The 72,089-nt window shown below is 41.0% G+C and overlaps 1 protein-coding gene across 1 annotated transcript; it reads left to right on the top strand.

Moving 5' to 3' along the window:
- The first annotated feature begins 19,026 nt into the window (after nt 1-19,026).
- Nucleotides 19,027-50,781, top strand: KCNK1 (potassium two pore domain channel subfamily K member 1). The gene is made up of 3 exons (XM_039707676.1): nt 19,027-19,536; nt 44,862-45,257; nt 48,158-50,781. Exons 1-3 carry the CDS (start codon nt 19,182-19,184, stop codon nt 48,415-48,417), a joined length of 1,011 nt encoding a protein of 336 aa, XP_039563610.1. The 5' UTR covers nt 19,027-19,181; the 3' UTR covers nt 48,418-50,781.
- Nucleotides 50,782-72,089: the final 21,308 nt, after the last annotated feature.

The raw sequence follows: 72,089 nt of genomic DNA on the forward strand, positions 1-72,089 counted from the left end.
GAGTGATTGTGAGAGCCCTATTACACCATGAAATCAGGCTGAAATGTGAAGCTGATGCAGGAACCTTATGAGGCAATTTAACAAATGACCACTCTGTGGGGGAAACAGGAGGAGGTACATAAGGTTTTAATTATACTGATTATGGAGTGGGTTTTTTAGTGCATTGCAGCCATAATTTTGTGCTAATCAGGCAATTCAAAGCCATCAGAAGCTCTTCTTAAAATTTTCTCATTTATTTTGTGTGACTGGTAAAGGAACCTGAGTGTACCAGTGTATCTAATTCCTTCATAGTAGCCATCAATGGTAAAACACTATGGACTATAATATGCACTAAGGGCTTATTAAGTGGGGCTAAAGCAAAACAGAGATCAATAGCATGAATTTAATGTAGAATTTTATTTTTGTATGCTTCAATAGCACCTAGTCCTGAAGGCAGAATGAGAGTTGCAGGTGATGAACTCATGCATGAGTTTCTGATGATAACTTTCCATCAGAAACTCATGCTGATGACTTTTCCTTACAGAAGGTAGAAGTCTTGGGGATGATTTAACCCTCCTGTGTAACATTGCAGGAGTATATCCACACTAACATCTCTCAGAAAACCAAAGGGGAATGTGCCAAATAATGTTAGTTAGTTGTGTTTTTTTCATAAAACTCTCAATAGTGACAAACAAATGGGGAAAGTTGAGTGGGGAATTCATTTGAATCTCAGAGGCTGGTGCAGATGATCATTAAAAGAGCAGATTTGAACAGAGAAGACAAAGACATGGAAGAGGGAGCACATCAAGGAACAGCATCCTCATTAGGGCAGAGAGTGATGCATTCCACACCCAGTGGAGGTAGGCCTTTTTTTCCCCATATTTTCTGATGACAGAAGAGGGAATAAGTAACGTCAAAGGAATAACACTGAGACCAGGTCAGAGGAGCTGATGAAACATTGTGTGGATCTATCTAAAGAAGTACAAGGTATTAAAACAAATCTGACCAAGAGATCCAAGTTTATCTTTCTGCTGTGATCCTTGCTTTTCCCAGTTTGTGCACTGCTTGTTTTCTCAGTGTTCATTTTCACAGTTTCATGAAAATTTATCCCAGGGTTTCTGAACAAGAAATGTGTAGGTGACCAGACAGCGTTCATGGCAGAATTGGATGAAAATATTTTGCTCATCTTTCATTTGCCTGCAGTAGGTCTTCCCTTCTGACTAAACACCAAAATACTGCCTGGAAAATACCAAATGGGATGCGCTGGAGTTCAAGACTACAAACAGGTTAAGGAAAAAATGTGTCATGAAATTCCACATAAAATTCATGCTATTAATCTCTGCTTTCCTTTGTCCCCTCTTAATAAGCCCTTAGTGCATATTACAGAGAGTCTGTAGTGTTTTACCAGTGATGGCTACTGTGAAGGAATTAGATACACTGGTACACTCAGGTTCCTTTACCAGTGGCACATCGATGGCTGCTGCAGGCTAAAGCTGTTAAAAATGCCACTCAAGCTTCTCCTGCCTTCCTCTGCACACATTCATAAAGAGGAATCACCCAGGGGAAGCCACTGGAATTTGATGAACCCAGCCTTATTCCAGCTGATTTGATGGACAGGGTGGAGGCCATTGGGAATAAGCCCTGGCAGCACAAGTTAAAATAGATTATTTGACCATTTAGTGGCTTGGGGTCTTCTGCTGTCACATCTTACACACTGATGGCTTTTGCTTTAGCTGGTCTCTGAGATGGAGTGTGATGAGGTTCTATGCTTATTTCCAGACTGAGCTGGGGATTTCAGACCTCTACCCTTATTCCAGCTCAAAATGATGAGTGAAACATGCTGCCAGTGAGTTGCCATCCCTCTGTCCTCTCTGGGATGTTTATGTGGATCAGGAATGGTGGACACAATGTCCTGCTGGGAATGGCAGCATGCAGACAGCTCTGTCCCTGTTAGCCTGCTCAGAAAGAGTAGGGCAAAGAAAATATTTTGGTTTATGGGGCTGGTGTTTTTTTGTTTATTTGTTTTGTTTGGTTGGGTTTTTTTTTGTTTGTTTGGGTTTTTTAAATTATTTTTAGGGGGTTTGTTTGTTTGTTTGTTTTGTTTTTGTTTGTTGGTTTTGGTTTTTTTTAATATGTCTGGTTTTAATTAGCAGCTTATAGGAAAACAACCACAATATGCAAAATAGTTTTTCCCTTGCTTTCTTAAACTCCCTGGTGCCACCTGTTTGTAGCGCACAGTGTACTAATGCTGGATACAGGACTCCAGCAGCCAGGGCAGGTAGCGTTTTAATAATTCAGACATGGTCTGCTTGTCAGAGCTGTTTTCTCTCTTTTCACACCAGCACAGCAGTGCTTTCCTTATGTGACAACTGGAACGCTCCCTCCAGACTACCCTGTGCACAGTCACTCCACACTGCTTTCAGAGCCCAGGCAGCAGATGCAAATGATCAAGGATGCATAAATCTTCAGCTGAAGGCAAGGCTGGTACACAATGGAAAGATGCACAACTGATCCCTGGATATTTTCCTGTCTTGTCCTGCTGCTGGCTATTTTTGCAATTTCAGCAGCTTTTTGAGGTATACCAACTCTACAGTTCGCTGCAGGTTCTTATTAACAAAGATTCTTGCCAGGGATCATTTCTGATTAAAGGATTAAAGCACAAGGATGAAATTGAGAGGGAATCAATTTTGATTTCCAAGTCTTTAGATGCAGGAAAGATGTTTTCTTAGCTCTGGATTCAGAAAAAAACTCTGTCTGCATTGATATGTGTCATATTTGCTTCACCCAGATGATGGAGAAAAGAGGCTTCACTCCCTTTGAAGTTTACCCTTCTGAGCTTAGTGCTGGTACAGTAACTGAAGTGGCAACTTTGCCCTTTGAAGATGCCTTGTTTCTGTCTCTGAGTTTCCTTCCTTTTTTTTTCCTTTGGAAGCTGATGGAGTTAAGGGAATACAGAGCCAGTGTGAACTCAATATCTGTAAGGCTCTAAAGTCCTGGTCATAAGAACACTGTAATAAGCTGATTGAAGCAGTACCTAATTATCATCATGAGGTTTCATCATATCTATCCCTGACAAAAACCACTTTATTTGTTCTGGACTTTCCATGGCCTGTTGTGGTGTTGGAAGTGACTCCCTCACCATGACTACAGAGGGGTGAGTCTTGTAACTCAGCACTGCCTTTAGGTACATAAACCCAGATGAAGCAAACACCCTACAGCACCCCATCAAATCCATTCACACACCACAATTCCTCTAGCTCCTTAGAGATATGCATAACAGGAGCCATTTAATCATATATTTTACATTTTTTATTTACTTTTCCTGTGTTCTTAATTAGCAATTAATTTTACAGCATCATTCTGACTTCTTGATTATTCAAACTTCTTTATTTAATATACTATAGACAGATTAAAAAAAAAGTTAAAAAGTTCAGCCTCTCCCAGCCATTTTCATCATTAATTTCATCCATTTCTCATTTTTAATTGCTGTGTTATCTCTCCAGCTCCATTCCCACTCCAGTAAGTTAGAGGGAAAAAAAACCCCATCCAGTCCAACCTTCTGGTTTTTCCTAGCCCCTTTGGCTAACAGTAACTCATTCCAGGGTTTTAATTGCATTTTTAAGTAAGGCTGCTACAGCTATTGGCTTTGAGCCTTTCATCATGCACAGTATTTTGTTAGCATGCAAAGCAGTGCACACTGTTCAACAGGGACAGCCTCTCACAGAGGCAGAGATAAAAAGTAGAGCACGCAACGCTGTCTGCTTTAAGAACCTGGGCAGGGAATATGGAGATGTTAGTTAATTTCTTGGCTGTCTCCCATGTTCAGGTTTAATTTAGTCACCTCATCACTTCTCAGTTCTCTGCCTGTAAAACAGCCTCTCTCTTACCAGTGGCACAACTACTCAAAAATACTTAGACTCCTTCAGCCTCAACCATCCCACCATTAGCCAGCAGGCTCTTTGGCACACACCCTCACACAGGTACCAAGTAGCCCCTGCCTCAACACCAACACTTCTGGCACTGCAGGGTGCCAGGATGGCTCCCTTCTCTCACATGTGTGCCAAACCCCTGCATCAGCTATTTTCCCATATCCAAAACCCTTATCTACTGCACAGAGCCCAAGAATGAACAGAATGATGTGGCTGCCGGTCCCTACCTAAACCTTGCCCTTCCTCTGCCCGTTTGCCCATCCTTTGTGTGACCCAGGATGGGAGTGCATGCTCTCTGCTGTGGACAGAGAGAAATTCCATGCTGTCCCCGCTGAGTGCTGCAGTTGTGCCACCTTAAGCGGAGCGGTCACACACCACTAATGCCCAGCTAGTGTAGAGGACACTCACCCGGGTGTGGGTTCAGTGACCCGCTCGTACTGCACTGTGCATGACTCATCTCTCTGACCTTGTCTTAACACAAAATCCAGACTGGTGCTAATAGGAGCTGTGTTTAAACAGTTGTAAGGGCACACCCTTGACACAGCAGTCATTAAAAACCGCATTATTTCATTTCCAAGAGTACACAGATTTTAGCTTCCATATCCTAAGCCAAATTCTAACTGAGTAGTTACTTTTTGCATCTCAGAGTGGTTTCTGTCCTTTTCTCTAGCAACCATAGTTTTGCTTCGACCCTAAACCCTGTTAGATTGACCATAGACTGTATACAGTGCCACAGAGAATGAAGCTGTTAGTGTATTTGTATATTGGAAAACATTCTGAGAAGAAAAGACAGCATATAATGTTCAAACATAAGAATGTATCTTATTAATAATTGATATATTCTTCCAACTGTTCTGAGTGTTCATAAAATGCTCTGAGTTTCTCTGATGCAATGTGAGCTGTGAGAACAGTCACTGCTTACACAGTGACAAACTGTAATCACAAATGAACCTGAGGTGTCATAATAGCTCTGCCTCCAGATTCAGCAGATTTCACAAAGAATTAGAAAAGCACAACCAGCAATAAGAATGCAGGGTAATTAGCTGATTAAAAGCAGGGTGGACTTCTTGTAAAGCAAGCTAACAAACCTCAATTATTTCAGCTTCTTCAGGAAAATCACTTCAGGCTTCTGATAACCATTGAGCCAGGAGCTGACTCAAGCACAACATTTAGGGAACTGGTATCAGATCAGCCCTTCCCATGATGAATCCCCTGGCCAATTTCTGGCAAACAACTGATCAAGTTGGAGCTCACAGGTTCCCCCTGTCCATTGAGGACAACCCCAAAAGAAATGAGAAATGAGAAATGAGAAATGGAGCAGCTGCACAGGATAATTCTAGGAATAATTAATAGATAACTTTTGAAAAATTATTAGCATTTAAAGTTAGTTTCTAGAGAAAACCTGCTGACTCTAATATGGCACCCAGAAAGGTTTATTCCTATGGATCCAGATGTCAAGAGATCTTTGTCCAACTAAAGTGTTACTTTAAGAAGCTTTTAATAAATAATTATTTGTAGATCCCTGCTAGTGATTAATTAATGTCATTAATTTATTTATAAATCCTTGAGTTTCACTATATTCACATATACTAATTTTTTTCAGCTGTCTCCCCTTTTTCTTGATAGTCAAAACCTTGATTTATAAGTGTTTTTTGCTTTTCATTACTTTTTCTTTTGAAAGAGAATTTTAAAAGAAATGTTTGATACAATGATATTTACCAGAAAATTATAACCCTTGCAGACTTTTGAAGTACCCTGTGGAGTTTAAAGGAAAACTGCATCTTCTCTAGAATGTTAGAAGAAGCCTCCAGAGTATCACCAGAAGATGCTTGTAACAGTTCAGAGGTTTGATAGCAGTGTTCAGTACAACCTTTTGAATGTGTTCATAGCTCTCCTGCAAATTTAATAAGTCCTCTTGAGACAATCTCAGCTCACTGTTTGTTGATGGATTTGCTGTGTGCCATTTCCTTGAAAGTTCATGGCCTGAAGGCTGAATTGTTACATGTCCAAGACCCTTCCTTTTGCCTTATTTGGGCTCTATCAATGGGCCTCAGTAGGAGCATATAAGCAAAAAAGGAAATAAGCTACAATCTCTTTGTGCCTGCGAAGACACAAATGATGTGTTTGAGAAGACTTTCAAAGTCATGGGAACAAGACATTTCTCTGATTTCAGAGGGTGTTGAGATAAGCTGTTTCTAGAAGGGGAGTTTCCCTGCAATTTTTCAGCCTTTGAGTAATCTCTGTAAACCTTTCTTGGCTGCTTTGTGTACTTTGCATTTTCTTTGTTCATCTATTTTTAAATAACCAGACAGACATGCTATTATAGTTCAATTTATTCTTCAATATTGATTTTTTAGGCTGGCATGTGATTTGCTCCCATGACTGTTTGCAGTGACAGATCTTTGGAGTCAGGACTTTTTGATAAAAGAAATTGCATTGTTTCACCAGCTGTATGGTTGGTAAGCAAGGAGAGCCAGGCAGGCTGGGTCACCTGAGCTGGAAATCATGGCTCCACTTACTTACATCACAAGTTTGTGAAGTCCATGTATATGCCCTAATTAGATTTCAAATGTCTGAACTCAACATTGTGTAGTACAAAGGCCACCAAAATGGGAGATGTTACCTTATCTACAAAATGTAAAAATTGTTCCTTTTTTCTTTTTATGCCAGAGTTTAAAGTTAACAGTTTAATGAGGTTAAAGTTTCAATTACAGTCAGAATTCATATGGGCTGAGGTGTGATTTTTACAGTTAATTTCTGGCTAACAAGGGGAACTATATCTTCTGAAACCCAGAGGTCCCAAAGGGAAAATATTTCCACTGTATTATACTTCAATTGATTTAAACTCAAATCCAGCAGTGGTTGAACACCTGAGAACAAGGTGTACCTGGTAGAGGAGAGGGTAAGCTCTGCTGTTCTCAAGGATGAAGGCATCCACATCCAAACTGCAGGTATGACAAGCCATCTACATTGGTCTTGTTTTCTCTGCTCAGTGCTGGCTGATGATCTGGCCTTGTGCACCTTTATTACCTATTCCCTCCCCTCCCTGTCACTGCTCAGGGACTGATTTGGGGAACATATCTGAGCTGGTCAAATGTTAGAAGTGGACTGGAAGACAAGGAGAAAAGGATCATGGAGGTTTGCCAGCACTGCAGCAACTACTTGCACACCACCAAGACACATGGCAGAGCTGCGAGGTGGCCAGAGGACACCACAAGCTGCTTGTGGGTCCCCCTCCTCTCTCCATCTCTCCACCCCATACTTATCCTGCATACTGCAGGTGTACCCAGAAGACACTGAAGCATAGCAATGTCTTGATAACCAGATGAACTAGCAATATGGTGTCAACAGTTTCTTTAGGAGTCACTTTTTATTCTTCAGCATAGTTTTCAGAAAGCAAATCTCAATTTGGAAACAGCCACCACAGGTGGATGAGTAAAAAACCCAACCTTGTAAAATGATGGCATTATTGCAGGCCATACAAAACCCAACAAGAGCTGGTCAGTTGGCATTTTTTCTGCAAAAGGACAGTTATATAAATATCTTTCATAATAATAACTATGTTTCATTATTTATACAGTAAGATTGCAGAATGAGGAACAAACTACAATCGTTGAAATTCCACTGTTCTTTATGTAAATAGCACTTCATATACACAAGCATCACTTGTAAAATACAAAATAGAGACATTTATAGTAAAATTATGTACTATCCTTAGCTACAGATGAATAATTTTCTTCACAATCTTACAACACACAATACATATGGAAAAGTAAATGAAAACAAATTATGCCACAGGAATGAGACTGCATCAACTATTAGATTATCTTTTACAGCTGATATAAAGACATCATCTCCTGAAAGCATGCCACAGGGTCATAACTTTCAAAAGAGGAAGGCCATACTCTGGAACTATATAGGGCTACAGTCTGCAGAAATGCCAAAATGCACTGAAAGGAGTGACATTTAAATCTAATTGTAGACAGATTTTCTAACTCAGCAGACAATATAATTTCCTCTATAGTTTAGTGAAGCTATTTTAAAAATAGCTTTCTTGATTATTCCATTTTCATAACCAGAACCATTACAATATAAAATGATGAGGTGGAAATGCAGTTTTCTGCTTTAACATGAAGCAGAAGAAATATGTCTTAGGGAGTTCATTTGGGGGGTTGGAGGAGAAATCTTTTCTTGCTGCAAAGCCTCACGCCATTTTTCATCAATTTAATATCTAAAAGAAGTGCCTTGGGAGCAAAATCATGAGAGTATATTGCACAATTGTATGTAAGATGCCGTGATATATATTTTTCATAAATGTTTAATGTTTTAGGATAGTTACATCCAGATTATCTTTCAGTCTGAACTTCCCAGAAGACAGGGAGAATTTATATCATCCTGTGGTAATAGCCCATTTTGTTCTCCCAAAATAATGTCTATCTATCACAGAATATGAATGGAAATGACTAAGTAGAAAGAAGTCTGTGGCTAAAAATTTCGAAGTGTCTATCTTCAAGTTTCAGAATTGGTGTTTAGGGAATTAACCACAAGACTCTTGGTTTTCCTGAGCTGTTACAGGTTCTTTTGTGCAATGGTCCTTCAGGTCTGTTATCCCCTTTGCCTGTGGAAAACCATACATGAGCCACATCAAGCCACATGAGGGAGAAGGCAGCAAGCCAGCAGCTGCAGTGTCCCTGGCATATGTCCAGCATTTCCACCACAGCCCAAACACCACGGGAAGTCACTCAGGCCAGCTCTGCCTGAGGTGCTGAGCTGGAAGGTAAGGACTGCACACCAATAGGATTCTTCATCCACTGCCATTTAAACTGGAAACACCCGTTGTTCTTCAGTGGGAGTTACGTTTGTTGAATCATTAGCAGGAGAGGGTGTCAAGTAGAAACTTGGATGAGTTTTGGACATGGCTGCATGCATACAAGCATTCAGAAAATCCTGCAGGAATTACTGACAGGTAAAGAGTGTGGCCCAGAGAAGGAGCAAGGTAAAACCCTGCCAGGGAATGAAACTTTCTGGCAGAGGCCAGCTTGGAAATCAGACATCCCTTCCACATGCTGTAAAAATCCGCTTTCCCTGTGCTTTGCACACAGATTTCATTTCCAGGCAGCAGGCAACTGATTCCATCATTGCTTTCTCCTCATGCAGGGACTTCAGCCACTGGGGATTAGAGGTTTAGGAGGCTGGCAAGTCCTTCCTGAGATTGCAAAAAAGTACTGCTATCAACTGTACATGTCAACTCCTAATGATGCCAGTAGGGGTTTGCTGGCACTCCTGACTGTGTTATTAAATACCTCTCCCAATCTCATGGTGACTGGCTTTCAGAAAGTAATCTTCTGTTTCTATTACTCCATTTTTCAGATAGAAAATCAGAAAACCAAAATTTCCTCACTCACAAGCTGTCAGGAGATTTAAAGCGCTGAAATTTTCTCTCTTTTCAGTGCTCAAAATTAAGTTGTTCAGTAATTATGACACAGTAATATCATATATTAGATAAATTTTATGGCTGAATAGATTTGATAAGAGCATGAAGATATAAATATTCAATAATATTGAGGTTCTTTGTAACCCTGGACCAAATTGCTATGGTTTTGGATAGTAGGAATAACCATCATCATTTTCTTCATCAGTATAATCTCATAAAACCTCACTCATTGTCTGATTCTTGTAACTATTTTTACCTGACAAATAGTGTTTCTCTTCTAGTTGCCTTAAACATTTGAGGCAATTCCACAAGATCCTTTCACTGGTCTTGGCTAGGGGAGATTTGTCCTTACTGAAATTCTGACAGGACCTCATTTAGCCTCTAGCTGCTTGCTGCACATTCTCCTTGCATTCTCATGCTTGTTTCCCTTGTGGAATGCGACTGAGAATCCTTTGAGGAATAAGGGGTCTACTCAGCACTAACCTAAATGCTTAGTATCAGTGAAGCTTAATGTCAAATATGTATCACTATGCACTATTCTCACAAAAATCTTACTGAAACATTCTTTTATTACAGTCTGATTCTTCTGGTCTCACTCTTTGGAATGAACTGTTTTAAACTACATTATTGCAATCAAAGCTCAGATTAACTGAAGAAGAGTATACAGCCCAGAAGTTGCTTCTCTACAGACAATACTTTCCTTCCTCTACAGGCAATAATTTCCTTTTCAAAGTAATATGTTTTAGATGTACTGAATTTCATCAGCAGATTTATTTTTGTTTACCAACAGAGTTTTGTGCTGTTGCAGGTAAATTGCAACAAAATAATGCTTTTTCAAAAAGAAACATTTAATGTGGCATAGAGGCACACAGCATATGAAAGCCTTTGTATTTTATAGTCAAACTTTCCATGGTAAGATTTTAACTGCAGTGAAACAGAAGACATCAGTACAATGTTAAAATTATTCATTTGTCCCTTTGACTGGTGATATTAACTCCAACAACCAATAATATTAGGGTTTCTCTTTCATCTTTCCTTCTCTGAGCACTGCCTGGTAAAAAACTTCAGTTTTTTATTTAATGAACACAAAATAAAAGTAATTGTCATTGTGGCAATACATCTGATTACTATTAGTTATAACTTTAGATAAATCATTAATATTTTGATTGGTTTTATGTTGATGAGGTGTATGATGAGGCGATGAGGTGGTTGACTTGGAAACAGAGGTTCATGCAAAGCATAAAACCTGTGAGCAAGATTGTTCCTAATACTAAGCTGTGTATCTACTGTCCCAAAATTAATTTAACACCCATTCAGTTTCATTGGAAAACCTATGCTGATGGTCAATTCTGCAGCCTGGTTTAGCATTTGATCATTAGTTGTATGCACTGAGGTACTGCTTAGGACTTAATTTATGAAAGGACAGCTTGAAAAATATATATAGTGTTAATTTTATTTCATTTTACTGTTTATGAAAATACAGTCCTAAATTTACTTTATGGGACGTGTATGAGACGAGGACTTTAACCAGGAGCAAGAAGAGGCACAGGTAGGACTAATTTAAACAAAGAACTGGGGGAGGTAGAGACAATCACAATGCAGCAGAAAAAGAAAATCCACAGTTGGCAATGTTCAAAAGGGCTGCGAATGTTAGGTCCCAACCTAACATATTTTCAATGTTTTTTGTAGATCTGTCTTAAAATCAGGTGTGAGACATCAGAAGACAAATGGTGGCACAGTGAGAAATGTGGGCTGTTTTCCTTGGAAACAGGGATATTTCAGTCTTTTATTCTTTATTCCTGGCCAGGCTGAAGACTTTTTGAAGGATCACAGGCTGGATTCTGGGAAAGAGTTTCTAAGAGGAAGGAAGGAATTATCTTCTAGCATGTGTTGTAATTGTTTCCTATATATGTCTCCTGAGTCAGACAGAATAGGATCAGGTCACTGACACTTGTTTTGCCATAACAACAAGAAAACCAGATTTTGGAGGTAGGGGTGATGGTGACATGTTATTTTTAAACTGCTTCATGCATTTTCTAAAGTGCAGGGGAAAAACCTGTCACATTTTTAACAGAGGTTCTTCAGGATAGACCTACATTTTAAGCCATTTCTTTAACAGCCTGTAGGCCAACTATCTTTTATATTTCTGTATCTGGTAAATGTTATAAGAGTGTACAGTGGACTCTGATGGAAATGGATAAAAATGATACTACTATTGTATTATATTTAAAATTAAGCAACCCAATAGTACAAAAGCTCATATTAAAGTTCCCTTACTTCACAGAAGTTTTTCTCTTTGTCCTGTGATGTTCTTTCTATCTAAGCGTACCTTTCCAAGGAAGAATGTAGGATTCGGCCTTACTGAAATTGTATTTTTCGTAAACTTTATAATATCTCACATGACTCAAGATTTGCAGAGGTATAGGGCTGAGTGACAAAACCTTTCCTTTGTACTTCTGATCAGTTTGTTAGGTTGATTGAAAGTCAGTGGGTGATAAGAAGATTCAGCCTCAGTTTTGATTGATGAGTCAGATGACACAGTTGAGAAAAAGTAGGACACTGTAGCTTGTGCTCCCTCTAAGTGGATAAAAATAAAGGACTAAATTTTCAAAAGATTCAGGTCACTGAAATAGGCTTTGGTGTTCATTATAGCAGGTGCATGTGGCAATAGTACCCATGGGCTGTTCCAGACATTGGTTCAGTGAGGCAATGAATAGCACTTATTAAAATATAACACTGCTGAGGCAGAAAGGCTGCCTGGAAAATGGACCTGTCTAAATAGCATGGTTAGGTGGGAGTATCACAAATTAGATGGTTTGCCTGTGTTTCCTCATCGAGAAGTAGTAATTCCTGCTGACTTCACTGTGGTAATGTGGGCCTTTAGCTACAAGGAATAAATGCCATGGCTGAGGGGCTCTGGTACAGTGTGTTGGTTTGTGCTGCACTCCCAGAGAAGAACTTTTAGGCCTCTGAGCTGTCAGGACCAACCACAGAAACACACAGATTTGCCCTGCAGAAACAAGGAGAGAAGGGTCCCTGTTTCAGTGTTTCCCTCCACCATGTGCTGGCTGTAAAGCCTGTGCCCAGGGAAGAGGTTGCCTGGGTCCTCCATCCTGCTGGGACATTTTCAGGGAAGCATTGGAACTTACGCCACCCTACAGTTAAACATTAAGCTCCTTTAAACTGTAGGATCCAAACAGCACAGGAAATACGCAAGGTCAGATACAAGTGTTGTTTTCAGGTATGCCCAAGTGTCTGGGTTAGAATGTATTTTACATTAGGCACTGCAAACATGGGCCTCTCACTAGCACTGCTCTCTAGGAGCCTAGAGCCATGAAAAGCCAAGCTGCAGTAGATCCTAGCTATCAGCTGTGGATGAAGTGGGAAAGAGATCCTTTCCCAAATCTTCAACCCTGCTTATTCCACAGCTGATTACTTCTTGGGCAGCGTCTAGACAGCATCTGAAACTAATCCTAAGAACCTGCCCTGTATGATCCACATGCAGGCAGCTACATCCAGCACTAGACCTCTCTACTTTAGCAAGGAATCTTGGCCTGGAGATGAGATGCACTATCCACTAGGTCTCCTATGGGCTGGAACCATTGCCTTGCAGTCATGAAGACACTCACTGCTACAAAGGGAAACATCTCCAGTCACTGGAGCCCAGCTGCCTGAGGCAGAGCCAAAGAGCAGTCAGTGTCCAGACCAAGCTCCAGCACACTGGCCCCAGTACATCCAGTCCGAGCATGAACATATTGTTCCTTCCAACCTCATAGCCCAGGGCAAGGAGGCCTCAAAGAGCAGTGCTGTGCTGTGTACACATGCTGTGGCCCAGGAACACAGAGTCAAATGGAGCTGAAGCTGAAAACTGTTTTGACAAGTTAATGTGACCTTTCCGTGAATGGGTGAAAGGGTGCATGAGCTGTCAGAGAGAATGTCACCACGGCTGCGTCCAGGTTTTCGTCCGCCACTGAACACAAGTCCAACTCAGCCTGTAGCACAAAATTGATTTTACAACAAGTACACAAATTCTACACCGATGCAAATTGAATTAAAAGAGGCAAAAGGATGTACACTATAGCCCAACAGGACCACTAAACTAAGACCAGGACTAGGGCCCTAGTTAGCCAAAATCAGAAACCATGGAAATAGATCCCAACTACTGTAAAAAGTAATTACAGACAGACCATTTAGTGTGTAATCAATTCTAAGTCTGTATGTTTTGAAACAGGCCCAGAGAAAGCTGGTGGGCTTTGCTGACACCATCATTTCCTGGGTGACCAAGAACTGACATAGCATCTTCAAGACAAAACCAAAACTGGTCTCAGAACTGGGAAGACCAGGATGGAGGCTTGGACATCCACAGTTGTGTGAGCCCACTTTAGCTACTGCATTATTTTATTTCCCACCATGACCACCTTTAAGAGCAGATTGCCAGGCTGGAGGAAGAAGAACAAAAAATTTGACAGAGTAGATGGAAAAGATATAAAATATTTTTTTACTTGAACCCTACTTTTCCAGTACAAAGTGTTAAGTATATCAACTATTTGTCTTTTCAACATCTTGAACAAGAGATTAAAAAGACTGTTTCTGCTGGGTGACTGTCCCAGGACTTAGGAAGGCAAGGTCATTTTATTGAAAATGTTGAATTTTATCTAATGCAATTCACTAATAAGGTCATGTTGACATACTGAATTCTCTGAGCTAACACATTTCTTTAGTGTTAACACAATCCTACAAATAACAGGTAATTACCTTTCTACAAAGATATGGCACAACCTGGAATATAATAGTGCGGAGTTTGAAGAAGCATGCTATATATACAATTATACAAGACCATATCTGTATATACATGGGTGTGTGTGTTTATGTACATATATTCAGCCCTCATCCCCATTGGACCTATACCTCTTAGAGAAACCAAGCTGCTTTCTGGATAATGTCACTGGTAAACCTGGTGGCAAATATACATGACACTACTTTTTCCATGACATAAAATGCTTATCTTAATAAAAGAGTTATCTATCAGTTATTCTAACTGGACAGCACGATCAGTGGTTAGGTAAGAATACTTATTGCAACTCTAAAGAAAATTATATTTATGCTGAACAAGGATGACTCACTCAAGAAAGAAATTGTGCCTGACCATGCATATAAACTTCCTTGATTCTAAACACTACTACTTCATGATGCAAACCTTCCCCTAAATATAGGTCCAAACTAGGTACATTCATTCCTTTGCTATCACACATCAGTGGTCTTAACCTTTGTGGACAGCGTTGCACCATTAAGAACACAGCATAAAATGTTTGGTTGTTTTTTTGGGTTTTTTTGAGGAAACCACTAAATCTCAAGCTTTATCCCTTCCCTCTCAAGTAGAATTTAGCCAGGCACGTTTTGTTGGAAATGGCATTAACATGGACACAAAATTTGCTGACTCTTTTTCTTCCAAAGCAATGTATCTACTGTCACCAGTATGCTGCTGATAAATTTTAAAGACCTAAATACATCTGTACTCTCTTATTCCATCTCCATCCTCCTGCCAAATTAAGATGGGAATGCATCCCCTCTTCACAGATTACTTTTTTCACTGAAAAGTCAGGCTCTCAACTTTTGTAAGTTTTACTTTATTTGACCCAAATCTAGATTATTCCATTTAACCAAAACAGAACACCTTACCCATTGGAAACAGAACACATGGCAACATCTGACAGCCTCTCAACTTAACTACATTTGTGTTAGTGTCTGTGAGGATGTGATTCTTACAAATTCACATCCTGCCTGCCCACAGGGCCATGACATTCAATCAGAGCCACTAGCCAACCTTGTACTAACTTCTGCAAAAGCTTGTAAATTCAGTATTTAGAAACAATTGATCAGAAAAATATTCTTCTATAAAAGGAAATGTATTATGTTCCAGCCTTCACTTAACAGATAGACTAAATAATGAAGGATTCTACCTCTTATCATTTTCATTAAAAAATATTCCAGGGGCAGAATCATTAATAGAACTGAATTCAGAGACTCGCACATTAATGGCAATCTTTCTTCATGTATACATAATTTAGGACTGATCAGACTTCAAACTGTCATAACCACTGAATTTATATCCATGCCAAATTTGAAGAAAGGTTCTGAAGGACAAAGCAGTTCCCTGCTGCTATTCAATATTCAGCTGTCAGTGACACGGCTTTGATACTGCTTCACGTTTTCCCCACTTAATTTTCCATTGCCTCCCACACTGTCCTGGTTCATCCCACTATTCCTCACCACCACCTCCTCTGTTCCCTGTACTGTGAGTTCATGCTGTATGTATGCCAGAGCAGAACAGGTTTGGCAGGATAAGTATTGCCTGGTAACTAATTTTATTTACCCAGCTCCTGGGACTTAAGGTTCTACAACATAATGAGAGGAAGGGCTTTTTCTTCTAAGACTGATGGGAAAAGTTTTGTGATCTGGCTAAGAGACTACTCTTTTGGTGGGGCAAAAAAAAAAGGAAAATAAATAATCCTTTCAGTTAACTTGAAGTTTCTGTGCATATGAGTAACTTTCAGTTTTCTTTTTGGTGCTGAAAATATGTTATAATCTTGATAGAAGTAACAGTGCCAAACATGGGTGTTTCCCTTTCCCCAGACTCATTCCTGCTCACTGACTAGAGCTCAGCGATTACAGCAGCAGAGCGTCCATGTCAAATCTCCACCCAGCACAGACCAGGCTTTGGGCATTAGAGCACTGCTGTGAGCTATTCTTGCTTTTCACTGAAGCTACTATTTTTATCTATTATCATTTTCAGTCACTGGACAAAAGACTAGGGTCCAGTGATCCCCCTCTCTGGTCGCTGTCTGCCACCAAGCTGTCCTCTTCCTCTAGCCAGCACCTCCTTATCTTCTGATGTCTCAAGCCCTTCAGCATTTCATTGGAAATATTTCTGTAATTAAAGATTATTCTAGTTAACCAAAAATCTCAGAGAAGAACAGACTGCCATTAACACTTCTTCACTTCATTTTTACTTTTCTCCCAACAGAAAATGTCAGTGACTCATATAGCTCTGAAAGGGCCTTACACTTCTTATGTACAAGAGAGGATTTTCTCAGCCTCTGGACTATGCCATAGAAGCTGCATGCCCAGTGATGTGATTGGGGAGTTGTCCTACCTCCCCAGGCAGCAGAGTTGGAAACTACTAATTTTCTCTGTGGTTTTCTAGTACCCCAGGACACACCTGTGGTTTCTGTCTCAGTTCTATGGTGGATTAGAATGTCTGCCTTCTTTTCTGTCCCTGTAGACAGGCAGCTTGTATTTGCATTTTCTGTAGCTCTGAGGGAGTTTCGTGCAATGAAGAACACCAGTATCTACCAACAGTGGGTTTCTTCACTCTGCTTGCAGCTGGACTTCTCCAACAGTAAGGAGCCCAGTCGCCACAGAGCACTGTTGGTATACAATGTGATGATGTGGTACACTTTATTAACTTTATATATGCATATTTTATTAAGAGGAATGATCACCATAGAATGAAACATCTGCTAGGAAAAGGCTGTTCTGTAGCAGCCTGCTCCCCAATTTCAGTCACTCCCTGCTGAAGCATGTTGTGAAGTCATGTTATACAGGACAGAACATGGAATCCAGTACACTGAATACTCAACTAGCCTAATCCTTGACTAGCAAAACATGTAAATGGATATAGCATACTGTGTAATGAAGCTGGAATGCCCTAACTGCATTCACATGTGATATTATCATGGTAAATACAATCACTCAAATCAGAAAACTGAATATGAAGACACCTTCCTATTCCAAAGAAATATATAATTAAGTTATTTGTTATGTTAGGCACTTTGAGTTAAAATATGAATATCAATAATGGTGGCTAAAACTCAGACAGTCCAGATGTTTGCTTTGGAAGCAAAGACTGAATGCTTTGGTGACACAGCTGTGACACTCTGCCATTGTTCCCCTCAGTCCATGCCTCTAAAAAGCTTTGGAGATAAAAATTGAGTTAGGAGAGTATTGCAGGTTCTGTTCAGCAGAGTCCCCTTTTCTCTTCAGTGCAAGAAGCCTCCAAGTGTGAGAGGCTTCTAAAAATGGAGAGTGACTGATTCATAAAAATGGAAAACTGAAGGAGGCTGGTTCAGCTTACCCAGACACATTTTCCTATAACTGAAGAGAGGTGTGTTCTTATGCAAACATTTTCTAACCTTTAAACAAATATTTGGCTTGAAGGTAGGGAAAATTCTGTTCTATAGCAAAGACATGACCACTGCCTATCACGAATACCAGAGATGTGTTCTCCCAGCCCGTCATCGGGAGTCTGCCTGCTCAGCCTGTCTCCTGCGTCCCTCCCACATCCCCCCAGTGCTCTACTGACCAACCATTCAAGCAGCTGCTGTTTGCATGCAAGAGCACATTTACATTTTAATGAAACACGGGGGTGGGGGATGTGTTCAGGGCCCTGGAATGACCCGGCTGTGGCTGGCAGTGGGGAACAGACCAGGAACTGGATGAGCTGTTCTGTCAGGCCAGATTTATCCCACAGCTTCATGTAGCTGTTGTATAAAAGGAAATGTTGACATATAATTTTACAGTTTTAGCCTGAATTTTTTTTTTTGCCCTTCATTTTTCTATTCTTTTCCCACAGTAATACTTAAAGCTCAGAGGGGTACTTCACAGCTTAAGATAGGTTGCTGGATTTTATTTACTGTGTCCAAACTCCCTGGCTTAGCCCTAGTAAATTTCTAATTTGCAAGTTAGTGCTTTGTGTCTGTATAAATTGCTATCAGCTGAGAGGTGGAAGGACCATGGCAGAGCCTTGTGACCAGGAAACCCTGTCTCTCTCCTTTACTAGAAGCTGTCTTTATTCACGGTAAGGGATAGTTTAGGAAGCTGTAATTTTTACTGCTCCTTTTCATCTGGTGGGGAGCCTCATCTGGCAAGTTTACTGTGTGGTTGCTGGTTGCAGTTCGAGATGGATGAAGAAAGAAGCATTCACAGTGAAACTTGTGAAGATCTCTGGCTGGGGCTATGCAGAGGGCTGGCTGCACAGTGCATTTGTATTCGCCGTGGATGCTGCGCTGAGCACTAGCCAGGCACTCCACACTATTAAAAAGAAAGTGTCTCACAAGAGCAAAGATTCCTTTAGCTTGTTTGGGGAGCTGCTGGAGGTCACCTGGCTCAAAGTGCACCCCCAAACAGGCCCCATTTTGAAGTTACAGACCTGAGGGAGGACTTCAACACCTGACATCTGGCTTTCTCCTTGAACTCATCACATCCTGCAGTGGATGAATGTCAGCCTCCCGCTGCACACTGCGTCACCTTATTCTGCGTTGAAACGTGAATGAATGAATGAATAAATAAATAATAACAACAACAAATAAATAGTGGAAGGAATTGCTGCTTTGGGGGTTTCTCACCACAGGGGGAGGAGAGCAGCGGGGCAAGGAATTCTCCAGAGACTTTTGTGCGGAAAGGGGAATTAACGTCCGCCGCAGCGGGGCGGGGGGAGGCTCCCGGGTCGGCTCCTCTGAGCGCCAGCGGGGGATTCCACGCGTTACTCGGAGACAAGGAACGGCAGCGAGAGAAGGCGCCGGCGTCCCGACACGAGGCGGCAGGAGCGGCACGGGCGGCAGGAGGAGGAGGAGGGGGGAGGCCCTTCCTCCCGCGTCCCTCCCTCCGCCGCGGTACCTGCGCCGCGCGTCCACGTGAGCGCCACATCAGCGCCGCTCCGCGCCCTCAAAGTCAGCCAGCGGCCGCGCTCCCCCTGCCCTTCCCTGTTTCCTTCGGCCCCCGCTCCCCTCAGCGGCCTGGCCCGGCCCGGCCCGGGGCTCAGCCGGCCCCGGCTCGGGAAGATGCTGCAGTCGCTGGCGGGCAGCTCCTGCGTGCGGCTGGTGGAGCAGCACCGCTCCGCCTGGTGCTTCGCGCTGCTGGTGCTGGGCTACCTGCTCTACCTGGTGTTCGGCGCCGTGGTCTTCTCCTCGGTGGAGCTGCCCTACGAGGACCTGCTGCGCCAGGAGCTGGGCAAGCTGAAGCAGCGCTTCCTGGAGGAGCACGCCTGCCTCTCGGAGCAGCAGCTGGAGCAGTTCCTGATGCGGGTGCTGGAGGCCAGCAACTACGGCGTCTCGGTGCTCAGCAACGCCTCGGGAAACTGGAACTGGGACTTCACCTCCTCCCTCTTCTTCGCCAGCACCGTCCTCTCCACCACGGGTAAGGCAAAGGCGGTTCGCCCGCTGCCGGAGGCCTTCCGGGGAGGCCGGACCCCCGAGGGCCCCGCGGCGCTGGGCGTGAGGGGCTCGGGAGGCAGCCTGCTTCCCGAACCCTGCCGTGCGGCAGGCGCGTTGGGTTAGCCTGCAGCCCCCGTGCCTGACCCGCTGAGAGCCGGGCTGCCAGTTCCCCCACGCTGACATCGTTTCGAAAATCCGGCGAGATGCCCGTCTCTTTACTTGAACTTTTAAATGCTGCTAGAGGTGACTCCTTTGCGTTCTCCTTTGGTGTTTTCTTTTCTGGCTGATTCTTTCCCGGAGGTGGGGGGATACACACACGGGGATGGACAGGGACGGACTGCTAACCCGGTTATAATGAAGTTAAATTTCATTTTCATGTTTACTGTCAATTTCCATTTAACATTTGCATATAAGTGACTGAAAGATAATGCTTCCTTTCTTCCACATAGCAGTTTGCATTGGTGTTTTGAAAAGCTCGAGGAAACGTTCCTGTGACCATAGTTTTTACAAGCACTTATTTTTACAGTAGTTACATTTCGCATACCGTCATAGTGGAAAGCCTTCTAAAGGATAGGTGCAGGCATTTGTGCTGGGAAGCTGGGTTCTGGTGTTTGAATGCAGGTCACTGACACAAATAATGAGGGCTTGTCAAATAAGAGTTTTTAAAAACTCACCTCAAAATTTGTCCAGCCAGAGAGGGCTTTGTGTCTTGGCAGTACATTGATATTGCTATAAAATATGCACTGTTTCTTTCTTTCTTTTTTTTTTTTTTTGCCTCCTTGACCCCAAGTTAACACTCCTTCTGTTATGGGAAATTTAACCAGCTGATACTAACAGTGACATTTAATAATTTGCTTACCTGTTCATATGTTAGTGCTTCCTGACTGATCTCAAACAGGCAATGCTTGTCCTATAAATAGTTGTCATTGAGTTGTACACATTAGGGTTATAAGGAAGTTGTGTTTTTAAAAAGTAAAACAGGTTTATGGGTGTCCCCACAACACCTCACCTTCCCACTTCTTAATTACTAGAGTTTGTAAGAAGAGAGAAAGTGACACACTTAAAGCAGTTTAATGCTTTCAGTGAATAAATTTGGAGCATTAATCAACATATAGGAATACTGCTGATGAAGAAAACATAGAACTGTGGTAATACTTCAGCACCCAATTTTTTTCTTTGTTTTTTCTTTTTCTTTCTGTAAAGCTATAAAGCACTTAAAACTTAAGGAGCTGACTTGACCTGCTTTTTTCCATTTCTAATCAGTTATACTGTTAGGTACTATAAAAGGTAAATTATTTTGTCCTAGAGCTATTTTTATATTCAGATTAGTTTTTTCTGTAGTGTAGTAACTCACATTAAAATAATTTTTTAAAAGGTATTAAAAAAGGCCCTGCCTTTTTTTTTTTAATGACTCAGTCAGAAAATGTTCACTGTTGGGACAGTGGAGGTGAGTCTGAGTTGGTAACACCTTAACACTTCCTGCTGATGCAGAGCTACAGGATGTTTGGCTTCAGCAGTACAGCTCAGGCAGGGATATCTCTTTCCCACTGCATGTCTGCTGAAGGCCAAGGCATAGCCTGGCCCTGCCTGTTTAGCTGGCTTGATCACAGAGGCCGTGCCAGGGAAGAAGACTCAAGGTACCGTTGTCCGAATGGAAAACTGTTTTGAAAATGCCACCTACGTGGCATGTGTGCAGAAAACCCAGAGGTCTGACATGTGTGAGGTGAGTTTTCGTCATTTCTGTCAGCTTCATAAACAGTTCATCCAGTCATCACTGATGTAATAGACCAGGCATCAAGTGGTGCTACTTCCTTCTGTGCCTGATAGTCCTTTGACTTGGACCTTTTTAACCAAATCTGTTTCTTGTTTCATGCAGTGGCTTTCAGCTGTATTTAATCCCTATTTAATATAAATTAGAGTTTGTACAAGTAGACAAGTATCAATTCAGAGCAGTACAGTACCTCCAGTGCATGTTCAAATTCTCCCCAGAGCACAGGTGTTTCTGGCGAGGTGCATTTTTTTCCCCTCAATTGACTCTGCACCTGTGCAAGAAATCATTCAGGTCTCTTGAAATGGTCATTAAAAGGGACAACAAGCAGAAGAACCCGCCTGGCTACCTCAAACAGTTGTTCAGAAGTGTTTGAACATTCAAAATATGCTGTATTGTTATGAAATGTACACCTGAAATGCCCTCCCTTTGCCAAGTACACTGAGGGCAAAACCAGAAAAGAGATCCCTGCTACTGGTGGTGCCAGCTGAGGGCTGTTTCTGTGTGTAATTGAAATTACAGAGAGCACCTGGATGTTCCTTATGTTCAGCTGAGTGAATTTGTCTCTCATATGTAAATAAATGCACACCTACCCCTTGTACAGAGGACAAGGCTTCTTTTGTAGCCTTTCAGTTTTCTATATAAAGCTTGTGGGGAAGTGTTTAAATTTGGCAACCCTGACTTTTCTTCTTGTTCCCTCCCATCCTTATTATAGTCTTTAGCTTCTTACTCACTAGAGAAAATCCTTGAAATTATAAAGCCAGTTAAGGAATTAAAAAAATAATCTTAAAGGAGATGGCAGAATAAGGCAAATTGCTACTTGAAAGCAATTAATATTGCTGTGCACATGGGCTGTCACAGGACTGTCACAAGCTGCCTGAAGGACAGGCAAGCAAAGGGCAGTGAAATTGACTGGTGGTGAGGCTTCAGCAGATTGTAGCAGTGACAGGCAGCAGGTTTCTCTTCTGACTTTATTCCTCCCTATGCACCTTAAGCAGTTGTGCAGAATGCCATATGAGTGGTGTGTAAGGTGAAGCACTTTGGTCATTAATAATTGACAACCTAAACACTAAGAATATACAGTTGTGTGCATTTAAGTAGTGTCTGCCTTGGAAATTCCCTGTAATTAATACCTGACACACATCTGTGGTCTGCTTGTCTCAGTGCTAGATGCCATCAAATCATTATGCTGAAGCAGTTCTTTCTGGTTGGCTTTGTTGTGGTGCCATCTGTACTAAAGTCTTTTATTTCTAACAATAAAAATGAGGTAATTTTTGCACTCACCCTTGCAGGTGGTGTTTTAACTCATCTTGGCATGCTGTCAGTGTCTAACATCTTATCCCATATTGGTACAATATGGGAATACTGCATTACACGAGTTGTAAGCAGAATGAAGCAACCAAAGGAATTGATACTGGTTGTGTTGACAGATGTGAAAAGTACACTGACTTCTGCTTGTTAAAGGAAAATAGGTAGGGAAGGAAAGGAGCTGCCAATTTAGGAACTTGGGGCCTGTAGTTTTATGGTTGTTTCTGGAAAGAGTCTTTTCAGTGCAAGTATATTCCATGGCATTTTATACAAACAGGCTGTCCAGCTTTGAGTATTTTTACCTTCATCTACAAGCCGTGCCACCTACAAGCATGGCTGGAGATTTCATATAACATTTAGACACCAGAGGGATGCTGAGGAAGAGCTGCTTTGTATCCTTCTGTGCTGTGATAGGCTTGGCAAGATACCCATTAGAAGGAAGTGAGGATAGCCTTGTCTTGATTTAGAGATTTGCAGAGGAAAGGTGAGAAGTTGCCTCTTCTACAATGGCAACACGTTTTAAATTTTTTGATTGAGGTCAGCTGGCCTCTCATTTGAATCACAGGAGTTAAGGCAATAAGAGAGGGGAGGATTATCCGTATTTGACCACTTCTGAGGCCTGTGACGTGGCTGTCTGCAAAGTGGTTTGTGAAAGCAGCATTTTTCTCCATAATTCAGCCTGTACCAATCTCTTTGTTGGTGCTGAGGATGGGTGTATTGTGATGCATTCAGAGAATGTCATCCAAAATCCACAATGAAATTTGGGTTTCTGCTCGCTGGATTTTGAATGGGGTAAGAAGCAGTATTAATTCAGTAGTTGCAGATAAATACTGACAGAGGCTGTTACTTTGAAAGTGCTTGGTTGAAGGGCTAGTAAAGATACAATATGGCTTTCAGGTGAAATTTTGCATTCAGGTTATTTAACTGCCAAGCTGTATGAGGAGTTAATGCATCTGTAATTTGATTTATAAAGTTGTTCTCCATTAGAGCTGACTCTCATAAGAATTGCTACTGATGACTTGCAAGAGAAACTAAACTATGCCTTTATTTATGACAAGTAGCAGGCTGTGAGGTTGTGATGTACTGCAAAAGAAAGTGCATTCTGTATGAAGAGACCAGGGAAAGAGAAGCCTTGCCTCTGCAAGATTTTCTCCGTGTTCTTCTCACAAGTGCTTGATTTTCTTGCCTTCCTTTTCCTCAGGGGAACAGGCTCCACATCCAGTGCATATTTAGTGTGCAACAAATCCACAAACATTTGTTGTCCAAAAATCCATAGAAGATGGGTGAGTGCCATGAAAGCATCACAATGGAGCATTACAAAGACATCATAAGATTTGTAGGCCCTTACAATAGAACCCTCAGGTGGAAGAAACTACTGGGTTCTCTCAAACCTGTATAGAAAGATGTGAATATATAATAATATAATAATATATAACTTAAGGTAATAAATAAGAGGACAGTTTACAGAGGCTTTAGGGAAGACATGGTTTTCTGTCCCATGCTTGAATTCAATGTAAAATGCATATGTTATTTTTGCTGCTGTCAGAATATGTGGGCTGTGTCCCTGGTGATGCCTGTATTATCTCATTAATACACACCAAATAAATGTGTTTCATAATTCATACTAAATGTCTGTCTAGAGACCTGACATAAGATTCTCTGTTGCCTCTTCTCTGAAAATATACAAACTTGGTGATAGATTAAACTCAGATCTGTCTCACTGGTAGTCACCCCTGACTCCAGCAGAACACTGAAGCTTCATTGTGCTGTTGCTCTGACTGCACAACTCATAGATTATTTAAATTGTTGTGATGAATTGCAGCTATTCACCAGGGTGAGGATGCCAAACTTTGGGAACTTTGTTTTTCTTTTAAGAGTTGTTTGTTACTTGGAAATAACATCTACAGGAGAGGTAATTTGCTGGGGATGATCTCGGAAGCCAAGAGAGGTTGTGCTGTGCTCTGCAACAGAGTGGTTTTTGTACAGGAGACGTTCTAAGTGCAAAGGAAATAATGAGGTAGGTTGAGAAAGCTAACTGAATGTAATCCTTCTCCTCTGGCATCTAACTGTTTGGATCTGAAGCCGAGTGGCTGAAGCCTACAGGGTTTTCTGGGACAGGGTAATCACAGCTATTGGCCTCAAGGCTGTTGGCCTCCAGATCAATTGTCCTGGAACCAGGCATCCTACCTCTTGTGTTAAGTGGTGTAAACACAAAGTCAAAGAGTGATTCTGTCTGCCTGTGTGTTTGCTTTCGTCTCAAGGGAATTTCTTTCATTCTATACCCATGGAGCTGTTCCAGATTTGCTGCTGTCATTTAGTCTGGCCCCAAGGTAAAGATGCTGTCTCCTGGGATGTGGGAGATTTCAGTTGAGTTCAGCTTAATGTTAATCTCAGTACAAGGATTTGAACTAGGGTTTTCTAGAACTCCTTAGGTAGAGGAGACAAAAAGATCAGCATCTAGGGAAGTTGTGAAAGAAGTTGAGTATGTATGGAGTCATACTGAGAAACTACCTTGGATGCTTCTGGTATCTCTGACTTACAACACAAAATCGTGGGAATGTTCAATTAAGTAGTAAAAAAAAATAATCACATTTACAACCAGAAAAGAAGGGACTTGACAAGTTAAAAAACCCAAGCAAACTGAAAAAAAACCCCAACAACACAAAACCAAGCAAACCTACCAAAATACACAAACCAAAAATGTGTGGTATGAATATCTCCAAAACCCCTATATTTTGTCAAAATCCATGCTAATAAACATTTTTGAGAAAGGTATTAGGTTCTGGACTTCAGAACAGAAGGCACTCAGTTACCAGAAATGAGGTACAGCCAACAGATTGGTCACATTATCTCTTGTATGCCCAGGACAAAGGTCTTGTTTTCTTCTACTGCAGTAAACAGTAGCAGAGAGGAAATCTGGGTTTCTCCCTGTCTTGTGTTCCAGGCAGGGTCGTAGCTCCTGGTTTCTCATGGGACTACAGCAATCAGCGAAGCCAAAAATCCTGCTTGTGCTTGCTGGAACAAAGGGTGTCAAGAGTCGCTCTTAACCAATATTTGGCCTTTTTTACAGGCCAGTGAGTAGTAAAAACCATCTCTTGACAGAAACTGGGGAAGCCATAGATTACCAAGACTGTATTATTGTATCACCAGCACTGCTGGCTGCTGAGGGATGGAATGTCTTTCTTACAAACTCTGTCCTCAGTTCTGTATCCTGCAGTTTCTCTTGCCTTGCTAAGTTCCTAATGATGAGGAGCCACCCCAGCAGCTCTCAAGGACTGCAACTGCTGCCTCTGCAGTCCTTCTGTGTTTGGCCTAGGGTCATTCCTCCTGTGCTGAAACACAAACAGTTGAAAGCAAGAGAGTAATCTCTCACAAAATTGCCTTTCATTAAACATTTTCTGTTTTTCAACCCTTTTGTAAAGATGGAATTTGTATCTCCAAATCAAATCCTAAGTTAAAAGTCATGTATACTTTCACAGCAGGATTTCTAAAACTTAACAACCAAATCCTGAAGTTCCTGGCCATTACTTGGTAGGATTTTCACTTTTATCTGAATATAATTTTTTAAAAGTCTTTTAAACCTGTTGTTTCTCCTGTTTTCATTTATTTGTTGGTTGTTTTTGTTCTTTCCTTGTTTCACTTTGGCCAACTGCATCATCATTTTAATAATCTGTGGGTTTTTTTAAATAGAGTAATATCATATCTGTGGACTGATGTCTATTTTAATCACTGCTCCAGGTTAATTAAAAAGTAGGTTATAAGCTACTAAACCGTATGAAGACCAGAATATTTCTTGGCCTGTGAAGAACTAGAAGTTTAGCATTTTGAGGAAAAATTAGGATTCCTATGAGAGTTTTGATGCCTTCAAGATTAAAGAACAGTAATAACAAGTTTCTTGGGAATTGGCTGCTTAAATACCTACTGTCTCTCCGGGTCTGACCTCAGCTGCTTGAGAGTTAGGATATTTGTACAAAATTCAGCTGATGACCTACAGTGGTTACTGATGGTGACCCGGAAGATCTAGGAGAAATGTACCAGTTGTCTTTTTCACAGAAGAACCCCGCCTAAACCTTAAACAGATTGTTTCTTATGAGGTCAAAACAGCAATGTGGTTCTGGTTAAGAGCAGGACTGAAAGGAATCAATGGAGCAAAGCTTTTCAAGTGGCTGTGCTTCACAAAAGTATCCAAGTGCCTCTTGGAAGAACATATGGATTTCCTTTCCCTTGGAAAGGAAAAGATACTCATTCATCTCTGAAAACAGAATGTACCAGCGTCCTTGTAGGAAAAGCACATATGAATCCAAGTGGTATACCAGCTGTCATCAGACTCCAAATATTTACTAGCTGATGCTTCCCAAGTATTACCATGGTCTGTACTCTAAACTGATTCTGTGCCAGTCGCTGTTGCCACTCAGCAGCTTTGGAAGTTATCACATCATCTTTGAGGAACCGGGGAAATGCCAGTTGCAGGCTGTGCTGGGAAACAGGTTTTGCCAGCAGAACAAGCTGGCCCAGTAGTCTTCAAAGTACCCTTTGCTTGTGTGTGAGAAATTGAGTCTGTGCCCTCTGACAAAGTCGCATGCTATTTAGTGCTAGAAACTTCACAGCAGAATTCTTTGTCCTGCAAATTGTGAGTCCAGACTGTTATGATAACAGCAAGCAGAGGCTTTCTGCTGTCCTCTACTACAAATTGAAAACTTTTGGTGTGACCAGAATCTCTGCACAGAATGTTTTCAAGCGTAATTTAATATCATTGCAAATGCAGCTTTTGAGATTATTGGTATTATGAGAATGGGGCTTTGTCATATATTTTGCTCCTCATGCATTTGGTGTCTGATATACTGAGTATTTTTTTCTGAATATGCTTAAAATAACTCAAATGAAAAGGTTAAAATGTATCTCTGAATTTCATTCTGCTTGTAGTATCTCCTTCTGTGTCTTTCAGTGATTTAAACACTGTTTAAATTGACTCAGCTGAATAACCTTAAATTCTTCAACAGTAGCTTCTTCACAGAAGGTTTCTAAGACTAGACATATAAGTTGGTTTCAGGTAAAAAAAGAGACTAACCAGAATTAGATATTGAAATGATAAGGTTAAGATGCATCATTGTTCATGTTTTTTTTTTTTTTTTCCAATGAGCAGAATGACAGAGGAATCTAGTTATAGATGGCCCATCCCTGGAAAAGTTCAGGGCCAGGTTTGGATGGGGCCCTGAGCAACCTGCTCTAATGAAAGGTGTCCTTCCCATGGCAGGGGAGGTTGGATCAAGATGACCTTTAAGGTCCCTTCCAACCAACCCATTCTATGATTCTATGAAATGCATTCTAAAACTATAATTATTTCCAAGTATGAGAAGATTTCTCAGCATTGAGAGGCAAAAGTAACCCTTCAGATAATCTCAAATGATGCAGCACTGACTGGAATGGGACTTAAGTATGATTTTATTTTAAAGTCCTTATTGAATTTTCTCTTATGTGACACTTGGTCGTCTAGTTTCTTTGATATTTTAAAACTATGTGGCACACTATGAACACCTATTTTGCTCAGTCGAGCTTTTAAAATGTGATTGGCAGCCTCAGACATTGCAACATGCAGTACTAGTGCCAAAGTCCAGAGGCAAGTTAGAGTAGGTATCCTCTTTTGTTTACAATATAGTTTGAAAATGAGATATTACTTCAGAGTCACCAAGTGCAAACACAAGGCAAAAATCTGATTTCACCTCTTCCCAGATAGGCTGAGACTCTACTGTATGTGGCTTTAAAGTGGAAAAATCCTCCTCATGTTCAGAAAGTAGCAACATATCCAGAGATCTGCTAAAAATTAAATAGTTTGGATGTGTAACTCTTGGGGACTTCATTGTAGTAGTCCATACATCTCCCTCCACAGAAAGGGGAAAAGAACCTTAAAAAATTGATCATTGTACTTAAGATTAATATGGGAAGGCCTTGGAATCCCTGCTTTGTATGTTATTCAAAGTAGCTATTTTCCCAGCTGTGTGCTGTACAAGAATTGCATAGACCTTTTCCTTTGAAGCCTACAGCCTAAAGGAAATGAGAAAACTCTAAAGCAAACCAAACTTCCATCTCTTGTAGAGTTTTGGAAGCTCTGGGCTGTATGATTTACTAATGGGCAATTAAATTTTAAACACTTCACAGCAGCGCTTGTTACTTATTTATATATGTTATATAGGTTGATGGTTGGACTTGGTGATCTTGGAGAGTTTTTCCAACTTAACAATTCGATGATCAGTGATTTCCATGGCTCTGTTTTGGTTAGTGTTGGGATGCTGACTGAGCAGTATAGCAAAAACGGACAGGGCTCAAAGTATTATTGTTACTATTTGAAAATGCCAGCTACGATAAACTCTAAGTGGTGCACAGAAATTAATGCAAAATGCTGTAAATTATTTCAACGATTAGTACTTAGGAATGAATTTTTCTAATGTGAGGATTGTTTAATTTACTTCTGTGCATTTACACATTGTTGAGAAATCCGGGACTCCAACCTGGCTCCTGGTCTACTGCTGCAGCTCTGGTTGGGGATATCCAAGGAACTGTGAACACTACAGGGTGCAGCACTGTGTGAATCAACAATTCATGTTGATAAGGAAAAAATCTAAATCCAAGACTGATCTTAGATTTAGGCCGTAGTTTTTTATTATACCTGTTATGTATTTACATTCTGCCTACTTATAGTGGAGAGATACATATTTAATTTTTAGTTATAACTTTTAGGGAAGCTCTATGTAGTTAGTGAAGCCACTTGAATGATCAGGCCAGGTTTTCTAGCTGCCACCTGAGAGTATTTTGTATGCTGCTTTGACGAAAATGTCATTTATCCTAGGAGTTATTGTTAGTTATGAATCTCAATCAAAGCAAAAGATGGAATCTCTCTCAACATCTCAAACTCCTGGTTTTAGCCTTGCATTACACCATGTCCTTAGATGTCACGAGGAAGATGGTGATAATCTTTCACATTTCTGAATAATGTTTTATCAGTGGATCTTGAACTATGTGCATGCCAGAAACTGTTTTGCTTATTAGTGTACTGATGTTATGTTCTGCATCTTGAGAAATCACAGTGACATTTCTGTATGTATTTTGCTAAAGGATAAGCTAAGACAAAGGAAAAACAATAGTGAAAGACCACATATGAGCCATTAGTATGGTCAAGAATAGGAACCTGTGTGTTTTGTCTTGCAGTTGTCCATTTCTGCTGCTAGGCTGTGTTGCCATACAGTAAGCTGATTTCCCATCCTGTGGATGCACATCAGCAGGTTTTTATTTTCTTGCATTTGATGTTCTTTTCATGGGAAATCACAGCTACTTGAATAGAGTTTTACAGAAGCCACATCAAAGTCTGCAATGCACATTTCCGTATCTTTACTTCAGTGGAGAATCCAGAAATATTGCCTCTCCCTTCTAGGGAATTGTTCAGTTGTGTACTTTGTGTAGAAAACACCCTACACAGCAGATAATGCCACCCACATAACTGATCAAATGCCTGAGTGGCCTTTGTGAGAAGGTGGGAGAATTTGCTTTAGCATGCTGGATGCCTCTCTTTACCTAGCAAAGGGTTTGCTCAGGGTGCTGTAAAATAAAATGGGCTGAGCCTACCTAACAGCTTTGCCAGTGGTAGGAAGATGTCTTGGATCCCTGATTCTCATCCTAGAGTCCATCCCTGTGCTAGGTCTCTTGCCAACAGGACCACAACAGTAGGCCAAGTCACTTTATCAGACTGGAAGAAACATATTCCCTTCCTGCTGGATTAGTTTGCTCTGAGTTACTGTATTTGAGCAAATTGCCACCAATACAAGAGGGGGCAGAGCCAACACCAACCTTTTTCCTAGCAGTTACTCTGGGATTAGTTAGGCATTTAATGTAGCTGCGTGGTAGAAGCACAGAAAGAATCAAAAAAGCACAGCCAAATCAACAACAGATATAAAAGAAAAGAGCTGGTAATCTGAGAAAGTGTTTCCTGTACTGATAACGTATCTGACAATTGCTGGCTGTCCCTTGTAAAGGAGCATTATTTCACACAGGATTAAAATATCAGCTAGCAAAGCTGAAAGAATTTTAACTGGACTCCTTTTTTGTTAATTCAGATGCCATCATTAAAATATTTCTCTCTGGTGTATTTCAGGTCCACATATCTTCAGGGGAACTTCATTTTTTCCTGCTGGGTAACTACTGTTATGTGGTAAATTGCATTGTCTTTGGAGTTAGTAAGGAAGTAATGCAGTCATACCATTGTACCCAGTTTACAAATTCTTATCATTGACAATTACAAGAAACTTGATGCATAGGACCAGACACTTGTAAAGAAATCTGTCCCTTGTAAAGATGTGTTAACTATCCGTTTATTCATTGCTGCTCAGGCTCTTCTGTGCTAGGCCTTTCTTTTGGAATTACCAATAATTTTACATTACTCTCCCCTTTTTGCTGAGGTCTGAGAGATGCCACGTACAGCATAGTGATTTCCTTACGCAGTCACAGGTTGTGTCAGTCCAACATTTTCCATGTTGGTCACTGTTCGCAAATGCAAGTGCTGGCAGGAGGGTGCTGAACATGAAACGTTCAGTGTGGATGGTGGCTAAGCATTTCTGATATCTGTGCTACCTTACTGGATTTAAGGAAATGGGTCTCAACATCTTTGGTCAGTGTTGATGGTCTTTGACTGACTTTGTGAGTCTGGAGTTGTGATTGGGCAACTGGAGTATTTTTTGATTAATTGTCATACTTTTTGTCACACTCAATGTCGCCTGCTTTCATTATATGCATACCTATCTTATTCTGGCCCTTAGAAGTTAGAATTTTGTATTTCTACGTATATAGGAAAGTCATCCTATAGTTGTAAGAATTTTTGGAATCATCAACTATCCCACCAAGAGAAATTTTTGTAGCAAAGTGAAGTGCATTGTTTTAAAACAAATTGCCATTAGTCTAAACAGACAATACAGATTTTGAAGACCACAGAGTGTTTAAGTTGCTCTGTCTGTGTCTTTACATAGCTGGCTAAATGTCTTGTGTATGTAGTTTACCTTTCTAAATGCTACATTCCTGTTTATTTCTAAATAACTTCTAGATAAGCAGAAACTTCTACATTTTATCTGCTTGTGAACATAAATAGTATGTACAACCACTGTTCTTTTCCTTTCCCTTTCTTTAGTGATAGGCCCTACACCTGTGATTATCCTGTTTGTCCTTATTCCAGTATAACTAATCACATTTATGTTTCCCACAATTATTGTTTGCCATGAGGGATGTCTTAAACATATGAGTAATTGAATAGGACTAGTGTATCTATAAAATCTGTTTATGGTTCAGTAAACTAGTTCTCACAACAGCTGAAGTATTTCCCCATTGAGTTTTGCAAATTTGTGTTCCATTTTGAACTAGAAATGGTGAATATATTCAGCTAGACTGTATTCAGATGTGAGAGTATCATCAAGCATCATATTTAGGACTGTGATTTAGAGTTTTGAATAAGCCATCTCATCTGTAAAAGTATCTCACTTTGGTCCTTATATAAATATTGTCTTGTAATTTATCTTTATTATTCCAGATGGAATGTGCTTGCATGAAAGTGGAGCATGATGAACTTCAGTTCTGTGTGGTTTTGTTAGTTGCTTTAGTGATTTTTTCCTATTTGTGTTAAATTGTTTTGCTTCTGTTTGGCTTTATGTGTTGTTAAAATATTTATGTTTCTGAGAAATAGCTATTGAAACAGAAGATAGTAATAGGATTTATCCACATTCAAATACATTATGGTGACTGACTGACATATGAAATATTGAAATATCTTACAAAAATAGGCAAGGACTATGTGTCTTTCTCTGCCAAACAAGGGAGTTGATGCTTGTAATTTCCCTGAGTTCCAGATGTCAAATCAATAACAAGATTAGAAGTAAATATTCCTATTCCCCTGCTGCATCTAGTAGATAACACTTACTTCTACGTGAGGTTGCATTCTAATGCAAAGATGCTGCTTACAGATTCGATTTTAACTCCACAGCGTGAAATGGCCTAATTTTTTAATGTTGTGTGATAATTCCTTACTGCCCACAATACAAGTTCCCTTCACTGTTTTCATGCTCTGTAATTTCTGATGGTGCAATAAAGCAATCTTTGTTTCAAAGTGGAGGTGGAAAGCCTACTAATTTGCAGCTGGTTGTTTCTTTTTATTTCCATATGGTAGGAAGAAAAACCATGGCTCATTTCAGTGCAAGAAATTAAGTTTGCAAGACTAGATAGGTATTCTTCAGTAACTGGATATGTGATTAAAACACTGCAGTAAGTGCCACTGCAACACACTCAAAGCTTTTGACACATCCCAGGCTGCATTTGGGATGGTAACAGGTGTGAATTATAAATTTTCAGAAATCTCTTTTCTAGTGAACTGTACCAGGCTTCAAGCAGAGCACTACCGTGCACAGGTGCTGGATTCAGCAGTAGCACCTGGCGCATCCCTGTGGTACACCATGCGTACACAAGGTCTTTCAAATGGTAGAAAGCTGAAGTAATTGAGAGAACTGGAAAACCACCTGTTACATGAAAATTAGAGGGGCTGTGGAAAGACAAAGTTGCAGCATAGAATGAATCTGTGGTTCCAGACCTTTTCTTTAAAAAGAAAGATCCATCTTCTATCAGTCTCTTAAGAAAGTGTGTCCTCTGAGCTTCACTGCCAGTTGGATGCTAAATGTGTCTTAGCTGCTAAAAGGAATTTTTCCATAGGTGCAGACTTCTGGAATTACAGATAAAATCTGGATGTGTAAAATCTATTGTGTGAGATATATCACTTCTATGCTACAGTTAAGATGAAATTCCTCAACATGTGTTTTTACTGAATTAACATGAGAAATGAGAAGGTCAATATCATGGACAAGCTACTGACTAAGTCTAATCAATAATGACATTTTCTCTCTACAAAACATTGTCCATATTAAGGTTTTTTCCCTACTTTGAATATTTCAGGTTGTGAACCTCAGGAAGTGTGGCCACAGGTCTCTTCACACAGAGCAGCATGCACAACCTTCCCAGGATTTCTCCTGGGGAGAGTCTGTGAGAAAGCTCATACAAAGAAGAAAACAATTCTTATCTCTACTTGCTGCATCTGTGGTTTGACACATGTGGAATGTGTTATGGAGATTGTTTACCAAAAGTGATTTGTTAATTGGACTCTGGTCATGGTTGTTTTTGACCAGTTAGGTCAAAGCTGTGTCGTGACTGTCTGGTAAGGGTCATGGGGTTTTATTTAGTAGGATAGAGTATAGTTTTAGTATAGTATGTAGTATAATATAGTATAGCTTAATAAAACATTTGTTCAGCCTTCTGAAATCATTGGGAGTCATTGCATGTTATTCCCTGGCTGGGGGTTGCCGTGCTACAATGAGGAAGAACTGTAAAAAGGCTTGCACCTGATTTCAGCTGGGATAAAGTTCATTTTCTTCTTAGTAGCTGGTACAGTGCTCTGTTCTGTATTGCCTATGAGAATAAGGTTGATAACACACTGAAAGCTTAGTTGCTGCTCAGTAGTGCTTACCCCAAGTTAAGGACTTTTCAGTTTCCCATGATCTGCCAGGGAGCAGGTGCACAAGGAGCTGTGAGGGCTCATGGCCAGGGCACCTGATCTAAACTGTCCAAAGGGATAGTCCATACCACAGAACATCATGCCCAGTGTATGAACTGGGGAAAGTTGGCTGGTAGAGGCCAGTTGCTGCTTGGGGATGGCATGGACATCAGCCAGCAGGTGATGAGAAGTTGTGTGTGCTTCTTTTCTCTGTCTTGGCTTTTATTCCTTTCATTCTCCATATCATTATAATTATTACTGTATTTGGCTTTGTTTCAATTGCTAAAATTTATTATCTCAACCCATAAGTTTTACTTTTTATTCCTAATTATCCTCCCCACCATGAGGGAGAAGTGAGCTGTATAGTACTTAGTTGCCACCTGGGATTAAACCACAACAACCTCTTTCAATACCTTGAAGTTGGTATTGAAGTTGTTAGGAAGGTTTTTAAAGAACTTGTTTCTTTTACTGCTTTTTAGTCTTGGTGATCAGTGGCTTAGAAATCCATTATTATGGCAGTGCTGCTGTATACACATTACTGAACATTCCAGTGCAAAAAGCTCATCTTGTTTCCTAATGTTTCAGGGGACTACAAGTTAAACTTTCATAATAAAACTCACTCACATTTCTCTTTTAGGAAATTTAAGTTTCTGAGACTTAGGTAGTTTGTTCTATTAGGAAACCTTAATAATAAAGTAGTCTGTTGGAGCCCCTACTTTGATAACAGATTTTTGACCATCTGTTGCCTAGCAGGCAAGTAAACCAATAAAAGAATAATTGGAATTCTCCTGGCTGCATTCTCAGAGGAGCCCTCAGGAAGTCTCACCTTGCTTTTGACCTGTTGGTTGAGTTTTATTCAACACACTTTTGTAATTTTTACTTCTTTCTCCATTGGAAAATGAACCTGAGATTACAGAAAATAATGGGTGAAACAACGAGTTTGTTTGTTTATGCTAAATTTTTGCTAGAGGTAGATCTAAAGATGTGATGTTTGTGTTTTGGATAGGTATTTCTAGAAATTTGCTGCTATTGAGAGTTCTGTGGGGGAAAAATAGCCCAACACCAGATGGATCCTGGTTGGACTGGAGCTAAACTCTTATAGGATCTTAAATCCAGGATGACACTAAGAGGAACCAATTTCCAGTATAAAGACTTTGAGCTTTAAAGAAAAAGTTATACTAGCTTAAAAAAAAAACAACACAAAAAACAACCACAAACACAAATGGCAAACCCAGAAATTCATGCATACCTCTTGACTGTCCTCTGTGATAGAAGCAACTGTTAGCTTAAAAAAAAACCCAAAAAAACCCACAAAAACCAACCACAAACCCAAATGGCAATCCCAGAAATTCATGCATACCTCTTGACTGTCCTCTGTGATAGAAGCAAGGCCTGAATGCTTTGGCACAGAGGTTTAGCAGACCTCTGTCTGCTGAAGTCACTCACATTTAGTCTTCCTGCCCTGGAGCACTGTGAAGCACACAGAGGACAGGACATCTTGAATGACACATCCAGAAAACATGACTGAAGTTGGGAGGGCACTGTGGGAGTATGGGACCAGCCCACACTGACTGCATGGCAGGCTGGAAGTTTAGCATGTCCTGACAAAGAGGAGTTTCTCAACAGGCAGTCTGATAGGAGCCGTGTAGCTGAAAGGCAGGGTTTGAAAAAAATCTTCTCTTGCAGGGGAAATGGGAAAGCTTTGCCTGCTGAGTGCCTGGAGAGCACAAGCTCTTCCTGCAGGGAACATGTTCCTGCAGGGAACAGGCATATTTACTAGCCCTGGAATGGTAAATGTGTATTACCTGGAGCCCTGTCTCACACATGGTAGACATCTTTCTGGTGGCAAGGAATGTGTGCTTTCATGCAGGCTCTACTGGATGGGTGTAACAGTTCCCTGGGGTAGCTGATACTTGTTTTGGTCATACGTAATCTATCCAGGCAGGATGAGCAAGGCCTGGTGTTGGGTGGTGGCAGGAAAGAGTGCTGTCATTTTCCAGTTAAAGTTACTGTCTTTTGAGCTGTGTTTCCCTCTGATACTTTTGTTGAGAAGAGATAATAATGCACCAAACACTTATAATAATCATCTCAGATGTGGGGGACAGATACTGATTTCTGTACTTAATCTTATGTCTGCATTTGGTTCCTGTGCAGTGGATTCCATTTGCTGTTGTGCAGCTCTAGTAACAAGTACTTCCTTTTACACAGCCCCCACATCTTAACTGCTGATATGGGAATCACTTCATCATTAGCATCACTGCTGTAGGGTTGTGATGTTTCACTTACTTGCTCTGGGCAAATACTGTCTAAAACAGCAGTGAGTGTAAATGGACAAAATTATACTGCTTGCTGCCATTTGCAATTCCCATCAGGCTGTAGGTGTGAGAGATATGGATGGTCTTTCTGATGACAGGAAAGGAGAATCAGGAGATACTAGCATTTATTTGGTTTGGCTCAGAGTTGTATTTAGTTTCCCTTCAATTAACAGAACATCCTCGAGCATTATCAAGTGACCTGGGGTTCAGGTAGCCTCACAGACCTTTAATACTGTTGTTGTTCATCTTATTGAGCTATGATGGAAATTCAGAAACAATAAGTGAAAGTCTTTCCTCTCAAAAATCTGGAGCCCATCAGGGAAGTATGGGGAGCTGTGAAATTAAGCTAGTCTGGCACAGCTCTGCTGTGGAGGAGCTGATGCTAGGGAAGGACTGAATTCAACTTCACATTTTGAAGACAACTGAAGTCTGCCTATTTCTCGGCCCTTTGCTTGGGTTCAGATCAAGAGTGCACTACAGATCATTTTGACTTCCTGCTTTGGTTCATGCTTGTGGATCAGTTTTGGAGCATGTAGACTGGACTTCTTTCTAATTAAACAACCTGAAGCAGTAAAGAGTACCTCAGTTTTTACTGGGCTTACAGTCTTTGTGAAAAGAGTAGAGCAAATCTGAAGTAAACCCTGGGTTCCCTAAATATAATCTTGCATTTAGGTACATGCTACCAAGTATTCTGCACTGTGCACCAACACTTACTGGGCTATAATACTAATGTAAACAAGATGACCATGCAAATTTTTTTTGTTCCTTTATTTTATTTTTTTTTGCTGTGCCTATACTTTGCATTCCATTGGTCAACATAATTGATTTTGGGCAGGAATTGGCAGGTATCTGATCTCTTAAGTAATATGATCAAATACTACTTTTTTCATGACATTCAGATACAAGATCTAAGCTCCTATTGCAACCAAAATATTTTCATGTTTTAAAGTTTTGCTTGCAAGCCTAACACAAAAACATTTTCTTTATTGTGGCATCTTGCAATTTCTCCTGCTGCCTTGCTGGTATGTGAAGAGTATCAAAAATGATCATGTTTTGAATAGTAAATTACCATTTATAAATATGTAGTGTCCAGGAATCCTCCTGCACTGTCTGCAGATTTTCTCTTGCTGATTGAAATGACAGCATGCAGCTCTCTAGAAGAATGTAAATGGTCTTACAATAGCAAAAAATATACAGGATTTCTTGTTGTAAATAAATGGTTCAATAATTTTTCTCTAGTTAAGAAAATTAATAGATACATAATGTATGGCTTTATTCTGGTCATACTTGTTTGACTCATTTGAAAAGACTTAAAGCACTTTCAGTTTTCATTGCATAATTAATGGAGGCAGGTGAGCCAGCAGCATGCACAGATGACAGAGGGCTGATGTTATCCTGGGCTGCCCCAGGAGTGCTGCCAGCAGACTGAGGGAGATGATCCTTCCCCTCTACTCAGCACTGTGAGGCCACTCCTGAAGGGCTGGCTCCAGTTCAGCCCCCCCAGTGCAAAATAAACCATGGAGCTACTGGAGAGTCCATCCAAGAGCTACTAAGGAATACAGGGACTGGAGCATCTCTCCTGTGAGGGTTGGGAGAGACTGGGACTGCTGAGCCTGGAGAAGAGAGGTTTTGTGGGGAAACTCACCAGAGTATATGAATACCTGAAAGAGTAGGTGGTTAGAGAGTGATACTGCAGGTGGCATATGGATGCTGCTGTGTTGCACACTGCCCCTGCCAGATCATTGTTTTCCACTTTTCAATTCATGTTCACTGACTGGCTAGTATGTTTTTACTTAAGCTGGACATTTTGAGGGCAAGGAAATACTTTCATTCTGCTTTGGTAGCACAATAAGTATTAAATAACCAAATTATTACAGGATACATAAAATACTTTCACATTAGTTTTAATTTAGTTTAAAATATTTATATGTTAAATTCTATGGGCTTACTACATTTATTTAAAAATCATATATACACAAATTATTTGCTAAATTTTTGATGTATTTTTGCATGGATAATTATTTTCCACCAGAAGTGCCACTCTGTTCAAAGGTCCTGGTCAATGAGAGCCTTTGTTGTAGGGCTCCCCAGGAAGTCAGAGGTGGCATGGGCTTATTGTAGGAAGGCTTTTCAGACAACTAAGAACATACTCAGTAGGAAATTTAGAAGCATTACTACTTTTGCTTCCAGCATAATGTTTTGGATTTTTTAAAATTATTACTGATCACCATGATTTCTGAATGAGGATATGTTGCATGTCCATATGCAGTAAACCCATTTTCAGACCAGTTATTTAAGCTGACACAAGATGTATGAGAACAGGAAGTGAATATCAGTGGTTTGCTAGCACTGGTACAAATCCAAAGGAAGTTTAAACAATACCAAACATAAGACTGTAGAGCAAGCTGTTCTTCATAAAAATATGAATAAAGTGTGAAAGTATCCCTTGTCCTCATATAAACATTTTCCCCAGTTTGATTCGTTAGCATCCCCCTTTCCCAACATCTGTGGATGCAGTTTCTTTGAAATGTCTGCAGGTGAAATATAGCTTCTTGTGCAGGAACAGACAAAGCAGATTTGGAATGCCTTGCAAGATAAAAATGTTCTGACATAAGCTGTTCTGGTAGAAATTGGTTTTGAAACTGAGTTTGACCATAGAAGCAAATATGTCCATGCCTTGTTTCTTTGGTTCAGATATTTCTGACAGTCAGCCAAATTGTTCATATGAGTATTTATTTAGTAGTTAGTATTTATTACTAAACTGACTGTGTTAAAAGCCATTTCAGCTTTTCTTGGTGCAGCAGGTGACATTTGTGAATTGATTATATGGACACAGTTTATTCCATGGTCCAAACCTAGCAGCAGGACATTGACTCTGAGGAATTAGCAGTCTTTGGCTTTGATAACTAGTGGCAGCAGAGAACAGCCTCAGAAGGAATCAAAACCACATAGGAGATGAATGTAAATCAGTGTGTTGGAATCTCTTTGGAGTTTTGGTTGCTTGGTTTGTACTTTTGGAAGAAGTCCCTTGACTCTAGAAATTGGCAAAACAAAACAGTTCTATTCTGAGAAGTGATTAGGTGAGATATTGCTGTGAAGAAGATGTAATCTTCATGGTTACATTAATTTAAATATTGTTTTACTACTTTTATTCTAGTGAGGTTTGAGGGGTATGATATTATTGAAGAGAGCTGGATCAGCGCCTCACTAAATCACCTCAGACTGAAGTCTAAATCACTTTTAAATCATGTTTACTTGTGCTGTGTGAGAATGAACCTAATGACTCTCTTCTTCAGTGGCAAAACTGGTTTAAGAGGTTTCTGCCACACCCTTCATCATGTCTCCAGTTGTGCCTGTGCAAGTCTTTGATGGCTGCATAGTAAGCTTTTATTAGTGAAATTGAGTAGGTTTCAAACAAATCTCATCCTCCCCTCCCCTCGCCTCCCCTCCCCTTGCCTCCCCTCTGATTATTTCATAAATTTTGGTTTACCACACCTCTTCCTCTTCCCTCTTCTAATGCACTAAAACTAAATCAGTTTTATTAACTCAACTGAGGAGATAGCAGAATGTAATTTCCAAATGGATTTCCTCTGCTTAAAAATGCCTGTCACAGTGGAATTTTCTCTCCTCACTTCTGCAATATAGGGTGGCATATTTCAGCCTGGCTAGAAATCCAAGTTCTCCAATTTGTTTAGGAAAACGGTGCTAGGGAACTTTTCCAAAGTGTTTCGATTTTGGTAGCACAATAAGTTTAAAAATTAAATACATCTTTCTTGATAAAACTAGTCTCAGATTATGCTATTATAAGGAAAAGCATAGCAGTAACCAAGATGATTTCTCTTACCACACAGATCTACCATCACCTGACATTTCCTTTTCATCTTGGAAGATAATTGACCAGTTATGAAGATGTATTTCACTGTTAAACACAGTGGAAAATGTCAAAGGCTTATAAAATGAAAGTCTAGAAATTATGTAAATATTATCATTGACCATCTTCATCATACTTCAGTGAGTCATGTTATGCTTGGGATGAATTAAAGATTTTTGCATAACTCCAAAATACATAGTACATGATGCACTTAATTTATTGGGTTATTTTGAGATTATGAGCTGACTTAAAGGTCTGACTTCTCTTCAAGGACACTGAGTCAGACCAGCAAAGGGATGAGCACACTTGCTGTGTTATGCTGTGTGGTGTGATTCTGCCATCTGAATGGGTGTGTTGGGGAGGACGCTGGATGTGCTGAACATAACCCTCTCTGTGCCCTGAGAATCTCAGGGTGCTCCACAGGGCTGGTAGTGTTGGCAGCAGGTCACCTGGGGCCAGAGGGAGTTGTGACTTGACAAAACATGTCTTAGAAGGAATAGTGCCTCTAAACTATGAAAGGGCAGTGGAAGAGAGAGGCAGTGCTGCAGTCTGTACACACCTGCCAGGCTTCATCCACCTGGCCTGGGAAAGGCTGGCTGGGGGAAGCTTTCTGAGGGCTGTAGCAGTTGTGTTTGCTTGTTACTTGCCTCAGTTGATGTCAGATCCATCTCCACCATTTAAACATCCACCCTTTGGGGCATCATCTGGGGATTAGTGTGGAAGTCTAGGCTGGGTTATTACAAAATGGAACCATAGCACCTCTGCACTCTGGCACTAAATGCTCAGTCTGGGGTCCTGGAAGATCTGTGATGCAGCCACTGCCTCTTAACACAGAGAAGAGCTCATTAATGAGTTACAGGAGAGACTGAACTATAAAGAGACAAAGCAGTGATGATACACAACTGCTTAGATTGGTCAAAGCAGTGTCTGAGAAGGATGAAAGGGAAAAACACCCACTGCCAACAAGTGCCAAGCTAACAGAGGGCAGAAGAGTGTGAAATGCTCAAAGGCAGCACTGGGTTTGACACAGGCTGTTATGAATTGGACATTGTTCGAAGCTACCTAGAGACTCTGGAAAACAGAGTCTGATGGTATATAAAAATGGAGGGAGAAAATTCATCTTACCTGGACTATAATGGCCAATTCTATGTGTTTAGCTACTGAGTGATCTAACGGGAGCAATTAGTCACAGTTAAGACAGAAGACAAAATAACTGAAAGAGGAGCTTGCACAAGAGGGATACAGCATACTGAGAAGTGTAGAAAAGTCATGATTGAGCCTTTTTAGAAAGATGTAAGAGCAGAAGACTAACTTGAAATACAGCAAGAGGAAAGTTTTACTTGAATACATCATTGACGTGTATAACTCAGCACCAAAGTAATTGTAAAAAGATATCAGTATTTTAAATCATTTCTAAAAATAAATATTTGTATGTATGTTTTCACTTTTGTGACAATCTTCAGAATTACATCAGAACTGATAAAGACATTTTCAATATTTCTATAAGTGTATAATAGTAGAAATCCTCCAAGCCATAAGAGACTTTTAAGGAAAAAATCCCCACATGTGAACAGAACTGAAACTCAACTGTCAACATCTTGTAATTTTTACTCTTTATGTAATTAATCCAGCATGGTCCATCTCAAGACATTGAGCTAGATGAACCAATACATTGGTCTTACTTCATTTGGCAAATTCTGCTGGTCTTGGATGCTTTTTTTTTTTTTTTGAGTGATATCCTTTATCTCTAGTGTGAGAGTAGCAGTATCTCACTGAGAGTAGCAGTGCTTGGCCAGGTTATCTGAGAGTTTGATTTTTCAATGGGCAGTGTTTTTACACGGATGATTATCTGTTATCTGATATTTTCATTATACAATATGAAACTATAGCATTCAATAAATCTTGTTTTCTTCATAATCAGTAATGCATTTATCAGACAGACTGCATTGATGATTTAATTCTAGTCACCCATAGCAAGTGCCCTTGATAGAATAAAAAAATACCTTCATAAGTAGTGCCCTTTTGGTGAGCATCCTGTTCTCATAGCAAAAATAATACCTTAGGATTGCAACTGTAATGCTCCTGATCATGGTGGTTTCCACTGAAAAAGGTGAATGGGCACACACACCTCCCTGAAGAGGATACAGTACAAAGTACAAACAGATGCCAGAGCAGAGATGGGAGGCAATAGAGCACAAGTTTCTGAAAGCAGACAATGGAGTATCTTGGGCATTAGATCTCTAATTTCCTCTCTTTTAAAATTTATCTGTGTTGGTTTGGGGTGTTTTAATGACTTTTGTACAGTAATAACTAAGCTTATAGGCAATTTTCTGGACACTTAAGGTTGTCAAGAAAAGTTACATAAACGCAGTTGCATACTGGGCAAAAATAGGAATCCTTTTCTTCCCCACTTGCCGTAGCCTGAGATATGTAAAGGTAGCAGACAGAGTAGGAGAAATGGTTAGTTCTTGAAGGACTGGCATTGTCACAGGTGCTGTTCCTTGTAGAACTGTGTTGGGCTTATTCCTAAATGACCTGGAAGAGGGAAGCAACTAAGTTTACTAAATATACAACATTAATTAAGGCAGTAAGGATGATGGAAGAGCCCCATGGCAGCTGGGCAGTACAGCGTCACACAAAAATGAGTGTGGATAAAATCGTGCTCGGTCATAGTTTCAAACATTAAGTGATGGGATATGCCCTGGTGGATGTAAGATCCAAGCCTTCTGATAGACAGGGCCAAGAAAGCGTCAGAAATGCCAGTCAAACCTCCAGCATTATTAGGCACAGTAGAACACTTCCCTACAATTTCATAAATCTGATTGAACTGCTCTGTGCAGTTCTGATCCTCTTATCTCAAAGCAGATAAAGCAAACAGAAGGTGAGCAGGAAAAAAAGCCATTAATTAATACAATTTATCAGGGCTCAAAAGACTGAGCTTGGGTAAGTTATTCATAATATCATTAAAATGCAAGTACAACTGAAATTTCCTGTTGGGTTAGCTAACACAGAGAAATTACACCTCATGTGTTTCTTCTACATGACTTTGAACTTCGTAGTGATAAGGCATTTTGCCTGTCTCTCATTGTCTGGAAATGTCTTTATGTGTCTTAAGAAAAGGAAATGTTATTTTTTATTTACTCCTCTAGAAAACTTAAAAAGCAATGATTCTATTATTAAATCCATCAAAGTAGAGAAGAAATCTCTTTTGTTCATATAAAACTTGAAGGGCCTTGCAGGACAGCCAGTTTCACAGGAGAGCAGGCGGAGTTCCCAGGAGGCCTCATGGAACGTCTGCCCAGTCTAGTGCTGCACTAGGCAGACTGGGGTGGTGCAGAGTGCAGTTCAGAAATCAGAAGCAGCATAACCCTGAATTCACTGTGTGTTCTGCCTGGACTGCTCAAGATAGCTGGTTGCAGTAGCTCTGGAAAATGCCTTGCTATACAGCAGTAATATAACCCAAATGAGCTGGCTGATCTGGGGCTGCAGAACTGGTAGGGCTTTCTGCACTTGCTCGGTTTGATATCAGTGTAAAGGCTGCCCAGACTAAATTTCAAGAGATTTCCTTTTCTTAGCTGCAATGAAAACAAAATACTCTTCTTTTATTTTCTTTTTTTTTTCTCCTTTTCTTGGTTGGCAAACAGAAGAAAGCATTCCTGGTTTATGTTGGATTTACTGTTCCCTCTGTGATGATGACTTACATTTAGAGCCAAATGCTGTCTGTCAGAGTGTGCTTTGGCAGCATAGCCACTTGCACTGAGTGGAGTTGTACAGGTTTGTGACACTGGGATTGCTGGCTGTCATCAGCCCCTACACCAGGGGATCCATTCCTGTACTCTGAATGCAGCAGTAGTCATCCACCTGATGGTGAGGCAAAAATCTAGCCACAGGGGCTAGATCCATGGAGTTTTGCTGTGAAAAATGTTTGTTCTACTTTTAGATACCTTTTGATGGATTATGATCTGTGGAGGCATGGTATTAGATAGCTGTGAATGTTGATTATAGTACTTCTATGTAATTTAATTGATTTTCACAATAGATGTTTGAGTGTGTTACTACTGTAGGTGCAGGAACATTTTTCTGAAGTATGTATTATTCCAGTTTACAAGGTAGGTAGAAAAGTTACATCCCTTGGTAAAACTAAATTAAAAGTTCAGCAGGAAAACCCAGAATCAAATACAAATTTTCTGGCATAAGTTTCCACTCCTGACTAGGCCTTTCTTCCTTCTCTGAAACAAGCATTTATACAATAATGTTCACAATTTTGAAATATAAAAATATTTGGGTTTACTTGCTGGTGGCTACTATTGAGTTTTGTCTGCCTGCTTAAAATAGACCTTTGAACAGCATTTGTCAAGAATAGCAGAATAGCAGAATTACTGGTTATGCTAAATATTTCTCTCACTCAATATAGCCGATATCAGACTGGCAGCTGTCTGACTTTGCCTCAATCCATGCCTTCTGTGCTTTGTTACAGGTTATGGACACACAGTGCCTTTATCTGATGGGGGAAAGGCCTTCTGCATCATCTACTCAGTCATCGGGATCCCGTTCACGCTGCTGTTCCTGACGGCCGTGGTGCAGCGCATCATCGTCTACGTCACCAGGCGCCCCGTGCTCTACTTCCACATCCGCTGGGGCTTCTCCAAGCAGGTCGTTGCAATCATCCATGCTATGGTCCTCGGCTTTGTCACTGTCTCCTGCTTCTTTTTAATCCCAGCAGCAATATTTTCTGTTCTGGAAGATGACTGGAATTTTTTGGAGTCTTTTTATTTTTGTTTCATTTCCCTGAGCACCATTGGCCTCGGAGACTATGTGCCAGGAGAAGGCTACAATCAAAAATTCCGAGAGCTGTATAAAATTGGGATTACATGTAAGTATCAAACTAACCAGCTAGGTAAAAGGCATTTTACATTAAAAAAAAAAATCAATCAACATCAAACTGACAATCAGACTTCTCCACTCCATTCTGTGAATAATGATAATTTGTCAGCTAGCAAACTGGCCATTAATTTAGGTAGCCCTGTAAAGAGGGAACTGTTAAGTAAGGTCAGTTTTCTTAGTTAAGGAAGAAAAAGCTAAAACTAGAATTCCATTATTCTAACCACAGATATTTACTCTCTTATTAATAGTAGAAAAAAAACCCCTCATATAACTGTTATGAAAATGGTTAAGAGCATCTTGGGCTAACATTTCAGTGCATCGCAGAGCCAAGATGATCCATGTAACCTCAGGCCATCCCATAAGGTTAGATGACAGGTGGACAGAAATGAATCAAGAAGCCCTGGAAAATGAGGCGGAATAGCAAAGTTTCTGACTCCAGTTGTAACAGAAGGTAGCTGAGGCTGGCACTGCTACATACCAGCTGTCAAAGACGGACAAGTCAACTGAGATATGGTAGAAAAGCAAGACCATGAACGCTAAATTTAAGTTATTTCATTATATTTGACACAGCAGAAATCATAGTGATCAGTGATTTTAATCAAGTGAAGATTTTTAGAAGAAAATTAGCTTTATTTTGGTATTCTGAGGACAATATTTTCCAGCAGCAGTGTTTTGAAACATGGCAGTTTCTCATACAGCTTCAACCTGAGCAGTCTTTGTGTCATCAGCGGTATCAGTTAAAAGATGTAAACACCCAAAGCAAACCTTTCCTGTCAGGTTCATTTCTTAGTCTGGTCTGCATTCGACTGTGCTTCTGTGCATGATCCAGCAGTCATAGTGTAGGCAGAGAGTGTGTTAACTTGGTTTTGTGTTTTACCTGAAGAGAGGTTGTTTCATTCTTTGAAGCACGGCCTTGAACTAGCAATAGAACACTTTGTGTTATTATCCTACCAGGCCTGTTGCTGTTGCAGATTTCCTCTTCTCTTCTCCGTGTCATGTTTATCTTATGAATGGTAGCTTTTAATTAACCTGCTGATCTACAGAGTTGATTTGGGGGTGCTAAGTGGTGAAGTGAATGGAAAGTCACGGATGGCAAAGGCCTTGTTACAGGCTTGCTTTACTGAAAATTCAAAATCTGAAGAAAACATGGCTCAGATTAAAGCTTTTTCAAGCTGTACAACAATTAGGAAGTAAATTGCAGGAAATACTAAAGAAAATACTAAAAGGAAAAAGTAACTTTTAGGCAAAGTTACGACCTTAGAATATCTAATTTCAGTAGATTTTAATGTTATAACTTTTAAATTATTATTTTTCCTTTCATGTGAGCAATTCAAGGAACCAAATAAAATGTTTTCTCCTGAACATAAATTTTCTGTAAGATATTTTAGACTTCTACATCAGAAAATGCTTAATGAGTACTACAGGCTTTTCAAGAATTTTTAGAAGAACACAAGTCCCATTCTAAATCAAGTAGCAATCAGTTGGACTGAGTTTCAGGTTTAATGACAAATTCTCAGTGCAGATTTACAGATGCTTTTCAATTGATAGAGCTTTGTCACTTCTTCCTTGTGTTAATGCATAGCTCTCATTCGATGCTATGATATAAAGTTTAATAACAATTAATAAATTTTAGCTGTAGTGCTGATTTAGATGAGTATTCAGTATTAAAAATTGATTAATGGTACTCCTGGAAGGAAAAGGAGTGTTCCTGCCAGTGAATAATCTGTAACTACAGGTGAGATATTTATGCCTTTAGGTGACAGAACAGTGACCATATGGAAATTATAATCATTAATCTGTGTTGATTTTTCAGCACACTTAATGTGCAGCTCTTGGACAAGTGCATTCTGCTAATGGTTATGCACTTAGCTTCTGCTTCATTGACTTCATTGAAATGATAAAAGAAATAAGTAGTCATGCTCCTCATTGAATTGTAATGATCAGAAGTAGGGATCTAGTGAAAAACTGATATTAATAAATATTCATTTAAATATTTTCCTTTAAACTATACACATTTATGTTCGGAGAATATATATTAAATAAAGAGCACAGCATACTGTTGGTCATAGAGACCTCCATTTCCAAAAGTCTCAGTCTATGAGAGCTGACTATTACCTCTAAAAAGAAGTCTGTCAGTACATGGCTAAAATAATTTGTAATACATTTTATATAAGACTTCCAGGTTTTCCGTAAACCATGTACCTTAGTAAAACATTGCAAATGCGCCCAAAAGATGTAGTAACTGCGTCAGGTTTTTCAAATTCCAGGAATAATTTTACAATAATTTTTCATTTTGGTTTTATTGGGTTTGTACACATTCCTGGTTGCTTTGTTTTTCCAGATATTTCAGGGTGTTGTATGTCTAGTAATTTTAGAGGAAAATAATTCCAAAGTTTTCATGAAGTAGTAAGTGATTTGTCCTGCTAAACTGATACAAATAACCAGTGACCATAATTAGCTCCCATATTTTTACTTCTGCTTTTGATATATAGGATATTGTGGTAAAAGTTTGTTTTCCATCTTTTGATCAAAATCTTTTGAAGGGCACTTAATCATGAAAGTCAAAAGTAAGTAGGGGAGTATGCATGTGGTAAATTTTTATTATTATGGTTTTTTTAACACCTTTATATTTTTTTTTTCTTGCACAGTGCTAACAGATTTGAAGCCACTAGTATTACTTTTTCTGTTTATGTGGGGTCTTCTAGTTGTAGAATTAATAAATGAAAAAAAACACATGGATATCACAGTTCAAAGCTCTGAAATTATGCCATAAAGAAAACTAACATACTGGTCAGAGATGACAGGGGTGAGAAAAGTCACAGGCTTGAAACTGGTCCAGCCCTACCTGGTTTGCTAATAATTAATTTTTAAATTTTTTTTTTCACTCAGGTTATCTGTTGATGGGCCTTATTGCAATGTTGGTGGTTCTTGAGACTTTCTGTGAACTCCATGAACTCAAAAAGTTTAGGAAGTTGTTTTATGTGAAGAAGGACAAGGAAGAGGACCAAGTCCATATAATGGAACATGACCAGCTCTCCTTCTCTTCCATCTCAGACCAAGCAGCCTCCATGAAGGACGATCAGAAGGCAAACGAGCCTTTTGTGAATTCCCAGTCCCCAACTTCCAATGACAGCTCTCTAAACAATTAATACACAGGTATCCATACCGGTGTTCTGGTGCATTTATGCTACTTACCATAAAAAATAGAAAGCCTCATATTTTTTTCTCGAATTATAAAAGCTGGAAGACTGTGCTACTTTAACAAGAATTCATCACTTCTGACATAGAAAAGACCTTTGGGAAAAATGTGGGAGCCACCCTGGGAAGAGGGAATAAATACAAGATGTGGCTGGGAACATAAGGCCATTTTGGTTGAGGGATAAGGATTTAGGTGTACCGCATTTGGAGATGCCAGAGAGAAAGGCTTGCACAAGCAACTTCATTGAACATCTTTAGGAGACTAGGCCTTCACCTACATCCAGCTCATTGAGTTGCATACCCCATCTTGCAGCTGGGGGCATGCAACTCAATGAGCAACTGGTTGACAGCAGATTTTGGGATGTGCACTTTTCATAGTCACAGTTTTAATCCAGTAGATAGCATCTTAATCTAGAAAATATTTTCAGAGCAATATCTCTAGATCTGGTGGAGGGGGGAATACCTAGGTCATCCCTCTATTACCCAGTAACTTGCAGGTGTAAACAATTATTCTAGGAAGGAAAAAATAAGACTGCAATCCCTCCTTTGCCCATGCCATTTACATCTTAATTTCCTACTTCCTTAAAAGGTCCTCCAATCACCAGAAAAATGTTGTCCTGAAGAGAATGTGCCTTGGGTCTTCCGTGCTGTTTGCTTTTTGTATGAAATATTTTTCTGAGAGTTGGCAAAAGCAATTCAGATCTCTGGATGAGGTGAGATGGTAGGGACGATAGATGCATTTTAGTCTTCTGAAATGGGCAGGAGTGGGTATTTAGCTGCGTGGAATGGAATGAAAACGAGTCAGCATATGCCACACATGACTGGCATAGTCATGTGCTTGTGGCATTCTGCTAATAGATGGTTGAAATCTGCTCAGCAGAAGGACTCGGTGCTGTTCCTCCCACAGTCCAGCCCAGCGTGTGCTCTGCTGAGCTGGTGGGTACACGGAGGAACAGAAGCAGCATCACCTTTGAACATAGCTCCTATTTCTTCTCTTGCTTTTCTAACTGGTACTTGGAACACTTTGGAGGAGAAGGGAATGTTTCAGGGCAAAACAATTTTTCAGTTTTTCGTATGGCAAGAAAAAAGGAAAAATGTCACATTTGGTTCAGATGGAACCGAATTTTTTTCCCCTTGGGAAAAGTCACTAAAAAGTCAAGATCTTGCTCAACTTCTGAAGCTGGAACCTCTTTGACTGTTACAGCAGAGGTGTTTTAGTCCAGCTGCCAGTCACTGTGCTGAATGCAGGGACCTCAGAGTGAATTTCAGCGAGCATGAGACAAGATTTAAGTGGGTGTAATATTTTCTCTTCTGGCCTTAAGAATCTTATGATAGGGGAATCTTGATAATGCTTTGCAATGAACAAAAGATCTGGAGCACAAATAGCCATAATAGGACAGCCTCCCACATAGGAACAGTGTAGAGGAGAGCCTTTTACCTGCAGTGCAAGCATGCCAGATTGCCTGTAATTTGGCTTTTAGTGTTTAGAGCTGAATAATAATTCACTGTAAAAGAAAACAAATGCAGCGTGTCTAGATTTAGCGCACGTGGGAAAAATACTTGAAAGTAAATAACCCAAAATATACTGTGTTTGAGCTTAATTATAGCTAGCATCAAACAATTTTTTATATCTTTACTGGAAAAACTTACTTTATGGTTAAATCAGCTGAAAGTCTTCAATTGAAATTTATATTTGTAGAAAGTCAGAGCAAAGGTTTTGGTTGTTTTGAGTTTTATAGACTAGGTGAGAGCATATTGTGTTTGCATGTTCCCAGGAAAGTGGCTATTTTTCTACTGCTTAGGTTAACACAGTTCTATTTATAATGAATGTTAACCTATATATATGTACATATATACATAAATATATTTATATACTGTACATATATCATAAATCACCAGAGTCTAACAGACTTAGGAAAGGCATTTTAGATAATTTTTCCCCTAGTCTCCTCTTTATACAGTCAATATTTGAAAACTATGGCATTAAAATGACATAAAATTATGAGTACTGTACTATAAGAAACATTTATATTATTTTTTTCTGTGGAACTTTATTGGTTGTTTTCGGTATCTTAAAATACAAAATTTCTTTCAATTTCCATGTAATATTAAGCTCTAAAGGATATGCACAAATGTTAAATTATGTACAAAGTTACTTTTGCAGCGTGTACACAAATGCAAAATGTAGACACGTGAAATGAAAGCACAGGATTCAAAGCAGAAGCGATAAACTAAGCAGTATACTGTGATTGTAGGTGAATATTTGTTATTTTAAACTCAAATAAAAAGTCTGGCTTTTGTCTGCCTGCACTATGAAGTGGGAGTATTTTCTTTAGTGACATGTGAAATCCTGTCTACGTCTGTGCATCCTTTAGTTAGCCTTCTTCAGCTCAAGGAGGCTCTATTAATGCCAGTGTTGTACCTAACCTTGATATTAATTGTGGCTTAGTATTGTGCTGGTTATTCCTTTACGAAAAAAAAAAAAAAAGAAAAAGAAAAAAAAAGAGCAGTCCAAGGTAAGTTTGGTTTTGTTTCACATGCTGACTGATTATAGCAAATAAAAAATAGCGACATAGCATTTATCCTGTCCTTATGAAACAACTGCTCCAATATTTGAGAAATCTCAAAAAATGCTGAAAATAATGGCCTTCATTTCATATGGCTTTTACATCTTCACATGAAGCCAGCATATATGATGAGTTGAAACTGGAATCCAGATCAGAAGGAGAAAGATTATCATGCAAGAACCTCAGTATAAAGTATGTCCCTTACCTAGAGGCAAACTGTGAAGCAGGTGCATGTAAACCCAGATGGAGAGCGTGGGTCATAAAGCAACGGTGCTCAAAAAAGTCAGGAGAGAGTTAGAAATGCAAGCAAATTATTTGTACACATAAAAATTGCCTGGGTTCTGTCCCCACTCTCCTGTTGTCAATTGTTCCAGGCATATATCCCATTAATAGCATTATTCCTGTGCTACAGCTGACATTTGCCATCTTCTTGTTGTCTGTCAGTCATTAAATATAAGCATCTTAAAATACAAAATTTCTTTCAATTTCCATGTAATATTAAGCTCTAAAGGATATGCACAAATGTTAAATTATATACAAAGTTACTTTTGCAGCGTGTACACAAATGCAAAATGTAGACACGTGAAATGAAAGCACAGGATTCAAAGCAGAAGCGATAAACTAAGCAGTATACTGTGATTGTAGGTGAATATTTGTTATTTTAAACTCAAATAAAAAGTCTGGCTTTTGTCTGCCTGCACTATGAAGTGGGAGTATTTTCTTTAGTGACATGTGAAATCCTGTCTACGTCTGTGCATCCTTTAGTTAGCCTTCTTCAGCTCAAGGAGGCTCTATTAATGCCAGTGTTGTACCTAACCTTGATATTAATTGTGGCTTAATATTGTGCTGGTTATTCCTTTAAAAAGAAAAAAAAAAGAGCAGTCCAAGGTAAGTTTGGTTTTGTTTCACATGCTGACTGATTATAGCAAATAAAAAATAGCGACATAGCATTTATCCTGTCCTCATGAAACAACTGCTCCAATATTTGAGAAATCTCAAAAAATGCTGAAAATAATGGCCTTCATTTCATATGGCTTTTACATCTTCACATGAAGCCAGCATATATGATGAGTTGAAACTGGAATCCAGATCAGAAGGAGAAAGATTATCATGCAAGAACCTCAGTATAAAGTATGTCCCTTACCTAGAGGCAAACTGTGAAGCAGGTGCATGTAAACCCAGATGGAGAGCGTGGCTCATAAAGCAACGGTGCTCAAAAAAGTCAGGAGAGAGTTAGAAATGCAAGCAAATTATTTGTACACATAAAAATTGCCTGGGTTCTGTCCCCACTCTCCTGTTGTCAATTGTTCCAGGCATATATCCCATTAATAGCATTATTCCTGTGCTACAGCTGACATTTGCCATCTTCTTGTTGTCTGTCAGTCATTAAATATAAGCTTGTTTTATTGTTATTTCAAGGGAAAGGACCAGCAGGATACTCATTGTGTTGGAGAAAAGAAAATGGAAAAACCCACTTGAGTTTAGATTTTGGAGCTGAGTAACAGCCATGTTGTCCCTTAATGAACATATTCTCTTCCCAAAATTTCTTCCCAAGGTCCACCAGTGGCACTTTGTGTGGGTGCTGAAGACTTGCTGGAGGTTGAAATTAGTTACTTTCTAAGTAGGTAACTCCAGGGATGGGGGTGGTTTGTAGCTTTAATGTCAGCACTGCAGAACCTCCCTAGCTGGGTGCTTATGTCAGAGGAGTTGCATAAGACCAGGAGTTCTGGATTGTGTTAAATATTTGTCTAGCCCAGCATTTGGTCTCTTTCCATGGTCAGGAGCAAGATGTGAACTTATGTAAGGAAGGGATAAGTGTGTAGCAAACAGTCCTCTGGATGTTCTAGCTCCCACCAATGTGCAGCTCTGGATCCATGACAGTATCTAGGAGGGATGGGAAGTCAGTGTGGTTGTGGTGTGTGGAAGAGATTCTACACTGAGGTGCCTGCTCTCTGCTTTGTTTGTGTGGGTGCTGAAGACTTGCTGGAGGTTGAAATTAGTTACTTTCTAAGTAGGTAACTCCAGGGATGGGGGTGGTTTGTAGCTTTAATGTCAGCACTGCAGAACCTCCCTAGCTGGGTGCTTATGTCAGAGGAGTTGCATAAGACCAGGAGTTCTGGATTGCATTAAATATTTGTCTAGCCCAGGTCTTTCCATGGTCAGGAGCAAGATGTGAACTTATGTAAGGAAGGGATAAGTGTGTAGCAAACAGTCCTCCGGATGTTCTAGCTCCCACCAATGTGCAGCTCTGGATCCATGACAGTATCTAGGAGGGATGGGAAGTCAGTGTGGTTGTGGTGTGTGGAAGAGATTCTACACTGAGGTGCCTGCTCTCTGCTTTGGTCAGTGAGAGATTGTCCTCTACAGGATCAAATGGAGATTTCCCACAAAGCTGTTTCAAGTTAGCTGCTTTGCAGTTAGCAGGTAACTTGCATGGAATGGGCTCTTGAAAATAGGAAGGATGGGAAAAAGGGGAAAGGGGAAAGCCTTTTATGTGCTGTTACTTGGACAGTGCTGTCCTTTAGGTAGATAGGAATTTGCACAGAACCTGTTTGCTAATGCCAAATCTTGAATTTCCACATTACAATTTGCTTTGTAAACAGTTGCCACAAATGTGGCGAGATGAACCATAAGTTGCTAAAAATACCATTGCCCTATTAACATTATTCCATTATTTATTCTAGATTCTGCTTTCTACTGAAGCAAAATAAAGTTACTGTAATGGGAAACAGTGTTATTCCAAGTGTATGCCAGTACAAGAGAATGGGGTTTCTCTTCTCTGCACTACCATCAGTATTGCAACATATATCAAAAAGCTTCTGGAGAGACAAAAAAATTTCTTGTTGCTTGTTGTGAACAGAAACCATATTTTTGAGATTCTGGACACTGCTTCTGCAAAGCTATGTCTTGCTTAATGCAGATTAGGTACTGGGTGCATGTAGTTTTAATGCCTACCTTGTCAGTTTCATTGCTTCCTAAATTACCATTCTACTTACTTTTTATCACGGAGTTCTTATCACAATTATCTTCAAAGTTGATCATGTTACCACTGAGTGTGAGGACTGTGGTGCAGTTATTTTGCTGGTGATGGTGCAGGTTTGCTGTTGCCTTAGCTGATAACAAGACGATCTCACTCGTGGCAGCTGGGGCCAAATGACAGATTTAGGTAATGAGGAGGGACAGTGTGGCTGGGAGCAGGTGCACGGGCTGACAGCCAATGTCAGGGAGAAATCATCCTGGCAAACTGCTAAGTGACCACACAGTTTTTGCTGGGCTACGTTGCCTGTCACTAGGAGTTAGAGGAAGGAAGAGCAAGGACATTGCCAAAAGTCATCTGAAATGAAGTTTACTGGAAGTAAGTTTTTCACCATTTATCTACATTTATCTGCAGCTCTGTTACTTCAGTTGAACCATATATTCGATGAATCAGGATAATGGTTTGGCATTTCCACAGTGTAGATGGCTCCTGTGGCCCCTGAGGCAAGCTGTGCTTGTTATCCTAACAAGCTTTTTCTGTCTTAAGTTTACTTGGAGTTCAGACCCCCAAGCAGGAGTGTAGGTCATTGTCACTGCTGAAACTTTCCAAGGGCAAAAGTGGCTCAAGGCACTGCCTGGCCTTGGGTCAGCCTTTAATTTTAGTGCCTAGCCTGTCTGGAAATGAAAGAAGGAATGAACTCTCTACCTTAAAAGAGAAACCCACTCTTCCTCAAGCTTCAAAACTCTCCAAAATCTATTTAGTGTTATCCCAGGGGTTTCATAGTCTTGTGTGTACAGTACACATGTGCAAGTATCTGGAGTAGCACATAGAACTGCCACTTCTTTATGCCTGATTTTTTTTGAGATCCCCTTAACCTGAATTTCTCTTCTCCATTCAGGAAGATGGCTCACAGCATTCTCTGGCTGTCCTTAAGCTCTCACTAGTACCTAGCTGGGCCATCTCAGTAGTGGCAAGGTGAGATTCAGAGAGTAGAAAGGGACTTCACCATCTGCCCTAATGATGGGGACCAGGTGACAGGAAAGCCCCATCCCCACCCCAGCTTTAGCTGCAGCCGCCACTTTATTTCTAAAACTATTTCCAATGTCTGGCACAAAAAGACTCTATGATTCACTCATCTGTACTGTGCATGTCAGCCAGTGCTTGTGCTAATGGTAACATAATGACGCCAAAACTAATAGCTCATTTAGAAGAATTAAATTGGTTTATTTTTCTTTTTGAGTGTATTACTGCTTTACTTATGAGCATTAGACTGATTGAATCCTGGCCTGCAATATTACATCTGGACATATTATCCTACAACTCTAAAGCTTCCATCTCAGCCCCACGTGGGCAAAAATTAATTAGCATGTTTGCATAAACAGAAGACAGGAAACTGTAATGTCAGTTTAAATAGGAATTAGAAAATCCTAATTCTGGGCTGGATTATGGGCAAAGATCTGTTAAATTAGTTTAGTGATTGCCAGCTGTGATTTGAGGCGTGCTTTCTGAACAAAGATGCAAAAAATATCATTGCCCACTAATGAAGTGCAGCATCACCTTTGGGATGAAGTCCCTCAAATGTTTAGTAGGCTACATTTTCAGATTAATGCTATTTGCATGGGATAATGAAGCCCTGTTTGAAATTTATTGTGCAAAAATGAAATTCTACACTCCATTTAACTCAAATTCCTGCTTCATGTTCAGTGGAGAGAAGAATCAATACGAAAGAAGAAAATGGCGCTCATTTTGTACCCCCTCTTCTGAGGAGCTTGACCTGGTACAGCTGACCCTGCTGAGGGCTGAGAAAAGCCCCTGGTTTTGCTGACCCAGGCAGAGCGTGCAGTCAGGCAGCCTGCCCGGCAAAGGTTTGCAAGCAACATCAGCCTCAGGAGTGTGGAGTGGCTCAGGGAGAGCAGCTTCCATGGGGCACAAGAGCAGAGAGCACAGCTGCTCTGAGGCCAAAAGTAAGTAGAAAAGTGTGCCACTTCTCTACTTTTCACAGGGGCCATGGTGGGACTTGGAGGGTCAGGGGCAGCCAGCCTGCTCCAGCCCAGCCCCTGGGGAGGGACCAGTGCCCAAGGCAGTGTGAAGGGAGGAGGAGAATAATTTGACAGCGGGATTATCAAAGAGCTGGTGTCACTAGAACAAAACTAGTCAATCTGTTACAAGTGGAGTGGAGGGAGAAGGTGAATTTATGTCTTTTAAAGGCAGAAAGGACCCTTTTGATGCTCTTCCATGCCCTCGTACAGCAGTCAAGACACATCTGCAGTATTAGAGCAGATAGGATTTCCAGGTCTGACAGAAACAGTCCCAGCTCTCATCCTCTGCACCTGATGCTAAGTACCTTCCCTATTAAAAAATTCCTGTCTTCTTTGGCTAACTGCACAACTTCTAATTAATTGTTCCAAAACCAGCATTGCTATAGGACTTTGTTACGTGTTTGTCTGCTAAGTGACCTACCACATTATATTAGCTACCAGCTTGCCCTGAAAAGATGAGCATCCTTCAAATGTCCTCTTTAATAGGTGAAGCAGGCCACGCTCCTCTGAGTGCTGAACATGAGCATCTTGTCAAAAGCTCAGCTCATTCCCGGTCCAGTTTTTCAACATGCATTTTTCAACCCAGCACTGAAACCAGGGTGCCACACGCCTGCCAATACCCGGGGTGATAGCTCTGCGAGGGGCTGTGTTGTGGCCATGGAGTGGAAAAGGGAGATGGCATTAGCCACCATGGCCCTACCTCCATACTTTCCCTGTTTTTGGGGAGCCCAGGTTTCCCTTCATCCCTCTCCTCACCCGTGGAGCGCACTTGATACTTGTTCCTATCCCTACTTACCTGGGTGAGATGCATGGGGACAGAGAGCCTGTGGCAGCATCTCTGCCCTAAATGCTCCTAAGTGTCTGATGCAGAGACATTGATTTTAAACACAGTCTGCTGCACCCTGCAAGAGCCAGGAGCTTTGTAAATGCCTCCTAGTCCCTCTGCCCAGCCTGCTGTGCAGAAGCTGTTTGCCTCTTGTGAAGACCCTTGGGATGCAAGAGGTTGTCAGAGCTCAGAAGAAACGTGGGCAGATCTGCCAGAAGGGTCAACAGCACATTTACTTCAGGCAATCTCGGAGCACTCATTTTTGGCAAGAGGGCCATCTCATCAATCCTCCTGCCCTTCTGGCTGTGCCTCAGGCATCTACAAGGTGCTGAGAACAAATATGAATGCATAAATGCACCTTTGGTCAGGAGTGAAGCCCCTTGCAGGGAGGGCATTGCACAGAGTAGGAAGATTTTCATTAACTTCAAGGTACAGGTAAAAAAAAAAATCTTACATCCACTGGAGTTGCTCCAGGGCAGTAGCATCCCCCTGTGATACACAGTGCCCCTGTGATGTTCTTGGGGACAGGCATACTGTGTCCCCCTTGGTGAGGTCTAGTTGTTATTAAAATGCAACTGAGACTGCAATTTCCTATTCAACATGAGGCAAGAGACTTAACTCCATGGTGCTGAGGTGAGGCGATGTCCTGAGTCAGGCAGTGAGGTCCCACCTCCAAACAATCCAAAATCCAAAACATAATTTTGATGGTGCAGGTATTGCTACCTCATCTTCTCACAAAGAAGGCTAATAAGAGTTGCAGTTTTTGATTTGAAAGTCTGCATTGAAACATAAACCAATCACAACATGAAAATAGTTTTTTGAGAAGTTTCAGTCCTGAATGCCCTTAGATGTGAGCTTCGTGACTAAACAGAATAATGTAATGATTGGTACACAGACAGCAGACTGACCCTGAACAGGACAAAAATAGATCCCCTGGGCAAATGCAGGACTTTCTTTCCCAGCTGCAAAATGTAAGCCTGGATGAAACTCCCAGAGATGGTACCTGGAGCGGAGAAGCAGGGATGAATAGAAAGCACACAGCCCTGGTTCAGCAAGACCCCCAGTAAGATCATTTCATTGAATTCCAATAAACAAGATGATGTGTTTGCACCAAACTGATCTAGTGGACAGCTAAGAGAACAATTTTCTTCTGCTATTTTTCTACTTTTATATCACTGTCACTCTTTGCAGCCATCCTATAATCCAGAAAGTGTCACTCTACTTGAATGCAATACAGGCTTGGTTTAAAATGTTCTCAGAGATGTTACATCAGCAGCACCATGGTGTGCTAATGCTATCATGTTGGCAGCTCTGTGAGGCATTCCCTGAGGTCATGTGGTCAATCTGGCAGTTTTAATTGCATCTCATCATTTAACCTCACATCTTGTTAGATGTGAGATATAAAATGGGTAGAAAACCTACGTGTCAAGTATTGCTAGGAATTACCACCCCAGTTTCAGCCTGTATTTTTGCTTGTATCTCAGTTTATCTTGTTTAATGATTTTATAAACCCTTCTGCTTGGTAGACCATGGCTCTATCACACTTTAAAAATGCAACCATATTCTGTCCCCTTTGTATTTTTGCTGCTATTTTACCAGAGATTAAAGCATTGACACAAATAGTTCATCCAAGAATCAGAAGCATGTATGAGACCTGGAGCTTCTCCCTCAGTCTCAAGAGTCCAAATTCACCTCTGTAATGACAAAGTGGTCTCTAAAGGACTATGAGGAAGCAAGTACAGGCAGTGAGATCAGAGGTGATTTTTCAGTTCCTGTCTTGCTTACATTCAATTCATATTCTTGCCCTGATGCAGCAGCCATATTGCACCTTCCCATGGAATTTAGCAAACTTAACATAAATTTGGCCTATTTTGCATCCAAAGTTCAAGGCCATGCACAAATCAGAACATTAACTTCTATTCTTCTGTGTGGTATTGTTTAGCCTCAAACCCAGCTAAGTGGATTACAGGAAGTTAATTGTGACAATTCAATTTGAGGGACAAAATCAAAACAAATAGAGACTTGGGCTTCACACCAGCTGCAGGTATGCATTTAAGCTACGGCAGAAAATATGTTTTTAATAGGTTTAAGTCTTACTCAGTTATCAGTCCTCTGAGACATGCTGCTGTCAAATGGTTTAGGCTAAGCACATCCAGCATGCTTAATGGCTGCCAAGACTGGTTCTGAAGGAGATTTTCACTAAATAGTGCTCCTGCTGTGGAAAGAAGACTTCATGGTCATTTAGATTACAGACTAGCAGCTGGGAAATATTCCTGGGTTAAAAATGTGCACGTTAAATAAAAGTTCTGTTGGTTATGTGTAAATGGGTTGTACCTTTTCAGCTATTTATATGCAATGTTTTCAATTTGTTGTCTCTTAACAGGATCTTTTTCTCTTGTTCTAATAAAACAAGAAAAGCTCGATGAGTGTTCAGCTTGGGAAGGGCACAGACTGAAAGCTGTACTTTACAAATAGTCATTGTTTTTGTAGGCAAATTTTCCCCAAAACGAGAGCATCTCTCCCAAACCAGATCTACTGATGTGCAGAAATCTTTGCAGGACTGGACTCGGTTCAGTTCAGAGGAAAAAGCCCCTCAGTTGCAAGGACATCTCAACTGCAGATGGCAGTGTCTTTTTTCATCATATTCTTTTTCAGTTTCATGCTCTGCCAGCTGCCAGACATGAGAGTCTTCCCCCATTTTATCTAATTCCACTTAAAATTTCATGGAAAAGAGCAAGCAAAATTGCTTGCTGCACCACTCTGAGACCAGTGGGGGATGCAAATTGGTGCGCTGCTGAAAAGTTGTCCCTGTGCCACTGAGGCATCCACACACCTGGACCAACATCCTGGTGCTGGCTGAAAAAGCTGTAGTACCCTAAAGAAAGTTCAAACAAACCCAAATGAACAACATCAAGCACAGAAGAAAAAATCTGTCCTGGCACCAGGGGATAACCAGGCACCTGGCATAGCATGAGATTCAGCAGCTAAATCTTGTGCCACAAACACATGTGACTAAGTCTCCTTTTGACTGGAATTCTAAATAACACTAAAGCAATTGGAACCCCATACATTACCATTATTTCCAAACCCAAGAACCATCCCTGTGTTCACACAATCTCTTCTGTAAATTAATACAAGGTTATCTTGTAACAGTCAAATACCTTCTCACAGCATCTCTGTTCAAAGGCTGCTCTGGCACTTTATTTCTGAAAATTAAATAACTTCTTCTTTCCAAGCCAAATTCTTTCAGGGTCAGTGTACAGCTGCTTAATCTTGTAGCAGCTTTTATCTAAATGGAAATAATTTCTCTCTCTTCCTGTATTTATTGCTCAAATGTAATCCAACCTTCTTTCAGTCTTCTGTTAACACATCTACACAAGACAGGCTATTTGATCTACCCTTCAGAAACAGGGGAACATCAACTCATGAGTAGCCCTTTTCCCATTTGTCTGTTTAAAATCCTCTTTTTGAAAGGCAGCTGATGAGAAGTGCACACTGACAGCTCAATGAGGCTGTAGTGGTGACTTAGCCAGTGCCAGGACCTTCCATGACACCATGGAAAACTTCTCACATGACTGCTCCTGGATCCACTATCACATCTTTCCTGGCTGTGGCACTTAGCCTAAGCAGCAGCATAGGGTTGTGCAGTGTAACCAGATGCTCCTTCTCAGCATCGCTTGAAAATAGCACAAGGCAACACACTTTCTTCTTTGATCCCAGGTGAATTATGCCACACTTTTTCCCATCACATTCCATAGTTTTACTCCAGGAGTACCTAATTCTTCCTGTGACCAGAATCCAGTCATCCATTATAAATACAGGCATTGTCTGGCACCATAGGCATGAAGGGAGATGGGCTGATTTGTGATTTGAGATACCTCTGTGAGCTGGTAACACCCCTACCAATTGATCTTTTTATACTGTCCTGTTTGCCCGAGTCCTTTGGTTGTTTGTAATTCTTGAAGTACATCTCAACTTTGCAAACAAATTCTTGTGAGTCACGGTACAAAACTCTTCTGTAGAGATGACGCCAACCAATCTGTGGTTTTTTTGCAGCACTTCCCATCTGTATGTATTTGTATGTAACAGTCAGATATTTCTATGATCACATATTCTTTTCAGTGAGCATGATGGGTTTTGCTATCTTCCAGCTTTAACCCTGCTCATTGATAAAATATAACGAAGGAGATGAAAAATACTTGCTGTGTGTGCTTGGAATTAAAAAAGGTCTTTTGTCTTGATGGATACCAAAACACTGGCTGTCCATGTGAAATACAAGACCTAAAATGGTTTAATCCATTGGGTGTTTCTGCTTGCTATCCTTCCCTTTTTCCCAGTAAGAGGTGGTCACACAGAGCCCAGATCTGCCTCTTCTCAAGTGAGCAGTGCCTTTTGTTTGCACAGTTCCCAACAGGTTCCCAAGTGTTCAAGAGTTAAATGAGATTCCTGCATATGAGAAGTGGGGAGAAGCCTGTCTCACCTTCCCTTTCCTGTGAGGAGGAATACTGGCTAGGGCCTGGGCTGGCTGGTGCCTTCCCCTTGCTCGGCAGGCGGGATCACAGATGGTACGGAAATCAAACCTCCTTCCAGGCCTGCTCTTCTCCCTGCCATGGTCATTAATGAAGGTGCTTATGCCACTTTCCTCAGAAAGGTCAAACATATGCTGGCTAGCAGCTCTCACCAATACATTTTTTCCCACTAATGTGGAGTTGCTATTTGTGGGCTTTCCTCGTCTGCGGGCTCACTGCAGAATTTGCTTCCCACAGAAGACGGCTGCAGCTCCATGTTCATGCTGCTTTAATAATTTCCTCCTCGGGGTGAGGGCTTATTTGTTTGTTTGTTTGTTTGTTTAATCATCTCCTGCTCTGTTGTGCTGAGCTCTTTCTCAGTGCCTCACACTCCCCCACTCTGTTGCAGTGCCTGCTGTTATTCTTGGCACACGAATCAATGCTAACTGGTACATAATCAGCCTGTGTTTCACCGACCAACATTTGTTCCACTGTCAGCTTTCATTTCAGCTTTGCTCTCATGCCAGTTACTGTTCTGCTCTCTGGTGTGGAGCTCTGATTGCTCTGTGGGTGCTCTACACCACTCTTTGGGCTCCTCTCATCAAGTTCTTGTCTCTACCAGGGAGCTTGTTGCCCACTGTCCCACCCTCACTTCTTCCTAGTCTGTATACTTAGTCCACTTCTACTCTACCTGCATGTCCCATCCTCTTGTATTTGCAGATTCATGTGAAAGTATGTCTTAATTTTAAGCCTAATATGGTAAAATATTAAATAAATGGCTCTTGAGAGGCACATGTAGATAATAAGATGACTCTTTGGATATCATGGTATAGAGCTACCTTGCTGCATTGTCTGTGATGATGAAAATGCTGAAAACCTATTTTACTTGATCCCCACTTTTCCAAATTTGTGTTTTGTTGATCAGTGGATGCATGTGTTGTGCTGAACCAACAGAAATACAGGTACCTAGGCATTTATCTATATATTGCCCATGCTGTGTGGGACTGGACTGTGTAAATCAGACTTTGGTTTTTGTGAGTAAGAGGCTGGAATTAAAATAAAGGAAATTGGTGTACACAGGATAGGGCCATGATGTTTGGGCTGGTGGGGAAGGGCACAGTGACCAGGACATTAGAGCTGTGGTTTGTGAAGCAGAAGAAATGGAATAATGCAGAGAGAACAGCTGGACTTGTGCATCACCTATTCTAGACTCCAGGAGTCTTTCTTCTCCAGCATCACAGAGCTGATATGTTCCAGGCAAACTGGAAGGAGGACACAGCATTTCATCATCCAGAATGTGAGAAAAGTCTGCTGGAAAGGGCTGAGCAGCCAGGAAGGGCACTCACACTAGAGAGCCAGAATATAAAGGAAGTTTCCTCAATTTAAGAAGCAATGGGGCAAAACACCAATAGTCAAATAAAATGAATTAGAGTTCTTGGCTTTTATGTATAAGGAAGAGATAAAAGAGTGACCAGGGGATAAAATATTCTGATAAAGATGCGATAGTTCATTTAAAAATAATTAAAGATGACAGCCTGGATCCTAAGATAAGGAAAACGATGATACAAAAAGGAATAGTCAGCTCAGTAAGAGCCTGGCAGCTCTTTTGTGTGGCCTGATGTGTTTTCAAAACTAGACAATACTGTCTGTTGGGCAAATACCAACAGGGAGTAAACAAAGCTGTATTTTTTTTTTTCAACAGATAAAGTAAATATTACCTAAAGGGTGAGTTAGTATTCCTCAGTAGACCAAATCCTGCCCCCAAATCATATTCAATGCTATCTTTATGATGTTATAATTTTCTTTTAGCTGAACATGTTTGCTAACTTTGCTGCATTAATATGAGTGTACAGGCACAGAGTGATCTGTGGAGCTCCTTAAAGAAAAAAAGTGTATGCTCTGAGGTTGGGGCAGCTCCACCTCCAGCTGGCCTCACTGAAGCCAGGCAGCTGATGTAGGTGATGGCAATCAGTGGCTGGGTGGGGAGAGGCTGGTTTGAAGGGCAAGAGTTTCTCCTCTGTGGAGAGATTAAAAGGAATATCATGAAAATGTAAGGAAAAAAATCCACTTGGTAAAACAAATCCTGACAGCTTTAGCCATGGAGTGGGGGCTTGCAGCAGAGAGTGATGGTGGCTCTTATCAGTGCTGGTGGGGGCAGGAGATGTGAGCAGCCTTGCAGGCAGACTATCCAAGCCAGGGCATCCATGTGTGTTCAACTGCTCTGGCCTCACTCCTGGAAAAAAAGTAAGGCCCAAGTGTCCATCTCTTGCTTGCTTGTGCCTTTCTCCAGTTCAGGGTCAGAGCTGTGGAGCATCCTGGCCTGATCCAGGGGTGCCAGGGCTGATGAGGGGCTGCAGCTGGTGCCTGGGGTGGGTGCAGCTGTGAAGGACTGAGGGTGATGCTGGGGAGTGAGTAGCTGAGACCAGAAAGGAATCAGAGGCTGTGCTGGAAGCAAGTGTAAGGTAGAAGATCAATCTTCTTTTTAGATTCTCACAAGTGCTGTTTGGAGACCTAGAGAAAAAGGCTAAACTGCCCTGGGACTAAAGGATGAGTTTCCTATCTGAGGGAAATAGCAAGGCAAGGATAAAGCCCTTGTTATGAGAATAGCCAAATATATTCCTTTGATCTAGCTGGGTTTAAACCTCATTCATATGTTTATTAGCTTCCTCTTATCTGAGCCATATGCCTTCTTGCAGCTGCATTTCCCATATCACACAGCAGTGGAAAAGACTCAAAATGCCTAAAAAACATGTCTCTCTATCAAATGCTTCATAAAATCCCAGCTGTCACCCATATCAATGTCATAAATGACACCTCATCAATGTCTGTAACTGCCTTAAGTCCTCTTTGCTTTCTCCTTGACTGCCCATTCCTTTCTTCTCCCAGTCTTCCCTTCACCCCTGTCACCCTTCTCCTCTGACTACCTCCTGCTGAACCATCCCCTTCTGGGCATCCCTTGGGCTCTTCTTTCCTCTGTCCCTGCCCAATTCACCAAAAAAAACCAAAACAAAACCCAAAAAAACCCAAAATACTCCCCCCAAAAAAACCGTCAAAACAAACAAACAAAACAAAACAAACAGCAACCAAAAAAAAAAAACAACAACAACAAAAAAAACCCCAAAACCAACCAACCAAACAAAAAACAACAAACACAAAACAAAAAAAAAACCAAAACAAAAAACCCCCTACCCTATTAAAATGAACCTATTTAAAACCTATTGGAATGCAAAAGTGCCTCCAAAGTGAGTCTCTGGTACCTTCACAAACCCAGTTCCTCCAGACACTTCCCAGAAGAAATTTCCCCATTGTGATGCCAAGTGAATACCAAAGACCCGACTGCTTACCCCACCCCATGGGGTGTCAGACATTAGGGTTAAATGCTCATGAAGTTCCAAAAAATGAAGCAACCTTCAGCAGAATGGAGGCTGCCAGAGACTGGAAGTCTGATATGTCTCTACTATGCTTATTTGGGAGAGATCTTTGCATGGGACATCCCCCCTGGGAAGGTGGAAGCATATATTGGTGCCTCAAGCACACCTGTAATGATTTGACCTCTATCCAATCTCCTCCTAAGGCCAGCACTTGGCTGTGCTTAGGCTGAGTGAAATTTCACACAGAAAATGTCTTTCCCACATGCAACAGCTCAGGTGCATTCCTGTTTGGTGGTAACCTGTACGAGTAGGACATGGGGCACCACGGTACTTGTGCTGAGCCTGTGAGAAGAAGATGATCACCAAGGGCTGAGGCACAGCAGGGTACACAGGGGCTGCACAGCCAGGTTGAGTCTGGGCTGGTATGAAAGCCTCACCCACACTGTGGCTTGTGGAGCATATGGAAATGTTCTGAGGCTCTGCTTGACCCCTCAGGAAACAGGACCTGTAGCTGTGGAGGGGACCCGGCACCTGAGCACCCCAGTAAGCATGAGCTGAGGACAGGAGCCCTCTCTTCTTTCCTGCATAAATGCATGTCTCTTGGCCCAAGGTGCTGGTCACTACCTTCTGACTGAGGCTGTTCTCTCAAGGCGAAGCACCGAGCCCAGGCCCTGGAGCTGCTCCTGGAGGACCAACACAGGGCACAATGAAAAAGCCTACATGGAATAGGGGTGTGAGCCTTTGTGAAGGCACCCTGCATGGAAGCACTGTTTGGGCACCTGCAGCTGCAATCACAGGCCTCCACGTGCCTGTAGCCCTTCTCCTTGGTTGGTTTTCCTTAAGGAAAGTTCATGCTCTGCCTGCATCTCACACGGTCCCAGCTGAGGGAGCTGTGGCTTGCAGGAAGCCATGATGCTGGTACAGCTTTTCTCTGCCCACAAGGCTGGGATGTCCCAGTGGCATCCCACACCAAGCAACATGGCAGAGGGGTCAGAGGGTTTTAGTTTTGTTTTGTTTGGGTTTTTTTTATTCTTGTACTAAACTTCACTGATGGAATTGCCTGACACATGCAGAATTACAACTTTTTTTGTGTTTGATTTGTCAAATCCCCCTTCCTATGACTATATTGGGAAAAATCACACTGCTTGGCTGCAGCCTGCCAGAGCTCTTCTTTCTGCGTTTGTCCTTAGCTGGCTGTCAGCTACAAACACATCTATTTTATTGGGTTTTTTTCCCACTAAAGGATTTTTTTCTCTCCCTAACTTTCTTTGTGGGGTAATTAGCAAAGTCCTCCACTGGCTCAAAAGAGACTGCACCCCCAGGATTTTTCTGTATTGCTGAAGTTTCATTTCTGCTCTGCTAACCAGGGAAAATACTCAACAGGGAAAAAAGGAGAAAGAGGACCAGGGCACACATACAGGACAGACTGACACAAGCTCCCAAGTACTTTTTTACTCAGGTAGTTCCAGAAATGGCCCAGCTTTGCCAAGTCACTCAACCTCCTCTGAGCAGTGTATTAATGCAGGAAAACAAATGGGACAGGGTAAAAGCAGAACACCGAGGTGTGGCTGGAGCACAGACATCGTTCTCATGGCCATGCTAAGCCAAGGGCTGCTACCAAGGACAGTGTGGCAGGAGAGTGTAAACAGGCTTAGTGCAGTGTTCTGCCTCAACAGAACAGAGCTACTTCCAAACACTTCTTGTGCTGAATCTTCATTAAAACAAAAAAACCAAAAAACCAAACCAAACCAAAACAAACAAACAAAAAAAAAAGTTGGGGGTCATGTTAGGAAGATTGCTTGGTGTTAAGGTGGTGTTTGGTCCATCCTACAAACCCATCCAGCCTGACATTTGAGTTCAGCCTCTTGCCCCCTCTGACAAGGGCAGGAAGCCAGATGCACAGAGCATGGTTACAACAGCAGGTTTATTGTCCTGCTCCAGGCTGTGTTGAGATGTTGCTGCATGGATGTTTGACAAGTAATCCACAGAGCCCAAATCACGAGTTGTTTCACCTAGCAATCCCTTTTAACACCTTTCCTTTCCCAAATAACCATCCTGCCTCTATTTAATTTTCACCTACAGGGCTCAGTTTTGTTGATTTGACCTCAGTGACAGCCAATAAATCAGCACGTCCCTATCTCTTGGAGTCTCACCTAAAGGAAGTTTCCAATGCTCCGTTTCACTTGCTGAAATGCCTGGTAGTTTTTTTCAGTTCTTGTTGGATTACTGAGTCCCAGGTGTGTCTGGCCAGTCGTTTTCTCTCTTCTGTGCAATGTTTGGTGCTTTTCCACCCTGTTCTCCTGTTAGTTCAGCCTAAGGTCTGGTCACCTGTGGACAAACCTTAACAGCTGATGCTTCCTTCTAAAGACTGCGGAGTATAAACCCTTTATGGCTGTATTTCAGTTTGTTTCTTTCAAAAAATGGTGGTTTCAATTCTCTATTCTACCAGAACACTAAGGCTGAGTGTAAGGGAAAAAGTAAAAATACTGAATCCTGTGAACTCTGTGTGTAGAACGCCACTGTCTCCCAAGCTGTTCAGATGGCATTAACAGTACACCCAGATTCAAGGTTTCACACCTTTGCAAAAATTTTTAGTCAAAAAATACTGCCTTCAAACCCAGACCAGACTTCATAATAAATATCTGGTGTTCACTGGAAGAAGTACTGCTTTTTTAGACACTGTCAGCTCTAAGCTTTCATCAACTCAGCAGCTGGGCAATTTGATTTTTATACTCTCTGTGGCCTCACTTGCTCTCTGTGCCCTGTGTTTGCTGTGGGACCAATTGTACATCACTTGACAGAGAGAGGGCCAGGGCTCTTGGGCAGAAAAATCCATTGCTTTGATTGTTGGTATTGAAGACAGCAAAAGAGAAACCACTCTTTGGACTTTCTGCCCAAGTCTGTAGCAACCTGGAATGCTGATTTACTTTCCAATAGGTTTGGGAACCAGAGCTGCACAAAGATTTGGCAGAGCTGGGTGAGGTCCTGTGGGCGCAGATGGTGGAGCAGGAGTTTTGAAAACTGAGCTTACTAGCTGAGGGAAGCAGGAGGAGAAGAACAACACAGGTGGGACACCGAGGGAAGAAAGACTAGAAAGAGGGACCATGCCTAAAGGGACCACAAGGAAGTAAGACACAGAGAGAAGGGGCAATGATTTGAACTATTGTAGATCACATGGACAGAATGACTTGAATTCTCTACACTTTACTGTTGCCAGTGACAGCTTTTGGAAGAAAAGTGCATTGTTGCTTTTCTTCACTGTAAGATGCAGTTTTGAGGGTTGCAAAACCCATGTCCTAAACCTTGCAAAACCCATGTCCTAAACCTTAATGAGAGGGAGCTGTTTGGCAATTAAATGCTGACATCAGGCAAGAAACTGCCTTCAGGCACTGGGCTCCCACCTGAATCACTGCTTAGACACTGTGACAGTTTTTGGGAACAGACAGAGTGGCCTCATTTTAGAATTACCATGTATAACCACCTAGTAAGTGTGGTGTATTTGCTTCTGCAAGTCACAAACAGAACCATAAACAAAAAGTTTTGCCTGAGTACATGGGCCATGAATAGTGAGCATCCACAATCACCTGGGTCCTTGCCTGTGTGACACAGCCTGCTTGAGTCTCCTTCTCCCACAGCATAAGCTGCACTCAGCTGTTTGTGCAGATGAAACACCTCATTTTGCGGTACAGACAAATCCTATAATTTATTCCCCCTATTTTCTGATTTAAGACTTACAAAGGCGCTCAACACTCCAACACACCACTACTAAACAGCTAGGAACTGGGCTTCAGAGCTAGAGGTGGTGCCCGGGTGAGGTGGCACTGGGTCATGAGAGGGCTGGTGCTCCCTAGCAAATACTGCAGTCCTTTGTGGCTCCCACTGCTAGTTCACCCACAATACCTGAACTAGTCTAAGTGTCACCATGCCCACGGCACATCTGCTGCTATAGAACTTTCTCATTATCATGTGTTACAAGTTTGTATAATGTGAGTGCTCTGTGAGGAGAAATCTCACCCGTCTGATGCTGACCATGCCATGAATGGATGCTCTGACATTTCAATTTCTCTTTATCCTCCACCTAGAAAGGAAGAGAAAGCAAAAGTCCCTCCACACCAGATTTGTGTGGCAGTAAATGTACCTATTTTTATGTACTCAGACATTAGTGTGAGTGTGCAGAAAAACACAAAAGAAGCAACAATTTTCTTTTCATGAAAAAAAACACCCCAGAAATAGCATGGTCAGACAAGACAATGAAGGTGAGATAAAACACTGAATAGCTGTATAAAGCAAGCTCCTACTTTGTTCAGTGTACAAATGGGTCCCACAGGAAAAGGCAAAACAAAAAGCAAGTGGAAACATGTAATTCAATACACTGTTTGAAAAAATGACCTCAGCTGTAATGTTTCCTAGCATCCAGAGAGTTCAACCAATATTACAAGACCATCAATGTCATAGGCTGTGTTTTATTTTGCTCATAATCCAAGAAAAGGGAAGGAGAAAAGAGATTTGTCGCAGGTGTGTTCAGTAGAAATTCTCTATGAAGGTAAATGGCTGATATGCCAGGAGATGGTCAGGCTTAAATTTGTAACACTCCTCCTAGAACTGTAGGACTGGATAATGCCTGCACTGCCAATGCCAGGCAGTATGCTGCACATTTGGCATGATAGGTGAAATAAAGATTACTTGTAAAAGTGATGCAGCTGAAGCAACAGCTAAACAGCATTTTGGGAACTGCTTTCAGTGTGGGAAATCATAGGGTTTGTGACAGGACTGGGTCAGCAGAAGGGCTAGGGGAAGGGGCATGGAGAAGTCCCATGTGGGTCTGGTTTTTCTGTTCATCCCTTGCCTCCTCTGTACAGTCAGCATCACACAAGGCAGTCTTTCATACAGCAGATTATTCTCTGCTGCCTACTCTCTGGGTGGGATTGCTAATGGAATGGAGTTCTTTCACCTGGTTTGGTGACTGAGCAGAAAAGGAAAAGAAAGAAGTACTTTAATCTGAAAGGAAAAGTTCGGCTTTGTGAGTTCTTGACAAGACAGTTTGGTATGAAAAGTACTTCTGTTGAGAGGGGAAACTTTTAATCAACCCTTTCTTTATTAAATATTAACAACACATTAGTACAATTATAAATTTGATCTTTTAAAATTAATTAAAGGAATTTGAAAATATAGACAATTAAAATAAACTGTTTCTGATTAAACCGTTTCTGATTTAAAAAATGTTCCTAATCCTATTTTTTTCAGTGTATTCAAGCCACTTATTTTGACCAAAACCCATTGATGAAGTTCTTCTGAGGCATCTTTGAACACTGGAAGGGCTATGTGAAGTATCAAAAACCTTCATTCCTATTGTATTGGCCCACCTGACTAACAAAATGAGTATGAGTGCCTCTTCTCTGGATACAAATACTTCTTTTTCCTCCTTTGCAGAAAGACCCAGGAAGCACATTAGCTGAGCATGGCCACACTCTTGAGGGAGAGTGTTGTCACCAGTCTCATGTCTTCTTCCAGCTTTCCATTGCACCTGTGTCACCCAAGTCTTACCTGATCTCTTTGAACACTTTTCTGTTCCCTGCCCTTGTCCTCAAAAAGTTACACCTGCAGAGGGTAGAGGTTTGGTTCTGCATCTTACCTGAGTGCTTTCATCCTCCAGCAGGTCCTCAGCACCAGTCTGGGACCAGGGCCTTCACACCCTGACTTCTCTCAATTACTTGAGCATAAGTGATGCCACAACTTGCTTTCCAGGTAGATGGTTTTACTTATGAAAAAAATAGTTGTGCTGTCCTCATCACTTTGGAGGGAAGGTGTATATCCACCTCCACTTAGCCCAAGTGTTGTATGCATTCTCTTATATAAATGGGTTTTTATCTTCAAGTAATCAATAGGCTGAAATTTTTAGGTGCTCTTATCCTATTGACCTTCACCAGACACATAAGTTACCTTTTAGTCTGAATATTAGAAGGATGATTCTTGCCAAAATATTGCTGGACTGCTCACTGCCTGCCCAGGCCAGCACTGTCCTGGTTTCACTTTCAGAGGCCCTCTGTCCTTCCGATGCTTGGGTCATGTACTTCAGCGTTCTTCTTCAGTTTTAGCATGGATTTTGCATTCTGTTTGACCTGCCAGCGTTTCCATCCTTTAGTAGCAGCTAAGACACACTTCTTCTCAGGCTCACACCCAAGCCCCAGTTCCTACATCTGTTTCTCACAGGCAGACTGAGCAGCCACCTTAATTTTCATTTTCCAGAAGAGCGTGGCTCAAAGTCTATGGGACATGGAAGTAACTTGGAGAGCAGTGGAAGTCATCTGTTATCTCTACTTGTTTTCTGTGTTGCTTAATATTCATAGATGATTTGCATCTACCTAAAAAGCATGAAAAAGTTCTACTGGGGAAAAAAAGGAGATCAAAACATGCAGCATGTAAAAGTCTGGAAATAAATAGTCAGAAACTGGGCTCAGATGTTTATGGTGCATAAAAGTGGCATGTGAAAATGGGATTTATAAATACTATTAGCTCTTGAGAAGTAGACCTTCTGGGATTGCACTTTCCATTGCAAATTTCATTTTTTAAGTATACATATCACAAAAAGATATTTTCAAGTGCCTCAAGTGAGAAAGCAGCCTTGGGTTCAGAAGCTGCAGGCCACTTGTGGTTTTTCAGAAGCCTAAATTATCTGTTGAGTGTCTAATGAAGATTTGGAATAACTGACAAACTGACAAACAATTGGATCTATGTAATATGTGGAAACTTTCACAAACCCCCTTTCCACTGATTAAAAAAAAAAAGTCATAACACACTGGGGTATAATTTTGAGTTTGCCATAAATCTGGATATATTAATGTGTTGGGATTTCATTTTTTTTTTTTCTTTAATTGATACTCTCGAAATTAAAAGGAAAAAGGTGGGCCTTGACTGAGCCACCAGCTGGTGAAAGGCAGAGGAGTTCAGCACTCAGCATAGGTGTGATGTTATCTGCGGTAATTACTGACAAACAGAAGGGCAGGGATGGAGCGGCCCCGGTGCCGTGATGGGGCTTCCTGCAGGGTGTCTGCAGCCGTGCCCACATCCAGGGAAGGACAGAGATCAGCAGCTCCTTTGTGTGCAGAAAGGATCTGCATTGTCACGGGGAATTTCAGGTCACATACCATAGGGCTGTCCCTGCCTAGGGCAAAACACCTGTCAAATCTCTAAATATGACTTTTCCAAACAAGGTGTTGCCACTGGCTCAGGATTATTGTGTGTCTGCTAGACAGAATTATCTCTAAAAACATGTTTCTACTTTAAAAATTAATTTCTGCAGGTGCCTATGAGCAAAGCACGATCACACTACATTTT

Source organism: Passer montanus, unplaced genomic scaffold (genome assembly GCF_014805655.1).
Source record: "Passer montanus isolate IOZ18808 unplaced genomic scaffold, ASM1480565v1 scaffold2, whole genome shotgun sequence".
NCBI lineage: Eukaryota > Metazoa > Chordata > Aves > Passeriformes > Passeridae > Passer > Passer montanus.

What these genes read in the sequence shown, in the direction of transcription:
- KCNK1 (XM_039707676.1), top strand. Translation starts at nt 19,182, where the DNA reads ATGCTGCAGTCGCTGGCGGGCAGCTCCTGCGTGCGGCTGGTGGAGCAG. An exon ending in CACCGTCCTCTCCACCACGG is followed by an intron (nt 19,537 to 44,861) that starts GTAAGGCAAAGG and finishes GCTTTGTTACAG; the next exon opens with GTTATGGACACACAGTGCCT. An exon ending in GTATAAAATTGGGATTACAT is followed by an intron (nt 45,258 to 48,157) that starts GTAAGTATCAAA and finishes TTTTTCACTCAG; the next exon opens with GTTATCTGTTGATGGGCCTT.